Source organism: Papaver somniferum, chromosome 5 (assembly GCF_003573695.1).
Source record: "Papaver somniferum cultivar HN1 chromosome 5, ASM357369v1, whole genome shotgun sequence".
NCBI lineage: Eukaryota > Viridiplantae > Streptophyta > Magnoliopsida > Ranunculales > Papaveraceae > Papaver > Papaver somniferum.
The window spans coordinates 46,580,145-46,652,233 of record NC_039362.1 but is presented as its reverse complement, the minus strand read 5'-3'; the positions used below and the strand labels follow the sequence as shown (position 1 = coordinate 46,652,233).

Genomic DNA, 72,089 nt, shown 5'->3' with positions numbered 1-72,089 from the left:
ATTAACTTTGTGGCTCTATACTAGCAGAGAAAGCTGTCTAGGAGCATTAATTATCCCGATATGAGCTTGCCGGTAAGTCATATTCTTTATATAGTCAGGGTAAACTTGTTGTTTGTTCCTGAAGACGTTATCGCTCTATACTAGCAGAGCAAGCTGTCTAAAAGCCGTCCATCTCGTGATGCTATATAGAAATAATTACTGAAAGTATTCAGTATTCATGAGATATGTCGTTGTCCAGTAGTGAGACTACATAACTACATGTACTCTGAGAGAAAGTACTCTCCATTGAGAATTCAATGAGAGACCCGTGTCTCGATACTCACATCTGATTGCTGAATCAGAGCTTCGTATAATTATGAGTTTACGAATTTAACCTTTGTCGAAAATCCACCATCTACAGATAGGATAAAGATATCATTTGAAAGGCAAGACATTGAAGCAGATAATGTCGCAAGGGAAGATGGACGACCGAATGACCGCTACAAAAGCCATCGCATCGTCGAGGAATCAGAACGACGATCAGGACCTACCCAATGGAAAAATAATAGACGCGAGCGGGGGGAATATCTCAGCGAGTAAAAGGGAAATGAGTACCTCGACGAACCAAAGCGAAAGGAGTATTACGTCAAAAACTAACACTCAAACAAGCAAAAACTAGGGAAAGCAAAAGCAATACAAAGATTGTTGTTCCTCTGTGTCGCCTGCAAATAGGAGCCAATCACCTCAGATGGATTACATGAGAATAATCTTCGATGTATTCCACCATGGGTGCAATCTTGTTGTTACACATAAAAAAACACGCATGTATCACACACGTGTGAGTATAATGGTTGTCAACAATGACACACCTAGATGCGCCCTTCGTCAATCAATCAAACTCAAGACTTCCCTAACGATGCAACTCATGATACTAGCATTCTCCGTTGATCCAAATAGTTATCCATCTCACAATATGATCAACGATCTGTTCTTTTGGATCGTTCCAAGTTCAAACTTGCACGAGTTTAAAACAGGTTGACTTACAAACCATTGCAAATTTTACTCAGAATAGTCGAACAACTGGGGGCGTCTGGGGAGGCACTGTACCTAGTAGATAAGATAGCATGAGAGAAGTTATATTAAGCGAGCAACATCAAAATGAATCCCAAAACTTGGAACTCCAACAACTTGGATCAATAGTTGACAATTGACTTCTGGATGCATATTTTCGATGTTGGACCCATTCGCGCCTCATAAGGTAAGCCTAAATGATTGCTCAATTTGCTTACATTATTCGCATGTTCTAGTCATACAACAGATGCACAATTCACATACAAATGCACAACTCATAAAAAAATGCATGATCATACACTTTGATACTAGCCAGAGTCATTTAGCAATAACATTCGCATAGCTAATATCAGATACAAACTTCGAGCATACTAGCCAGAGCAGTTAGACAGTAACTCTCGCATAGCTGGCACCGATCATAACTTGGCTTTGATTAGAGGAAATATTTCAAAAAATATTCCTTGCACGGTCTTAGTCAATACTTGCGCAAATTTTCGAGCAAGCTAAACCGGTTTAGCGCAGGCTCAAGAATAGAAAAGACTTTGTTCCATGGGCAATGGAACCCCATCTCAGGGTAGTGAGAACCAAACCAACTTAGCTTTGATTAGGGGAAACATTTCAAAAAATATTCCTTGCATGGTCCTAGTCAATATTTGTGCAAATTTGAGAGCGATCTAAACCTAAACCGGTTAGCGCAGGCACAAGAATAGCAAGGACCTTATTTCATGGGAAATGGAGCCCCATTATCAGGCAATGAGAGTTCATTATACGAGGTAAAGAAATATATTTTTTAATAAAGTTTTGCTGGCCGATCTGGAGCTAGAGCTAAAGAGAAAGATAATAAAGAGTATAAAATTACATATATAAGCTTTATTGGAGCTGGAACCAACAAAAGTTATTTTGCGAATAAGCTTTTGTTGAGCAAATTAGAAAAAATTACACGAGGAAGATTTGTTGGAGAAACGGTTAAAGCGGGGAAAAAAACTGACGCAAAAAGAAGTTAATTGGTGCGGGAGTGAAAGGAAATAAAATCAATTTGCGATGAAGCTTTAACGGGGTCGAATTAAAAAATCTTCATGAAGAAGCTTTGTTGGAGCTGGAGGGAAAGAGGAAAAATATAAAATTATTTGCAAGAAGAAGCCTTGCTAGAAATGTAGCGTAAGAGTGAGGAGATCTCACAAACGAGAAGATGGGAAAAAAAGGACTACATAATACGAAGATCTCAAAGGAATGAGTCTCATATTTTACTCATGCTCCCCTCATTATGTTGGAGATATAGTGAAGCATCACTCGAAGAACATCACTTATCAAGTTCATAATGCATGAGCAGTTGTGATATTTTACAACCATCTAAAAGGTATAGATCACGATTCGGCATCACCATCATTATTGGAACATCAGTTGGAGTATATTTATACATCATCATACAGATCTAAGCACAATGGTCTATACTCCACAGAAGAAATACGTCAGTTTTTCCGAACTGCGAAGTTATACAACTACTACAATACGAGAAGAAAGTATTATGTTGCGCTGACATCTACGGCCTTAAATCACAAGTGAAGACTTAAGTATTTCACTCATCGCAAGAAAAAAATCTCACCAAGTTTTGCGCCAGTGAAACCACGAATTCTTGTCTCGGAAACGACATACATTATCCAAGTGGCATGCCAACATTTATAGCAGCCACTGCAATAGCTGCCACAACGAAGAAAAAAAAGTTGTTGTGCTGCAAGTAAGAAGACCTGTTACAGCAGCAAACATATAACTTGAAAGTCGTGATATAATCATCAAACATCGTTCATATTCGACTACGGAAAACTCTCGTCCGAAAACACCAAGTGCAACCTTGTTCGCAAGCAGACTACCATATCGTTTCAACATGTAGCTTGGGGGCGTCAGAGTACAACTATGAAGCAACTGATCCAGGACACTCTTCTTAATCCACCAAGAAGTTAGGAATTGAGAGGGGTGATGTTTGGACCACATAAATATGAAATGGTCTTAATAGGATCTTCATCCCATTAGCCTTAATCAATTGGATCATTGGTTGAAGCCTAAATCCATTAAGGGTTAAAAACCTAATCTGATGGCCTTTATTAAAGGTGACTAAATTCATTATATCCTAAAAAGTGGATTAATTTGTTGATGGTAAGACCAGGCATAAATTCATACAGGAAGTTAGAATTAATCTAAATGTGTATTTAGTCCAAATATATTAATTAATCTGGTCCTCCTGAAAGGAGCGGATGAATATAGATTATTTATTGGACTAAGTACATTTTTAATGTCTAGTTACATAATTCTGATTTCAAATAAAGATGAACATGGAGAGCATTTGGTCTAGGTACATTATCAAAATGAATGCAGACAAGTAATTGACTGGATGCATACCCTTCTATAACCTATAAATAGAGGAGGAATTTCAACTGGAAATGTACATATTTCTAATCCTTCTCTCTCTATAAAAACCTGCTTAGAGCTCTTAGTCATTGAGGCATCAGAGTGTCTATGCAGGTACCCACCCTTCTTCATTGATCAACAATTCTAAGAGAGCCAAAGTCATTGGAGAGCATGAGCTGAAATCTCTTCATCATCAAAGAACGCATCTTGAGGAATATGGTGAATCATTTGAGGGTCTAAAATTCATTCATCAGGTATAAATCTTAAGTTACCTAACAGTTAAGATTATATCTTTCAATACAAATATTGAGGAGTGTTGTAGGAACATTTTTGCTACAACATAAACTTCTTATGATTCTTATGTTTAAGAAGGATAACTAGGGTTTGGAATAACATTATTTGTGGTTACACATAGATATTTCAACGATTTTCATCTTGCAATGTTTTTAGATTTATTTATTTAAATTCTAAAGTGATTTGGAAGATGATTTTTGCAGTATTTAATCTTTTTGATTTCATATATTGCAATTGCTTATGAGATATATATGTGCGTTCGTGAACTGTACTTATCTCATATATGCTCAAAAGTTAAGTTAAGTCTATTATGTATTTATGCAAATATTGATGAAAGATAGAATGAACTTTTGAAAAATTCCGTAGTGTTGATCTTTCCCTGATCCACTTTTATGTGAAAGTACCGCATGACTTCGTAAGTTTTCTCATGTTAAGCATTTCCGATTAAATTAATCAATAAGGTCTTCTTGTGGTGAATTTATTCAAGCTTACTGGATACAAATCCATGTTAACGTCCAAAGAAATCCTTCTTTTCTTGTAAAAGTAAGGTCGCGCATGTTGTTATCTTGGGAATGACATCAAATGGGGGAGAGTTTTTAATTGAACTTGTGCTTAATTGTCATATCTTTGTGGGGAGTGCGGCTGTGGAATATTGTAAGAGTTAACTTGTATCTTTATAAACTCCTTCATGAATACACTAAGTTTCGACTATGTGTAGGGCTGGCAACGGATAAATATTCGTTGGATATTGGCAATACCGATAAGATTAAGGTTAAGGGTTGGATAAAGTCTAACGTGAATACTTCCCCAAGAAGTATTGAAAAAATCAACGAGAAGAAGAGAATATTGAAGGAATCCGTCTCAGAAGCTCATCATAAACCTGTTTTGTACCTTCACACTAAAGTTGAACATACAATTTCTGAGCTCCGAAAATAGATTAGGAAAATCAAGAACTTCAGGAAGGCTAGGAAAAAGCTAAATACATGTAAGATTTTTACATCCTCTTCCGTTAAAGATGAAAATCATTTATTTACTAAAACATGTACAAATCATGGGATTATACCAAGGAATCGTGTTGATCATGATAGGCATTATACCAATGCCTACCATAACACATCTTGATTATGGTATAATGTGCCTCCTCCTGACATGAAAAAGAAGGAGCACAATTTGTTCAAGAATGATATTCTTCTTGACACATGATGGTTTGGTACTATGTACCGTATTTCCTAGTTTAAAAATTTTCTAGTAGTTTTTCATCTTTGTTTTCGTCATCTCAACTGTCTCTTGAGCTCAAGATTTTTATATATTGAGCTAATAACAACGTTGATTATATTTGTGTGGCTGAATGTGTTTGGACGCATTTCCTGTACTTTCGGACCCATATGCGTTAAGTTCCGAAACCGTTCTGTATCCTGAGTCAAAGCCTTTTTTAAGAAGATTCTAAAACGAATCCTTCTTTCTCTAGGGTTCTTGTAGATGGTGGATTTTTGACAAGGGCTAAAATCGTAAACTCATAATTATACGAAGCTCTGATCCAGCAATCAGACGTGAGTATTGAGACACATGTCTCTCATCGAGTTCTCAACGGAGAATACTTTCTCACAGAGTACATGTAGATATGTAGTCTCACGACTGGACAACGGCATATCTCATGAATACTGAACACTTTCATGATTATTTCTATATAGTATCACGAGATGGACGGCTCCTAGACAGCTTTCTCTGCTAGTATAGAGCGATGACGTCTTCAGAAACAAACAACGAGTTTACCCTGACTATATAAAGGATATGACTTACCGACAAGCTCATATCGGGATAATTAATGCTCCTAGACAGCTTTCTCTGCTAGTATAGAGCCACAAAGTTAATTATTCCTAATTAAGATTAATTCTGCCGTGACATTCACTACTGAATTCCCAGAATAATCTATTATTGCTCCTATTCCATGGTCGAATCCACGACTGGTCCCATGGAATGGCAATAACAATTGCTCCTATTCCATGGTCGAATCCACGACTGGTCCCATGGGATGGCAACAAACAATTGTTCTGATTCTATGATCGAATCCACGGGTTGATCTCATAGAATAGCAATAACTATATTATCTCATTATTCTGATTTCATGATTGAATCCACAACTGGTCTCATAAATGGCAATAGATAAATCTTAATTACTTCGTGGTCGAATCTACGATCCCATGGAATGGTAATGATCGCTTTATTATTCGTAGTCGAATCCTCAGCTAATCCTATGAATTAATAGTAAACGTCTATTTATTTTATTACTCAGTTTCATGAATTATTCTCCACAGAAATTCATAAATTAATAATAAATAATCAACAACCGGGCGTCTGAGATACCTCTAAGTAAGCCCCGATTCAAATGGTGAAGGTGTATTCAACGACGATACACTAACAATCACCGCACGAATGAGTATTTCAAAATACAACGAAACGATGAACCTATGCAAAATAGGGAAGAAAATAATAAATAATTAAAAATATTGACCATGGTGCTGGGAGCACGGACACACGACCGACCGACCGTGTCGTGGTCAATCCCGCGCCAGTTTTATATTTTTAATGCATTTTTATTGCATTTTTATTGCATTTTTAATGCATGAAAGTGTTCATGAATACTGAACACTTTCATGATTATTTCTATATAGTATCACGAGATGGACGGCTCCTAGACAGCTTGCTCTGCTAGTATAGAGCGATGACGTCTTCAGAAACAAACAACGAGTTTACCCTGACTATATAAAGGATATGACTTACCGACAAGCTCATATCGGGATAATTAATGCTCCTAGACAGCTTTCTCTGCTAGTATAGAGCCACAAAGTTAATTATTCCTAATTAAAATTAATTCTGCCGTGACATTCACTACTGAATTCCCAGAATAATCTATTATTGCTCCTATTCCATGGTCGAATCCACGACTGGTCCCATGGAATGGCAATAACAATTGCTCCTATTCCATGGTCGAATCCACGACTGGTCCCATGGAATGGCAACAAACAATTGTTCTGATTCTATGATCGAATCCACGGGTTGATCTCATAGAATAGCAATAACTATATTATCTCATTATTCCGATTTCATGATTGAATCCAAAACTGGTCTCATAAATGGCAATAGATAAATCTTAATTACTCCGTGGTCGAATCTACGATCCCATGGAATGGTAATGATCGCTTTATTATTCGTAGTCGAATCCTCAGCTGATCCTATGAATTAATAGTAAACGTCTATTTATTTTATTACTCAGTTTCATGAATTATTCTCCACAGAATTTCATAAATTAATAATAAATAATCAACAACCGGGCGTCTGAGATACCTCTAAGTAAGCCCCGATTCAAATGGTGAAGGTGTATTCAACGACGATACACTAACAATCACCGCACGAATGAGTATTTCAAAATACAACGAAACGATGAACCTATGCAAAATAGGGAAGAAAATAATAAATAATTAAAAATATTGACCATGGTGCTGGGAGCACGGACACACGACCGACCGACCGTGTCGTGGTCAATCCCGCGCCAGTTTTATATTTTTAATGCATTTTTATTATTTTCCATGATTTGATGAAAATTCTCTCGTTTTATCAAATCTCCTTCGTCTCGAGGAAACTCCTCGGCTTCATGGTGTTTTCATAAACCCATGAAAATAATATAAAAGTAAGGAAAAATAGTGTGGGGCGTGACCATTGGCCAACCGGCCATGCCTTGGTCCCAGCCGGCCCCACACCTTATGGATCCTCATTATTTTATTATTATTATTATTATTTCCCTGATTTCATGAAAATTCCTTCAAATCATGATATTTTCAAAATACATAAAAAAATAATAATATAAAATTAGGGAAACACGCGGGATCAGGCCCCAGTCGGCCGGCCATGCCTCAGCCGGTCCCACACGCCCATGTATTTTATTATTATTATTATTTCTAGGATTTTCTTCATCCCATGAAACTCCTTGATTTCATGGTATTTCTCTCAAATTAGGAAAATCCCTTCAAATCATGGAAAAATACATAAAAAATAATAATATAAAATTAGGGAAACACGTGGGACCGGGCCCCAGCCGGCCGGCCATGCCTCAGCCGGTCCCACACGCCCATGTATTTTATTATTATTATTTTTAGGATTTCCTTCATCCCATGAAACTCCTTGATTTCATGGTATTTCTCTCAAATTAGGAAAATCCCTTCAAATCATGGAAAAATACATTAAAAATACATAAAAATAGGGACGCTCGTGGGACCGGGCCCTAGCCGGCCAGCCGCACCTCCGCGGTCCCACACGCCCTTATTTTTATTATTTTAATATTTTTTTGCTTCCCTAAACTCATGAAAACTCCTTCAATTCATGGAAACTCCCTAAATTCATCAAATTTCTCAAAATTCATGAATTTTTCATAAAATCATCAAAATATTATAAAATTAAGGAAAAGGCACCACGGCACTGTGGCCACGACTGGCCGACCATTCCTTGGCCTCGGCAGTCCCACGCCTCCTCATTCCTTATTTTATGATTATTTTCCATCATCTCATGGTGTTTTCCTCAGTTTCGTCGAAACCCTAATTTTGGCATATTTTCTCGAATGGATGCTCAATTGCATGCCAGAAAATATCAAAATTCTCAGGATTGAGACGCGGACACCTTGGGGACGCGAGCACGCTATCTTGACCGACCAAGATTGGCTCTTTGGCTTACAGAATCCGGTCCCATCAATTTTCACAGTTTTGATCTAATTTGCACAATTGCACGTATTAGGTCCAAGACTCTTCCAAACACTTTGGATTTTCATGAAGTGGTCATCAGGCGGTCACGTGACTAACCAGGGTCGATTTCATGACCCATGGTCGGTCCCTCACTCCGTCATAATTAATTAGGTTGTCTCACCTAAGGCTCAGACGAGCATTTTCGAATAAATGATTAAATCAGCATTTGATCATTCTTTCACCAACAAATCGTCAACTCTTCAGGAGTTCTTTGTATTTGCTCACTGAGAATATGGACACTACATGGTTGATCCACGATCCCATGTAGTCGCTCCCTCCTTCGTCCCATGGTTGAAATTCTGACGAACCATGAATTGATCATTAATTGATCAAATTAGGGTTTCTGAATCCAAGGATCATCATTCCAAATTCCAACCTTAATAATTTTACGACGACCTCATGGTCATTAATTTTATTAATTATGCTCAGTTCAACGACCAGTATTCTAATTAATATTTTTGGTACGCTGCCAATAATCCATCAGATGAGCAACACATGCTCAGACGATCAAATATTCAACAATTCATCACATGAGCAACACTTGCTCGGATGATAAATATTTGCTCAAACCAAGGGATATTGGTTCAACAATCAATATCCAACGATCCATCGAATGAGCAATACTTGCTCACTTCATCGTAAGAACTATACCTCTGTCTCATGACATGTTCAACTCATGATTTTCAGAACATCATGTTCAACTCAGCAACTACATGGACTCATCGTCCCATCAAACCACGAAATCATCAATTGACTAACATACCACGAGACGTCAATCGTGTCACTTTGGGGGGATATCACTTAGGGTTTTGGTCTGGCGGTCTACGGCACGTGTGTTCAAACAAATGATGGAATGTGAGAAAGTCGTGCAATCAGTTGAAGGAATTCACAAGGTAGTGGGTGGAAAATCGACCAAGTCTCCACACGTTGAGCAACTGGTTTCAAACACGATCTCCACTTCCCCACTCCTTGATTCCATCAACTGTCACACTTCATGGGGTCATGGTGTCTAAAATTCCAGCAATATAAATAAGTTTATGAATCATGATTGAATCATCAACATCAACAGTATCATCAATCTCACGTCTCATTGACAACACGAGATCATCAACTCATAAATTGAGCAACTACTCTCAATTGAGCAATTTCAATCATTCAGAGCTTATCATATTCAGAATTCACATACCCACAATCTTTGATTACCATTGATTCCACACATTTCCCAGCTTCCCTACTACAGATCAACCCATCCTTTCTTGTGACCGAATTTACTCTGGAACGGTCATTGTCTTAATTTAGGCCGGAGTACTACAGATTGATCTCTCGAATCTAAAGCACCCCCTTTACAGCGGTGCATCTGTGTGAGGTTTAACATTTCGCTCGGTTCGAGGAGTCTCCTCCGTACGGTCGTCTGCTCAATTCCTTAAAACCCAGCAAATCATTTTTACCCATCTACAGATTGGCGACCACAGTGGGAGATCAATCTCTCGGTTGCAATCTCAATTCGGCAGGATGGTCGGTCTTAGGTATGGTTCAGTTACCAATCCGGGTTCAACACCCAACTCTAACATTGCAAGTTCTAGTGGTACTCCCAGCAAGTACTACTCCTATTAACGTTGCAGGCTCTAGTGGTAGCGCTAACACCACTCCTCCGGCCAGCAATATCACGTCACATGTTACTATCACTCTTCCAAGCACTGGTGCTCCAAAGATCGCCCCTGCAAGTGACGACACTGGCGCCATCAACAATTCACTCTTCGGTTGGTGTCCTGAAGAAACCAGAGGAAATCATCTTGATCTCATGAAGGTTCAGACTGATGTGGATGCAACACAGAAAGAGTTGTATGCTTATCTCAAAACTCTCACAGACAAGTTTGCGTCTGAACGAACTCAGCCTCAGCGCGAAAAAGGAGAAGCTAAAGAAACATCTTCAACTGTTGATCCTGAAATCTCTCCAATTCATGTTGTACAAGATGAAGAATTCCGCAAAGCTACATATGACTCTCCAGCAAAGGAACTTGCAGGCTTCATCGCTCGTGAGTACCTGGAACGCTTCATGGAGGATCGAGGAAAAGACAAAGCATCATTTGTTCATCGTTATCAACCTTCATACCCTGTTGCTACGCAAATAATTTCTTTCCCGAAGGGCTACACTTCCCCAACGTTCGCACTATATAACGGAACATGGAGCGCTCGAGAACACGTCTCTCGATCCCTGGAGGCACTAGGAGAGCATGAACAAAACGAAATGATCCCAATCTACAGAGCCTTTCTCTGCGACTCCAGACTCTCTCAGAACTTCATGAAGCAGCCAAACGATCAGCGACTACTACACCTGCTTTGCTGAGCAAAGTCTACAAGGTCGAGGAACCTCGGAGCAGCCGATGCCTGATCAACAAACAATACAATGTCCAACCTTCCATGAACGTTATTGCTCAAGCAAAAGGAAAGCTCCTGCTCAAACATGAGACATCCAACACCTCATCCTACAAAAGCATCAAGAAAGGATAACCAATCTTACACAAACCTCGATCCCGGCATTAACGAACGGGGAGATGATCGGACATACTCAAACTTATCATGAAGCAGTGATCGAGTTACTAGAAGTCTGGGTTCAAGATGGTGCAATCAAATCGCTGCTCATCATAGAGAGCCAACTGAAGAAAAATGAAGAAACCCAGGTACTGTCACCTTCATAGATTCATCAAATCATCCAACAAGTAACTGCAATATTTTGAAGCAAATTTTCAAAGAGAAGGTTGATCCACAATAGCTTCAACGAGGGACTGAAGGAGTACACAAGAGTCCTCTCCCAATCAGAAGCTTTACACTCTCTCTGAACAACCTATCAAAGAGGCAGTTCAATCCTGGTCGAACGTGAATTGCTCTATCTGTCGAAGGCACGAAGGAGAGACATGTTCACAGCACTGAACACATCATGTCAAGAAGTCCATTCCGAAAATACTTCTTGAGCCTCCATCCACGGACCAAGAGGTGTACGACTGGGGACTGCTTACCACAGTCAATCTCAGAAGAAACGAATTGGGAAGAACGTTGATCGATGCTGACACCGCCATCAACAACATTCCACTGAAAACCATCGGATCCACATGCATCACTCGACAAGAAGATACTCATGCTCCATCTCAATCAGAGACCTTGAAGGAGCGCTCGGAAATACTTATGGCTACATCATTCTCAAAGTGAACATAAGTTCAACCTGGACAGAAACCAAGTTTCACATAATCAGGAAGATCCAGGATATGACACGTCCTTCAGAAGAGCGTGGATCCACGCTGAAAAGATGGGTACTTACAAAGCGCCTTTGGTTACATATCTCTCCAACAAAGAAAGTTCTGATCCAGAAGATTTGACGGACATTCCATCATCAGAGCACTTGGAGGAATTTCGAACTTTGACGAGATTGAAGCAAGAACCTGCAAAAGATGCATAGACATTCATCAAGAGGTTCCACACTCAGGCAAGTCTCATTCCTCCCGTGTCTACGTCATTTATTTCCTCACATGCTATGTAGCATGGGGACTTAATTCTGCTAGCAACTCTGCAAGACGTTATGAATGGTAACTTCACCGCATTAGTATTTTACCAAGTGGTTGAATCTGACATTTCTCTGAATCGATCACTGAGACGTTCATTGCTGAGATGATGTCCAAACATGGCAAAGAACACTTTGGGAGTTTCTACATAGCCTTGCAGGAGCGTCCATGTGTGCCACAAAATTAGAAAGCTCTGACTTCTGCACAAGTGTTGAATCCCACTGCTGCAACGAAAGGAATGCTGAATCAACAGAAGAAAGTCGGGGCCCAGACGATCAAACCTAAGACATGCTCAAGGGGTATGACGCTTCAACGCTCAATCATCTAAGAAGCCTTCAAAATTGTACTCCCAATCAAAGAGTACACCTTCGATAATGGCGCCTCTGGCTTCAACACAAATATCTCGACACTGATTCAACACACACACTACATTCGATAAGTCTTCATTATCTCATTATAAGACTTCTGAAGCAGATGCAACATCATTCACACATGAATGTTACCAACTCCTTCAACATACACTGGGCAACCTGAGGTGATTCCGTGAAACTTCATCGACGGGACTTCTCTACATCACAAAACCCTACATGACTGAGGAACTTGTTCCCTTCACCGATCTAGAACGGAGATTTCTGCTGCTATCTTCCACACAACGTGGATTCACTTACAAAGCCGCTTCACGATACAGTCATGCTTTCAAGAGCACTCAGGTTGAACTCCCAGTATACCGGATTCTCAACTCACTAACTAGTTCGTGAACGTAAAAGGCTCACTGGATGAAGGAACAAAAATTATATCTATAATCATAGTTCTAGCCTTTTCGGTCTTTAGAGCAACTTCAACCATGGTATCAACATCAACAATAATCTCTAGAGGAACACCATCCATGATCTTAGCATCGACAAGGATATGGAGCATAATAATTCATGGTCTCAGCACCAACAACGGTCTCAGGAGCAACATCCTCATGACAAGGCTCCATCAACTAACCATTCTCTGAAGTATTGCTCGAGGGGGAGAGGAAACGGACTTCTCGAAGCACTAATGATTCATATCAAGGCGTGTAGACATGAAATATGCTCACATGAAAGTCTTTCTGAAGATTGCACGATGGGCGGGCACAACACCAAAGTCTTCTACAAGATGTTCTCATCACCTCTACAAATGAGATACAACATACTTCAGCAAATGGGTTTACAAAAACGTACCAACGAGTGAGGAATGAGACGATACTTCCTCAACAAAATGTTCGTCTATGTCTCTTATACAACCTACCAAAAGCGCATCAATCGGACGTACGAGCTGAAAGATATGGCCTTTACCGTCAGGTCTACGAAATCTGAAAAATTTGTACGGGATTAAAATTACAAATGTGCACGCTTCGTTGGATGACCTCTACAACTCCAAATTGAGTGATTCTTGTCTCATGGGATAACTCAGTCTCTTAGCTTCAAAAGTTGGGGTCAAGCATCAAATTCCGACGTCGTATGAGGTTCCTACATCTTCCAGAGCGTACAATATGCAAGCAGCAATTCTTAGACGGTATTCATGACTTCCACAGTCGATCGGTGTCCACCAGGTCTTTCCACTAAGTACTTCATCAAGGTACCTCCAACTTCGACCATCTAGGTCTTTACATCAATTTTTCTACCTGGGTCCTCTATCCAAGTCTTGCCAGAAGAAGAGAAAACGAAGAGGAGAGATCTAACCAAAATACTGGGGACTGACGATCCACTGATCATGACGACCAGTTTCACAGTCCAAGACTCGTGGCACCAGACTCTCATGTGCTAATCATTCATCATAAAAGTAATGCTACCATCGGGACATGAAACCGTGGTCATTACATCATCCCTCTCAAGAGCAACCTCAGCTATGGTCCCATGACCAGGGTTTCAGAAGCGATGTTTCTACGACTGACAGAAGCAAGATGGCGCTGCAAGCACCATGATCATGTATCAATCAAGGGTCCTGATCTCAAACGAATCAACGACATTAAAATCCTTCACCAACCGTTCAAGACACAAGCGAATGGTCTAAGAACACAACATGAGTGTTTTACAGCAAGCTCGGCTGAGATGATTTTACACTGTCCTGTACAAACCGAGATGGGAGAATTGGTGAAGAATCGAGGGATGGGTCATATACCATTCTCTTCGTATGAAGGTCCTCTACAACATATCCAAAATTCAAAACAATTGGAGAAACGAGCAAAGAGTTGTGGCCAAAACATTGGACCACATGCCAGCTGAAAATTTTCTGAAGGTCTCCTGGAAGTTTACTGTTTCGTCGATTTCACATCCTAAACATGCTCGGAACTCAAAAGGCTTCTTTGGAAAGTTTGGAAATTTCCTGGGCATGAGGATACATGGGTCGACCGCGAAAATCCGACATCGGACGAAGATTCTACAACAATTTCAACGAAGACCTAACTTCTGAATTTTCTGATGACGAAATTCTTCATTCATCCAATCAGGAGCTACACCATCAACACAAAGCCGAACTTCATCTTCAGCCGATAGTCTCACTTGCTGAAGTCGGCGGTGCTTCTGCTAATGAGGGACGACTCTCGGATGATCGAGAGACATACAATATGTCAGCTTCCAGTGTCTCTGAAAGGTTGATTTTCCTCAGTATGAGCATCCGCAGAAGTCTTCATCTTTGACTTGATATTTTGGAGCGCTCCACGGAAGATCCCGAAGAGTGGTGTAACCAGTCACCACTATCTGAGGCGCAAGGCATGGAGTCATGGATATACCAATAACAAACACGCAACAAAAATGGTAATCCTCAACTCTTACTTATTTACGGTTTCAAGAACCTAGTGATAATAACGTAAAAACCTCGAAAAACTTGCTCGCTTCTTCAAACTTGCCAAGACGAGCAAAATTCATTATTTAAAGTCAACACCTGACTTTGCGTGAAACTATGAATAATTCACATAACCTTTCATGTGAACATTCGCTGATTTTCTACATGTGTGCATACACTATAAAATCGCAAAACTCATACATACATTATTTCATCACGTATACAATTGCTTACTTTCAGCAATTGCTCAAAAATCATGACTTGATTTTCATAAAGCCGTGAACAACCCACGTAAATTTTTACTATGTGAACACTCACTGATCTTCAAAAATTGTACAGACGTCCATTCTACAATTGTGAAAACTCACATATAGACATTATTTCACCATGTATAATTGTCTACTTTCAACAGTTGTTCAAAATCAAAACATTGATTTTACAAATATATATTCAACGTGAAACTCACGTAAATTTGAAAAATATATCTATATATTTTTGCTCCCTCGCACGAGCATCTGTCTTTGAAGCGAGAGTATATTTTCAAAGATTTCCGAAAGCTCGAAGATAAAAATTTCATGAAGGCTCATAAACAAAATTTTATTACTAACAGACGCACGTCTATCAAAAAAAAAAACTTTTCTCTCGTACGAGCATCCACCTTTGAAACGAGAGTTTATTCCACTTTGTGAAATCTCACATATTTAAAATATAAAATTCCGGTTTTCGTGAAAGCTCATAGATGAATTTTATATCATTAGACTCAGGTCTATTTTGTTTGTTTCTTAAACTAACGAACGAACGAGCGTCTATTCATAAAACAAGGATTTGTTTTCATGGGCCCATCCCGCGAATCCTAAAACGACCAAGGTCATGTCGTCCAAATCAGCGGTTCAACGCCAATCTATGCTCATCAAACGATGCTCTATCATGCCACTGGGATCTTCATTCAAGTCATGGTATGCTCATACTATCGAAATCCGGTAACGTCTTAACTTACGACTGAGTTCAATTACTTATATTGTTTATGACCGGAAATTCACCATTTAATGATGACTAAGGAACACAGCTTTCCTCAGTAAGCAGGGGACTTAATGTAGATGGTGGATTTTCGACAAGGGCTAAAATCGTAAACTCATAATTATACGAAGCTCTGATCCATCAATCAGACGTGAGTACTGAGACACGGGTCTCTCATCGAATTCTCAACGGAGAGTACTTTCTCTAAGAGTACATGTAGATATGTAGTCTCACGACTGGACAACGTCATATCTCATGAATACTGAACAATTTCAGTGATTATTTCTATATAGTATCACGAGATGGACGGCTCCTAGACAGCTTGCTCTGCTAGGATAGAGCGATAACGTCTTCAGGAACTAACAACGAGTTTACCCTGACTATATAAAGGATATGACTTACCGACAATCTCATATCGGGATAATTAATGCTCCTAGACAGCTTGCTCTGCTAGTATAGAGCCACAAAGTTAATTATTCCTAATTAAGATTAATTCTGCCGTGACATTCACTACTGAATTCCCAGAATAATCTATTATTGCTCCTATTCAATGGTCGAATCCACGACTGGTCCCATGGAATGGAAATAACAATTGCTCCTATTCCATGGTCGAATCCACGACTGGTCCCATGGAATGGCAATAACAATTGCTCTTATTCCATGGTCGAATCCACGACTGGTCCCATGGAATGGCAACAAACAATTTTTCTGATTTTATGATCGAATCCACGACTTGATCTCATAGAATAGCAATAACTATATTATCTCATTATTCCGATTTCATGATTGAATCCACAATTGGTCTCATAAATGGTAATAGATAAATCTTAATTACTCCGTGGTCGAATCTACGATCCCATGGAATGGTAATGATCGCTTTATTATTTGTAGTCGAATCCTCATCTGATCCTATGAATTAATAGTAAACGTCTATTTATTTTATTACTCAGTTTCATGAATTATTCTCCACAAAATTTCATAAATTAATGATAAATAATCAACAACCGGGCGTCTGAGCTACTTCTAAGTAAGCCCCGATTCAAATGGTGAAGGTGTATTCAACGACCATACACTAACAGTCACCGCAGGAACGAGTATTTCAAAATACAACGAAACGATGAACCTATGCAAAATAGGAAAAAAATGATAAATAATTAAAAATATTGACCAGGGTGTTGGGAGCACGGACACACGACCGACCGACCGTGTCGTGGTCAATCTCACGCCAGTTTTATATTTTTAATGCGTTTTTATTATTTTCCATGATTTGATGAAAATTCTCTCGTTTTATCAAATCTCCTTCGTCTCGAGGAAACTCCTCGGCTTCATGGTGTTTTCATAAACCCATGAAAATAATATAAAATTAAGGAAAATAGTGTGGGGCGTGACAATTGGCCAACCGGCCATGCCTTGGTCCCAGCCGGCCCCACACCTTATGGTTCCTCATTATTTTTTTATTATTATTATTTCTCTGATTTCATGAAAATTCCTTCAAATCATGGTATTTTCAAAATACATAAAAAATAATAATATAAAATTAGGGAAACACGTGGGACAGGGCCCCAGCCGGCCCGCCATGCCTCAGCCAGTCCCACACGCCCATGTATTTTATTATTATTATTTTTAGGATTTCCTTCATCCCATGAAACTCCTTGATTTCATGGTATTTCTCTCAAATTAGGAAAATCCCTTCAAATCATGGAAAAATACATAAAAAATAATAATATAAAATTAGGGAAACACGTGGGACCGGGCCCCAGACGGCCGACCATGCCTCAGCCGGTCCCACACGCCCATGTATTTTATTATTATTTTTAGGATTTCCTTCATCCCATGAAACTCCTTGATTTCATGGTATTTCTCTCAAATTAGGAAAATCCCTTCAAATCATGGAAAAATACATAAAAATTAGGGAAACTCGTGGGACCGGACCCTAGCCGGCCAGCCGCGCCTCCATGGTCCCACACGCCCTTGTTTTTATTATTTTAATATTTTTTTACTTCCCTGAACTCATGAAAACTCCTTCAATTCATGGAAACTCCCTAAATTCATCAAATTTCTCAAAATTCATGAATTTTTCATAAAGTCATCAAAATATTATAAAATTAAGGAAAAGGCAGCACGGGACCGTGTCCACGACCGGACGACCATGCCTTGGCCTTGGCGGTCCCACGCCTCCTCATTCCTTATTTTATAATTATTTTCCATCATCTCATGGTGTTTTCCTCAGTTTCGTCGAAACCCTAATTTTGGCATATTTTCTCGACTGGATGCTCAATTGCACGTCAGAAAATATCAAAATTCTCAGGACTGAGATGCGGACGCCTTGGGGACACGAGCACGCTATCTTGACCGACCAATATTGGCTCTTTGGCTTACAGAAGCCGGTCCCATCAATTTTCACAGTTTTGACCTAATTTGCACAATTGCACGTATTAGGTCCAAGACTCTTCCAAACACTTTGGATTTTCATGAAGTGTTCATCAGGCGGTCACGTGACTAACCAGGGTCGGTTTCATGACCCATGGTCGGTCCCTCACTCCGTCATAATTAATTAGGTTTTCTCACCTAAGGCTCAGACGAGCATTTTCGAATAAATGATTAAATCAGCATTTGATCATTCTTTCACCAACAAATCGTCAACTCTTCAGGAGTTCTTTGTATTTGCTCACGTGAGAATATGGACACTACATGGTTGATCCACGATCCCATGTAGTCGCTCCCTCCTTCGTCCCATGGTTGAAATTCTGACGAACCATGAATTGATCATTAATTGATTAAATTAGGGTTTCTGAATCCAAGGATCATCATTCCAAATTCCAACCTTAATAATTTTACGACGACCTCATGGTCATTAATTTTATTAATTATGCTCGGTTCAACGACCAGTATTCTAATTAATATTTTTGGTACGCTGCCAATAATCCATCAGATGAGCAACACATGCTCAGACGATCAAATATTCAACAATTCATCACATGAGCAACACTTGCTCAGATGATAAATATTTGCTCAAACCAAGGGATATTGGTTCAACAATCAATATTCAACGATCCATCGAATGAGCAATACTTTCTCACTTCATCGTAAGAATTATACCTCTGTCTCATGACATGTTCAACTCATGAGTTTCAGAACATCATGTTCAACTCAGCAACTACATGGACTCATCGTCCCATCAAACCACGAAATCATCAATTGACTAACATACCACGAGACGTCAATCGTGTCACTTTGGGGGGATATGACTTAGGGTTTTGGTCTGGTGGTCTACGACACGTGTGTTCAAATACACGATGGAATGTGAGAAAGTCGTGCAATTGGTTGAAGGAATTCACGAGGTAGTGGGTGGAAAATTGACCAAGTCTCCACACGTTGAGCAACTGGTTTCAAACACGATCTCCACTTCCCCACTCCTTGATTCCATCAACTGTCACACTTCATGGGGTCATGGTTTCTAAAATTCCAGCAATATAAATAAGTCTCTGAATCATGATTGAATCATCAGTATCAACAGTATCATCAATCTTACGTCTCATTGACAACACGAGATCATCAACTCATCAATTGAGCAACTACTCTCAATTGAGCAATTTCAATCATTCAGAGCTTATCATATTCAGAATTCACACACCCACAATCTTTGATTACCATTGATTCTACACATTTCCCAGCTTCCCTCCTACAGATCAACCCATCCTCTCTTGTGACCGAATTTACTCTGGAACGGTCATTGTTTTGATTTAGGCCGGAGTACTACAGATTGATCTATCGAATCTAAAGCACCCCCTTTGCAGCGGTGCATCTGTGTGAGGTTTAACATTTTGCTCGGTTTGAGGAGTCTCCTCCGTACGGTCGTCTCCTCAATTCCTTAAAAACCAGCAAATCATTTTTCCCCATCTACAGTTCTAAACCTAGAAACAAGGATATTTATATAAGGTTCTATGACCTTGTATTATGTTCAAGGGTTCCTGGATAACTCACGAACGTTCACGAACCACAGATGCTTCTAATTTTTCAAACAACATAAAGGAAGATAATAAAGAAAATGATGGTTGTTCAAGTATTGTTGAGTTCTATAATAATCCTGTCAACATATCACGCTACTTTGCTCAAGAACACTCAAGATTAAGACCGGTTCAGATGTCCCGAGATTTGGTTGGAAACATTATGAGTGAAATCAAAGTTGTGTTCGAACAATTATATGCTACCAAATGGGATCTCAAATTTCTCAATTCAGAACTGGGAAAAGCCTATGAAGACCTCGGATCTCTCAAAACGCAAGTTGCAGACTACATATGACATTGTTTCTATTTTTCTTTTGTTATCTAGGAAACTTGTTTTGAGGATTTTTGAGAAGGATAACTAGGGTTTGGTATAGCAAAGATTGTGATTACACATTTCTATTTCCAACGTTTCTCATCTTGCATGTTTTTACATTCATTTGTTTAAATTCTAGAGTTGTTGGAAGATGAACTTGCAGTATGTAATCATTATTGGTTTAATTATTGTAAAAATCTTATGAAATATTTGTGCTTTTACATTCTCGTGAATTAGCTATTATTCATATATGCTCAGAAGTTAAATCTATTATGTTTTTATAAACGGAAAATAGAACAAACTCTTTGAGATTTTTCTCGTAGTATTGATCTATTTGTGATCACACTCTTGTGTTGTGATGCTTGACACACTCCGTAAGATTCTCATATGTTGAGTAAAATCGAGTAATTGTCTTGGTGTTAGTAACTGGCCTTGAGATTAAATTATGTTGATACTATGGATACAAATCCTTGTGATTTGTTCTTGTCCGCTAAAATCCTATTTTTTTCACAAAAGTAAGGTCACTCATGTTATTCTCTTGGGAATGAAATTTTATGGGGGAGAGTTCTTAAATGAACTTGTGCTTAATTACTATATCTTTGTGGGGAGTGTAGATGTGGAATTATAAATGGGATGCTTGTATCTTTTTAATCTCCTAGGATGAGCGCTAAATATTTATTACTATGTGAAATCATCTGAATAAGTTGATATGAAGAGTTTCATTTTAACTATGTTATTATGTAGTATCTCCATCTTCCTTAAACTTGAGATATCTTTTCGTTGTATCATTACGATCCCGCGATTTTGGTACCTTTGTTTATATTATTGACAAAAAGGGGGAGAATTATTTAGTAGTTCCATACTACATATGTATGGTTTACGGATCATTATGTAAGGAGGAGTGAATCATTTAAGCAATAGGTTTACCTATTATACGCAAGATGTAAGTATTGATTAAGGGGGAGAAACATATCATATTACTTCAGAGTTGAGATACAAATGAACTTTGGAAAGAAGATAATAATATTATTTTTCTGCATAACAACAAATTGAGAATATTTATTTTCAAAGTTGTTATCGCCATGGAATCGGTTCTTCAACAACAACGATGCTGAGTTGAACACGTTCAGAATCATTACAACTTGGAACAACAAAGAGTTCAAGGAGAGTTGAAGATACCAAGGAAATCAAGAGATGATGGATCGAGGAGTTTTTCAAACTTTATTTTTGTTATCCATATGTATTAAATAGTTTTGTCACTAAAATTGACAAAGGGGGAGATTGTTAGAGCATTGCTCGGTCAAACTCACAAGTGTTGATATATCAAGCTTGTTGTAAAAACTATATCTTGATTTCTAGTTTACAGTTAGTTAAGTATTGGTCTAGGATAGTGGTAGTTGAAAAACGAGCCAGTCATCATTTGCGTTCTACCGTTTGAAAGTGAAGATCAACCGAATCTTTTGGAGAACTTCATCAACAAAAGGTAAGTGAAGACTGAACCACCTATTTCTCAAGTTATATTCACCTTTCTATGCTTGATACGATTGTCACATAACTAATTAGACTAGCATGCGTAGACAAGAATTTCGAGTCGAGAACTAATTATTAAGTTTACGAATTTCTCGAAATATAATGACTAAGTTTAATGAACATTTGTTCATACTTGATCAAATTTAGGTGGAGAAAAATTTATTTTTCGGAACCAAATCATGATTCAAGTTTATCATTCGAAAATAGCTTGGAACAGTGATATGTGTCATTTATGTTATTCAGGAATGTTTCGAATTGATTTAGAGAAATATAGAACTACTATATTCGAAATACAAGACAGTGTTATCAGTCTTACAAACTGAGAAAACTGTTATATGTCTGAACCCGTATTACATGTACTTGTACACGTATAGGAGTAACTATATATCAACTTTCAGATTTGTGTGATTTGCATATTCGTATGTACATCATGGGAAAATATGCTTGTTTCATGATCCAGATAGGTATGCATATTCGTATGCAAACCATTTTGGAACTGTGGTAAGGGAACCAGGATAAAATAATCAAACAGGTATGCAAACAGTTATATGTTCTAGAACCAGTTAGTACCCAAACTAATACGTAAACTAAAAAATTATTGTGAACTCCGGAACCGGGAAAAGTCTTAAATCTGCAAACCGGTACGTGAACTGAAAAAAATCTATCAACTCCGGAACTTTAAGTTTCCCCTAACTTTGCAAACCTGTACGTGAACTGCAAAAGTTTTGTCAACTTCGGAACTCGGTTATTGCTTACAAGTTTGCAAACCGGTCCGCATATTGTGACTCAGCTGGCTCACGAACAATCCAAGTAATTGTACCTTGTACATTTACCAACTATGTTGATTATGATTCAATTGCAAGTAAATTATTTCTATGAAGTGATCTACATTTTATCAATTCTATAATTAACACTAGACTCATTTGATCACATGATTGTGACTCAAGATTCATGATAAAGAGTGGTAAGCTTTTAAAGTTCAAATCGGCTAGTTAACCAGAATGTATATCTTGTATATGTGAATAAGATTCAAAGCGATCATCTGACGGTGGATATTGTTTGCTTGGTTCCAAAGTTATATTAGCTTAAACCTAAAGCAACCTAGGAATTGAAGTCTATATAAGGGAAAATCTTGGCAACTGGGATCTTTGAATCCTGACACTACTTTTGTGTGTGTCCTAGTTGTATCTAGAGTCGTCCTTTCCAGAAACCCTTTTAGGGTTTAGCGACTACAAAGACTTCATTGGTATTCGTGAATCCAGGTCTAGTTATTTTTTATCTTGATAACTTGAGTATCATGATATTGATTGTTTGTAGAGTTGGCTCCAATGATCAAGATAGATAATAATCATCAAAGTTCTCTTCGTCTCAGACTTTGTTGATTCCGCAAGTCTTATACTTGTGAAGTGAATAATAATCAAGGCTGGACTTCGGGTTGCATATGTCCGTATTTTGAGGATAGCCAGACTTTTGTCAAATTACTATCGATTTCCATCACCTGGATCTATCATTTGATCTAATCATTCATTTATCGTAAATTAGGAAATCAATCATAGGTTTAATCTGTGGGAGGAAGATTTGGTTAAAAGTCTTAAATTGAGTTGAAGCAACTCTTAGTTGGTGTGAGACCGTTTAAGGGAATCAATTGCACAGAGTCGTGGTGGGATTCAAGAGGCGTAAGGAGCGCGACTGCACCTGAATCAGTGGGGGACTGAGTTCGGGCTCAACTATATTCCATAATGAAGTTAATTGGTGGTAGGCTAGTGTATGTAGCGGCTTAATACAGTTTGGTGTTCAATCTGGACTAGGTCCCTGAGTTTTTATGCATTTTCGATTTCCTCGTTAACAAAATTTCTGGTGTCTAAGTTTTTTTTCCGCATTATATAATTTGTCTTTAAAATTCAAATATCACAAGTTATGCTTTGATCAATGATAGACGCATTTATGTGTCTAATTTGTCCTCAATGTTTCTTATTGTTGGTACTCGTTTTCGTCCTTATTATGGTGTTTTGTGTATTTTTAGGTATTTTTGGAAAATAAATATTGTTGGAAAAATCGGCTCGAAAAATCACTCGGAACACCCCCGGAGGACACTTGCTATACGGAGCCCAGATTTGGTTAAGGGGAACCTCAATTACTAAGGGGCACCCCAAAAAGGCAGCTGCTATTCGTACCCCACTGCTGGTTAGGGGGGCAACATCTTCTTCATTTGAAACTTAAAAATTGGCGGGAAAAATGTGGCAGCTCTCTGAGAATGTTTCGATCGAAATTTGAAGATGTTCTAGGTGGACTAAAGGGCTGAAACTTCATGGGTAGTTGTGATATGTCATAAAAGAGCTGGTATGGGTGTTTGTTTCGATCAAATTTGGCTGGAAAATCCGTGACAAGGAATCAGGGCAGCCCGTGCATGAGAAGAATAGTTCACGGGTTTTGGAAGATTTATGCGTGTTCTTCTCGTGTATGATGAATCTAGCAACACTCTGGACCGTGAAGAAGATAAATGAGGAGATTTTGCAGCTGTAGAAACACGTGAGAAGCTAAAACAGAGAAGAAAATATTCCCAGAATATTTTTCTTCACTGCCGAGTTTAATGAAAATTTGTGAGAGTTATGGCGTGATATTTTGCTGCTGTTGAGTATATATAGGGTGAGGGGATCATAGAGAAGGGAGATGGAGAGTTAGTGGAAGAAACAGAGCGTATAATAGAAAGGTGCAGAGAGTTTTTCTGTTTTATAATATTTTCACCTCTTGTAAGCACTTTTGAGCAATTATTCTGAGTGTGTTTTCACCATGTGGAGCTAAACCCCATCACTGGGACGACGGAGGAAGCAACTTTTCATGATTGTGGTAAATGAATTAATTCTTTTATTGACTATTTGCATTGATTTAATTGCTTTATGATTTCTATTAATTATTTGTTATTTTGTTAGATGCCGCATGCTTAGTTCTAAATGCTTTAGATGCGTCATGCTTTTAACTTACAAATAATATTTTACGAAATCTATTTTTGGAAAAGAACTAGAGTCACAAATTCTTTTGTTTGAGCTATATTGTCTAGAGTTAATGAATGAACCATAACAATATGAAAAGTAGTGGAATCCCGCGTCTCAGCGTCTCTTCATCTTGTGACAAATTGTGTGTATATATTTTTCCTTATTTTCTTTATTAAGTCTTAAAACAAATTCTCAACAAATCTGAGTGAACGAATCATCTTACTACAACATCATTGAAAAAATACCATCAAATTTTGGCGCCGCCGACACGGGCTTGTCTTTAGGATAGAGTTTTTAGATTTATTTATTTTTTTAGTTTTTTTTGTTCTTCTTTACGTTTTTGGGTTATTGTCTTTTCCTTTCAGATTTTGGGAATTTGGAGCGAAAGAAATTTTTTCCAAAGCTTTTGGAGAATATTTAAAGACTTGAAGTAAAAGGCAAAGCGAAAGGATCTAAAGAAGAAGAATTTTTTTTTATTTTATAGAAAAAGAGAGAAAAAAAAAGAGAGAGTGTTATTTTATTAGATTGTATTAGGAATTCTTTTTATTTTTGTATTTTTCTTTTTCTTTTTGCACTTTATTTTTTGGACCTTTCTTTTGGACTTTGGACATTTGGACATTAATTTTTTTTAAACCCTACGGAAGGGTAGATTAAATATTAAACTGTTTGCAGAGAAGGACGGCCCCTCGGGTTCGTACACAACATAGGAGTTGTGGCCCGAGTCGACGACAACGGTTCATCCCCCGTCTGGAACGGGAGGTAAGTTTGTCGAAACACTCGCGAATCCCCTGTCAGCGAGTTACTGTATTCCTTCATTTGCATATATGCTGAGGAACTGAAAACGACTGTTTTAAATTCCTAGTAAAGGGCAAGGACTGGCTATACAAGATAAGGGTTCGAATTTCATCACCGTTCTCTTCTTGCCCGCCTTAGGAAAACGAAACCAAACGCGAACCTGAGCTTTAAAATTTGGAATAGAACGAGACCTATAGGGTAACGAGCTTAGTAGGAAAGTCGTTCGAAAAATATTGGTTACTCTTTTAGCATACTTCGAAGTTCATGATGGTTTCTGTGAGTTGAATGCGTGACTGCGCCGCCTTGTGATAGCGGTGAGGACTTGGGTATCAAAGCTCCACTGAGCTTCTCTCGCCTCAATTCAACTTACTTTGACTCGGATTGATTCCAGAGGGGTTTGCTTAAATTGTAACGAATTCCCTTTCGAAGGATTAGAAGCTGGTCTAGAAACAATCTAAGTGGAGCCATCATGCTTTTTGTTTGCTAGAATTCAGTAGGTTTGATGTGGTGGAGTCGGCCTTGTTTGTGTTTGCATAGAACTTCCCTTCCCTTTTAGGGCTTTTCGTTTTAGTTTTGTTTTTCTAGCGTATGCCCGAGGTCATTAGAGAACGATCTTAGAAAAGAAACACTCTAGGTCGTCTGATTAGTGATAAACCTAGTAGTTCTTCTTGTGAAGGCGGGGAGCTCGAAGACTCTTATTTAGAGATCCACGTTTTTGGAAACTTTAGTTTTAAGAATCTACTTCTTTGTGAACAAAGTACTCCTAGTCCTTTGGTAGTTCCATAAATGGAAACTTTAAAAGCTTTATTGAACCCAACTAGGACCTCTCGTCCGTCTTGTATCAAGTTAGCTGAAACCGAGGCAAATTATGAACTCAAACCTGGGACTTTACAGATGCTCCCAACCTTTTTAGGAAGAGAGAATTAGAACCCCTATTTTCATGTTAGGTAATTGAGGAAGTATGTAGTACTCTGAAAATTAAAAACCTTAGTGATGATGCACTGAAACTTAGGTTATTCCGCTTTTCCTTAAAAGATAAAGCCAAATCTTGGCTGTATAGTTTGGATTCTGAGTCAATTGAAACCTATGAACAACTTACATCTGCCTTTATACATAAGTTTTTCCCAAGGCACAAAACATCGTCTATTAGGACACAAATTTGTACTTTTGCTCAACAAGAGGGAGAATCTTTATATAGGTATTTAGAAAGGTTCAATGACTTAATATCTCAATGTCCTCATCATGGTTTAGAGAATGTTAGGTTAGTTCAGATCCTCTACGAGGGTTTAGATTATTCAACAACCATGGTTGATGATGAGGCGATGACATTTTTGAATGAAATCGCCAATAAGACCCAACAATGGGAAAATAATAGGGAACCCCAGAAAACAATTCTTCTAAGTAGAGGAAATGTCAATAGGGTAGAAGGATCCTATGAGTCGGATGCTAAAATAGCAGCCATAACCAAAAGGTTAGAAGCGTTGAAATTAGGTCATTCTAGTGGTATTAGTGGTAGAATAGAGCCTTTTTGGGAAGACCATACTGTTGAAGAGCAAGCCAATGCTCTTTATAACAACACTATATTCGATAACCGTCAGAAGTTTGACCCTTATTCAGAAACCTATAACCCTGGCTGGAGAAACCATCCCAACCTTTCTTGGTCTAAGGGCCAGAATCAAGGTCATTCTAGTAACTCTCAAGCTCCCCCAGGTTTTGGCTATCCTAAGAATCCTTCAGCCCCGTCACAGTTTCAGAACCCTTCGGATAAGAATATTATGGGTTTAGAAGAGTCTCTTGCTTTGTTAACTCGTAACACTATGCAGTTTCAGCAATCTGTTGCTCAAGGTTTAGAAGAAAATAAGAGAATAGGTCAGGCTAACTCTCAGGCTATTTCCGAGTTGAAAACCCAGGTTAGTCATACAAATGAGTCTTTAAGAGAAAGAGGTAAGTTTCCTAGTCAAACTCAACCAAACCCTAGAGGAATTAATGAAATAGGTGAAAGACTATCCGATCATGTAAATGTTATTAAAACCCTTAGGATCGGTAGAGAGATAGACAACAAGGTTTTCATGCCTAATAGTGAACATGTTGTAGTTCACCCTTCTGAGCCAGAGAATGAGAAGACTGATAGAGTCTCCAAAGAGACCAATGAGGGTCCTGCTGATCCCGGCTTTGTTCCCAGAGCCCCGTTTCCCCAGCTGCTAGTTCCGACTAAGAGGTAGTCCAACGTTAATGATATATTAGAGGTTTTAAAGCAGGTTACTATCAACCTACCATTGTTGGATGCGATTAAGCAGATTCCGGCTTATGCCAAGTTCCTTAAGGACTTGTGTACACGAAAGCGTAAGCTTAGTGTCCAAAAGAAAGCCTTCCTAGCTAGTCACGTGAGTTCCATTATTCAGAATACCACTACTTCTAAGTATAAAGACCCAGGGTCCCCTACCATTTCTTGCACAATAGGTAAACACCTTGTTGAGAAAGCTTTGCTTGACTTAGGAGCCAGTGTGAATTTACTTCCATACCATGTGTACCTTAAGCTAGGACTTGGTGAGATGAAACCTACCCAGATGACACTCCAGTTAGCTGATAGGTCCGTTAAAATTCCTCGTGGTGTGATCGATGATGTTCTTATTGAGGTCGACAAGTTTATTTATCCAGTGGATTTTGTTATCCCAGATACCCAACCTGTCCCTGACCCAGAGAACCAGATACCGGTGATTTTAGGTCGCCCATTTTTAGCAACATCCAATGCGATCATTAACTGTCGAACTGGTATTATGAATTTGTCTTTTGGTAATATGACTATTGAGCTGAACATCTTTCACATTAGTAAGCTACCCCAGGAACTGGACGACTCGAGCGTAGATTAGGTGAACATGATAGGCACCTTAGTAGAGGAGTCATTACCAAACACTTTGATAGAAGATCCATTAGAGAAATGCCTAGCTCACTTTGGGATTGATTTTGATGATAATGATGTGATTAATGAGGTGAATGCTTTGTTAGATTCAACCCCTTTGTTAGACACTAGTAATGGATGGAAACCTAAGTTCGAACCTTTACCCGTTCCCGAGTCTACCCTAGTTCCTTCGTTGGAAAAGCCTCCCAAGTTGGACCTTAAACCATTACCAGATACCCTGAAGTATGTGTTTTTAGGCCCCTCTGAAACTTTACCTGTGGTTATAGCATCTACTTGGATAGTGATCAGGAAAGTAGGCTAGTGACTGTCCTTCAGAATAACAAGGAAGCTTTAGGGTGGACCATAGAAGACATTAAGTGTATAAGTCCTATTGATTGTATGCATCATATCTATTTAGAGAGTGACACCAAACCTTCTAGGGAGATGCAACGTCGACTGAACCCTAATATGAAAGAAGTTGTTCGAACCGAGGTTCTGAAGCTGTTAGATGCAGGCATTATCTACCCCATTTCAGACAGTAAGTGGGTCAGCCCCGTTCAGGTTGTTCCCAAGAAATCCGGTATTACTGTAGTCCAGAATGATAACAATGAGTTAATCCCAACCCGAATGACCACGAGTTGGCGTGTCTGTATTGACTATAGAAAATTAAACAAGGTCACTAGGAAGGACCACTTTCCCCTTCCCTTCATCGACCGAATGCTAGAGAGATTAGATGGACGTATCCATTATTGCTTTTTAGATAGATACTGCAGTTATAATCAGGTTCCTATTGCCCCAGAAGACCAAGAGAAAACCACTTTTACCTGTCCCTTTGGTACCTTTGTGTATAGACGCATGCCTTTCGGCCTATGTAATGCCACTTGCGACCTTTCAGCGTTGTATGATGAGCATATTTTCTGACATGGTAGAACGGTTCTTACAGGTCTTTATGGATGATTTTTCAGTGTTTGGTTCGTCGTTCGATGAGTGCTTGCATCATTTGTCATTAGTTTTGACTAGGTGTAAGGAAAAGAATTTAGTGCTTAATTGGGAGAAATGTCACTTCATGGTTCGTTCAGGAATTGTTCTAGGGCATATCATATCTTTAAATGATATAGAGGTAGATAGAGCCAAAGTTGACCTTATTAAAACTTTACCGGTCCCAAAAACCATAAAAGGTATTAGGTCATTCTTAGGGCATGCTGGTTTTTATCGTCGATTCATTAAGGATCTTAGCTTGATTTCTAGACCTCTTTGCAATTTGATTGCAAAAGATGTTAAGTTTGTCTTTGATGATGCTTGTTTAGAGGCTTTCGAGAAGCTTAAAACTTTACTCACTACCGCCCCCATAGTCCAGGCACCCAACTGGAACCTACCCTTTGAAATCATGTGTGATGCTTCAGATTATGCTATTGGTGTTGTGCTAGGTCAGCGAGAAAACAAGTTACTTCATGTAATTTACTATGCTAGCAAAACTCTGAATGATGCCCAGTTGAACTATACCATTACGGAGAAGGAACTGTTAGCCATTGTGTTTGCCTTAGACAAGTTTAGACCCTATCTCTTAGGTTCTAAGATCGTAATATATACTGATCATGCTGCTTTGAAATATCTTTTGTCTAAGAAGGATACGAAACCTAGATTGATTAGGTGGATCCTGTTGTTACAAGAGTTTTCTCCGGACATTAGAGACAAAAAGGGTGCAGAAAATGTAGTAGCAGACCACTTGTCTAGACTTGTTGTGGATACCCTTAATGATTCCCTTCCTATAAGGGACAGCTTTCCTGATGAACAATTGTTCTTTGTTACCCAATTACCTTGGTATGCGAATATAGTGAACTATCTTGTTACTGGTCGAATGCCCCAACAATGGGGTAAACAAGAGCGTTCTAGATTTTTAGCTGAGGTTAAGCACTTCTTTTGGGATGATCCTTATTTGTTTAAGTATTGTCCAGACCAGATTATTAGGAGATGTATACCTGAGAGTGACCAGTCCAGTATTATTTCCTTTTGTCATGATCATGCGTGTGGGGGTCACTTTAGTGCTAAAAAGACTGCTGCTAAGATATTGCAGTGTGGATTCTATTGGCCTTCGTTGTTTAAAGACTCCCACAGTTACTGTGTTACTTGTGAACGTTGCCAGAAATTAGGAACCATTTCCTGTAGGAACATGATTCCCTTGAACCCTATTTTAGTTGTCGAGGTCTTTGATGTGTGGGGTATTGACTTTATGGGTCAGTTTCCTAATTCTTTTGGTAACCTATACATCCTCTTCGATGTAGACTATGTCTCTAAGTGGATTGAGGCGGTTGCGTGTAAACCAATGACCATAGGGTTGTGATTGATTTCTTGAAAAATAATATTCTTACACGTTTTGGTACACCGCGGGCTATAATTAGTGATGGTGGGTCGCACTTTTGTAATGGACCTTTTAGGCTTTTGATGAAGAAATATGGTATTACACATAAGGTAGCTACCCCGTATCATCCACAGACTAGTGGTCAGGTTGAGGTTTCCAATAGGGAGATAAAACGTATATTAGAGAAAACAGTTAATCCTAATCGGAAAGACTGGTCGTCTAGGCTTACTGATGCCTTATGAGCTTACCGTACTGCGTTTAAGACCCCCATTGGACTGTCGCCTTATCGGCTTGTGTATGGAAAGGCATGTCATTTACCTGTCGAGTTAGAACATAGATCTTATTGGTCTATTAAGCAGCTAAACTTTTCTCTTGACAAGGCAGGATCCCATAGGAAACTCCAGCTCAATGAGTTGGACGAGATTCGTATTGATGCTTACGATAGTGCGAAGGAGTATAAGAACAAAATGAAACTTGTGCATGATAGAAATATTTTAAGAAAGTCATTTTCTCCAGGTCAAAAAGTTCTTCTGTATGATACCCGCTTGCATCTTTTCCCTGGGAAGTTACCTTCTCGGTGGAAGAGTCCTTTTATTGTTCGCACTGTCTTTCCTCATGGAGCTGTTGAGATCGAGACACCGGATGGTAGTAGTTCTTCGAAGGTTAACGGTCAGAGATTGAAACCCTTTTTAGATCCCTTTCCAACAGGTGATGTTGGGGAGGTCCCTCTGGAGGACCATGTTTACCCTTGATTGACCATCGAGGCGATTGTATGTTGTATATTAGTTTTTGATTTCTCTCTTCACCCAGGTACTATCTTTCCGACTTCTCTCTTTACTGATTCCTCATGATACTTTACTTTTTGGTATTGCTCTTTCATTAGAAACATTGAAGACAGTGTTAAATTTAAGTTTGGGGGTGGGGAAGAACTTTTTAGTTGCACTTTTGAAACTTCTAGCGTCACATGGTACCCGGTTAGCTAAGTTTACATACTGTTTCTCACCAAACTTTTTAGTTGCACTTTGGAATGCTAGGGATAACAACCTTTTGAGACATTAGAGAAAAAGACATTGAGATCCTTGAAATTCATGAGAGAACTTGTTCCTTTTAGAGGGTAACCGTGATGAACCTAACCATACATGATGGAAAGGCAAGCAGGTCAGGAAATGTCAGAAAGACAAAGCAACCTCACAATGTAGTCTTAGTTACTGGATTGCGACTCTCTCTCAGTAGAAACTTATCATCATCAACAAGCTGAGTGACATCAAAATCTATGAAGAAAGTTGAAGACGTTTTAGGTTTAGAAGCAACAATAGAAAAGAATAATTCAAAAATCAAAGTTGAAGTTATAAGAGCAAATGATATAAGTTGTTAGAATCCATGATACCAAGACATCACAAGTTGCGATGATCCAAGTTTTGAAAGTCCTTCTCTCATGGCCATGTAAATTGTTGTCTTGTAATTTTTGTTTCCAAATCATGAAAATTTGTTCATACTTGATCAAATTTAGGTGGAGAAAAATTTATTGTTCGGAACAAAATCATGATTCAAGTTTATCATTCGAAAATAGCTTGGAACAGTGATATGTGTCATTGATGTTATTCAGGAATGTTTCGAATTGATTTAGAGAAATATAGAACTACTATATTCGAAATACAAGACAGTGTTATCAGTCTTACAAACTGAGAAAACTGTTATATGTCTGAAGCCGTATTACATGTACTTGTGCACGTAGCGGAGTAACTATATATCAACTTTCAGATTTGTGTGATTTGCATATTCGTATGTACATCATGGGAAAATCTGCTTGTTTCATGATCCAGATAGGTATGCATATTCGTATGCAAACCATTTTGGAACTGTGGTAAGGGAACCAGGTTAAAATAATCAAACTGGTATGCAAACAGTTATATGTTCTAGAACCAGTTAGTACCCAAACTAATACGTAAACTAAAAAATTATTGTGAACTCCAGAACCGGGAAAAGTCTTAAATCTGCAAACCGGTACGTGAACTGAAAAAAATCTATCAACTCCGGAACTTTAAGTTTCCCCTAACTTTGCAAACCTGTACGTGAACTGCAAAAGTTTTTTCAACTTCGGAACTCAGTTATTGCTTACAAGTTTGCAAACCGGTCCGCATATTGTGACTCAGCTGGCTCACGAACGATGCAAGTAATTGTACCTTGTACATTTACCAACTATGTTGATTATGATTCAATTGCAAGTAAATTATTTCTATGAAGTGATCTACATTTGATCAATTCTATAATTAACACTAGACTCATTTGATCACATGATTGTGACTCAAGATTCATGATAAAGAGTGGTAAGATTTTAAAGTTCAAATCGGCTAGTTAACCAGAATGTATATCTTGTATATGTGAATAAGATTCAAAACGATCATCTGACGGTGGATATTGTTTGCTTGGTTACAAAGTTATATTAGCTTAAACCTAAAGCAACCTAGGCTTTGAAGTCTACATAAGGGAAAATCTTGGCAACTGGGATCTTTGAATCCTGACACTACTTTTTTGTGTGTCCTAATTGTATCTAGAGTGGTCCTTTCCAGAAACCCTTTTAGGGTTTAGCGACTACAAAGACTTCATTGGTATTCGTGAATCCAGGTCTAGTTATCTTTTATCTTGATAACTTGAGTATCATGATCTTGATTGTTTGTAGAGCTGGCTCCAATGATCAAGATAGATAATAATCATCAAAGTTCTCTTCGTCTCAGACTTTGTTGATTCCGCAAGTTTTATACTTGTGAAGTGAATAATAATCAAGGCTGGACTTCGGGTTGCATATGTCCGTATTTTGAGGATAGCCAGACTTTTGTCAAATTACTATCGATTTCCATCACCTGGATCTATCGTTTGATCTAATCATTCATTTATCGTAAATTAGGAAATCAATCATAGGCTTAATCTGTGGGAGGAAGATTTGGTTAAAAGTCTTCAATTGAGTTGAAGCAACTCTTAGTTGGTGTGAGACCGTTTAAGGGAATCAATTGCACAGAGTCATGCTGGGATTCAAGAGGTGTAAGGAGCGCGACTGCACCTGAATCAGTGGGGGACTGAGTTCGGGCTCAACTATATTCCATAATGAAGTTAATTAGTGGTAGGCTAGTGTCTGTAGCGGCTTAATACAGTTTGGTGTTCAATCTGGACTAGGTCCCTGAGTTTTTATGCATTTTCGATTTCCTCGTTAACAAAATTTCTGGTGTCTGAGTTTTTTTTCCGCATTATATTATTTGTCTTTATAATTCAAATATCACAAGTTATGCTTTGATCAATGATAGACACATTTATGTGTCTAATTTGTCCTCAATGTTTCGTATTGTTGGTACTCATTTTCGTCCTTATTATGGTGTTTTGTGTATTCTTGGAAAATAAATATTATTGGAAAAATCGGCTCGAAAAATCACTCGGAACACCCCCGGAGGACACTTGCTATACGGATCCCAGATTTGGTTAAGGGGCACCTCAATTACTAAGGGGCACCCCAAAAAGGCAGCTGTTATTCGCACCCCACAGATGGTTAGGGGGCAACATCTTCTTCATTTGAAACTTAAAAATTGGCGGGAAAAATGTGGCAGCTCTCTGAGAATGTTTCGATCGAAATTTGAAGATGTTCTAGGTGGACTAAAGGGCTGAAACTTCATGGGTAGTTGTGATATGTCATAAAAGAGCTGGTATGGGTGTTTGTTTCGATCAAATTTGGCTGGAAAATCCGTGACAAGGAATCAGGGCAGCCCGTGCATGAGAAGAATAGTTCACGGGTTTTGGAAGATTTATGCGTGTTCTTCTCGTGTATGATGACTCTAGCAACACTCTGGACCGTGAAGAAGATAAGTGAGGAGATTTTGCAGCTGTAGAAACACGTGAGAAGCTAAAACAGAGAAGAAAATATTCCCAGAATATTTTTCTTCACTGCCGAGTTTAATGAAAATTTGTGAGAGTTATGGCGTGATATTTTGCTGCTGTTGAGTATATATAGGGTGAGGGGATCATAGAGAAGGGAGATGGAGAGTTAGTGGAAGAAACAGAGCGTATAATAGAAAGGTGCAGAGAGTTTTTCTGTTTTATAATATTTTCACCTCTTGTAAGCACTTTTGAGCAATTATTCTGAGTGTGTTTTCACCATGTGGAGCTAAACCCCATCACTGGGACGACGGAGGAAGCAACTTTTCATGATTGTGGTAAATGAATTAATTCTTTTATTGACTATTTGCATTGATTTAATTGCTTTATGATTTCTATTAATTATTTGTTATTTTGTTAGATGCCGCATGCTTAGTTCTAAATGCTTTAGATGCGTCATGCTTTTAACTTACAAATAATATTTTACGAAATCTATTTTTGGCAAAGAACTAGAGTCACAAATTCTTTTGTTTGAGCTATATTGTCTAGAGTTAATGAATGAACCATAACAATATGAAAAGTAGTGGAATCCCGCGTCTCAGCGTCTCTTCATCTTGTGACAAATTGTGTGTATATATTTTTCCTTATTTTCTTTATTAAGTCTTAAAACAAATTCTCAATAAATCTGAGTGAACGAATCATCTTACTACAACATCATTGAAAAAATACCATCAAATTTTGGCGCTGCCGACGCGGGCTTGTCTTTAGGATAGATTTTTTAGATTTATTTATTTATCTTCAAAAAATCAAGTACGATCAGTCTTTGGATATCTATCTTGAGGAATCACAAAGTCTGAAACGAAGAGAACTTTGCGATTACTATCTATCTTGCCTGAAAGAGATTACGAGAACCTCGATAACAGAAAAGCAAGATCAGGATTCACGAACTATCAAGGTAAAGATAGTCGGGCCTGGATTCACGAATCCCCAAAAAAAGTATTTAGTTGTAGATCTAATAATGTTTCACAGAGGAAACCTTGGTCAATAGAGGACGACTCTAGAATCAATTAAGACACAAAGTGTCAGGGATTGATTTCCCAGTTGACAAATATGCTATATTTATAATTTTTCAAAGATCATGGTTAGTTAAGAATTTAAGCTAAGATAACTTTATAATCAAGTAAACACTTTAGGTCTTTAAAATACAATATAAGACTATACACATAGGTTCGGTTAGAGATCCGTGTATAATGGTTGTTCGGTTTGGCAATTTAGCCAAAGAACTGAAAGCTATTTGACGTTCATTTAAACACCTAACAAATTAATCATGATACAAACACATAAGTGTTTAAGTAATCAATGAAGTCTTAGAAGTGTTTAAGAGAATTCTAGCAATGCTAAACATATTAGAATAATAAGTCTTTAAGTATCTGCTAAATATTATCGGGACAGTTGGTACAACGGTTTGCCAACCGTACGGCTTGTTCACGAGTCAGGGTGCTACAGTTCGTGAACCGGGTTCTCTAATCTAACTAAACTACCGAGCTCAGTCGGCCACTGTTCGTGAACCGGGTTCTCCAACTGTTAGTCTATTTATCTAACGCATAAAATTCAGTTCACCACGGTTTGCGAACTGGGTTCGTGAACTGTTCCCAACTGAATTTGCGGTTTACGAACTAGTTTGCCAACCTTCCTGTATTTATGTATCTCAAATATCTATGTTCACCAACCTACCCTGAGTTAAAATATCAATAAGTTCATATTTCTTTCTTATGATGTTTGAAACATTCCCAAGTGATATAATCATTTGCATGGGCGATTTTTAATTAATCCACAAATTAATTCATAACTAATATTGTTAATGACCTTTGAACATCTAATTGCTAACTCATATTTTGAGATTTTTCACCAGGCAAGCTTGACTCAAAACTTCTTATTTTTATTTCTACTATAAGTCATACGACATAGACTCAATAGATAGATGGTATAGTGAGTAAAATAGAATGGTTTAGTATTCACATACCTAATATAAAAGTTCTCCAAATGTCTTCGTCGATCTTCAGTCTTCAAGGGTGATCTCTGATACTCAACTACAATTCTAACCTATCCGAGACTTGACTTAGTAGACTAGAAATCAAGGTAGAGTTTTGATTACCTAACATTTGACAACAAGTTTAAGATGGGAAAACTTATGGGTTGAACCGAGCAATGCTCTAACATAAATTGCCATTCGGAATGAAGAGATCCCTTCCAGAATGAAGTATTTGTATGCGCAGAAAAAGGAGACTCGGTACTTGAAAAAGAGGGAAAGAGACTACCAAACTGAAGAGGAAGAAATAATCTACTAAACATATGATGAAGGATCCAGAGAAGTAAGAATTAAAATTTTCTATGAGTTGTTTATCTATGTTTCTAGTTTGTTTTTTTTTTGCTTGAACTTCTCATTCATGCCGATTATCTATGTTTCTAGTTTTATTTTGTTGAAGTTAGAGATTTGGAATTTGACGGAAGTTTTTGTGATGCCTAGGATGCATTGTCGATAATATTAATGAAGGTTTATTCTTTTGTGTTTATTCTAAAATGGTATTAAATGGTATCAAACGAAAAAAAGACTCTTGAAAGTGAAGCTAACCTTACGGATTAAAAGACTCCAAAAAGGTAGGAGCTTTGATATAATCTAAAACTATTAAACTCAACAAAGATTTAAAGAAAACATAAAAAGAAGACCACGAGAGAATGTTTGTTCCTATTCCAAAGTGAAACAAAGTCTAAGATACCAGGACCGCGAAACAAATTCAAGGACATAATGGGCATCTAAAACATCAAAAAAATAAAGATTATTTATCGTACTTAGCATGAATAGATTATGGGTCTCAATCAAACTACATCAACGTGCAATTAAGGAAAATAAAGAAACAGAAACATAGATCTTTAAACATGGTAAGTAAATGACTATATTCTTAAGATATCTATGAAAGCAAGGTATCCCAAATCAAATTAAAATAAAAAGGGGGAAATCATAGATTAATTAAAAATCACCTGGAAAATAAAGAGAAGAAAATCAATAAAATAAAAAGAACAAATTGACAATATGTTCCATCCCAAACTGATTAGAATTCTAGACTTTAAGATCGTAAAATCCATCTTGAAATGATCTCAATCTTCATCCCCATACTCTCGTTCCCATCATGTTAAGGATGAGATACACAGGTAAATTACTCGTTAGCCATGAATGAAAAAAATTGCCTAAGAGAGAGGAGGCATAAGAGATAGAAAGCTTATCGACTCCAAACAAATACACTCATCAAATATTAAAATTGGAATTTAAGAAAATCAAATATTAAAACCACTTACAGATCTGATATTAGGACCGGGCCCCGAAATGGAATCACAATTTGGTTAACTTGTTCCCTTAGACGCCCCCATCACCCAAGCAAAACATCACAAATTTAATGATGATAACCGAGTAATAAGTTCTCCAAAAATGTTTGACGAACTGTGCATTTAAACAACACTAAAACTACCTTTCACATACTCTAGTGCTCTTTTCTCTCTCCTCTTTAGCTTCTCAAAACTTAAAAAAGAAACTCTCCACCATTAACCTTTGATGCTCAGATCTAGTCTGTTTTGAGTTAGATCCGTTCATTTTCTTTCATTTTTATTGCTTTCTTAGATATAGTTTAGGTTAGGTTTTTTTAAGGTTGTCTTCAACCTCCATTGTTTTTAGGAGATTTTTACGATGTTCTTGTGGGGTTTTTGCCCCTTTTATTTGTGTCTTCTCTTTTATGGAGATTCTCTATGCACTCTAATGGCATTTCTTTGTGGTTTTGATGGAGATTTCGGGTGGAAGTTTTTCAAGTATGATGATCAAGATTCAAGACTTTGGGCATATTACTCTCTTTTTATAAGACTATCTCTTTTCTAGAAGAACAAATTCTACCAAAATTGCTTGATTATAATCCAATGATGTCCTTACTTTTGAAACCCAATAAATACATCCTTATACAACAATAAATATGTCCCTACTTTTTAATAACCTTATCAATTTAAAATTAGATTACTTTAATACCCTCACCCATATAATATTTTTTTATTTCAAAATGGAACAAATTTCTTCCTCTACCACTTCATCACCACCACTAGCACCACCACCACCACCATTCAACCACCATTCCACCACCACCGCTCAACAACCACCACCTACTAACCGCCACCGCCACTAATATTCCACCACCACTCCTTCACCACCACCATTACACCAACACCAGCCCTCCACCACCACCAGTCCGCCGCGCCATCACCACTAGTCCGTCGCCGCCGCCACCACCGCCACCGTCGTCGCCACCAATGGTTCAGATATTTTTGTATCAACAACAATAGTTGATCCAAATAAAAATGGAACCAACAGTATGAGTTAATCCAATTTAGGGGATCAACAACGGTAGTTGATCCAAAAAAAAGGATCAACAGTAGAAGTTGATCCAACTTAGGGGATCAACAATGGTAGTCGATCCCCTAAATTGGATCAAGAATGTAAGTTGATCCACGTAAATGGAGTGAACTTGAAGTGAGTTGATCGAATTTTATATAATGGTAAGAAGGTTGTTGTTCACTCGGACTTGATGAGATTGATTTTAAGAATTAATAAATTAAAATAAAAGAAGAATATATACAAAATATTGTCACAGGATGAAGAATTTACTGGGACTCAGATTTCCACTGCTTTTCATGTTCATGGGGTTCATAAATAATCCTAGACATTTATAGCTCAAAACAAAATAAACAATAACTCTATTCTTTGCCAAAGTAGATTTCATAAAACATTAGTTGTAAGTTGTGAGAATGGCGCATCAAAAGTAATTAAACCAAGCATGCAAATTCAAACAAAATAACAAATAATTAATAGAAATCATAAAACCATTAAATTCTATGCAAATAGTTATAAAAGAATTATTTTAATTACCACATGAACGAAAAACAGCCTCCTCCGTTGTCCAAATGATGGGTCTAGCTCTGCATGATGAAAACACACTCAAAGGAATTTTTCATTGCTCAAAAAGTGTTTACATAAGTGAAAAATGGAGAAAATAATGAGAGAAACGAAATTGCAACGGTGCAAAGGCGTTACAAACTCGCTGTTACAAATCAGTGTTAAGAAAACTATAGTTCAAAACTGTTGCAGAACAACCCTCTAACCCCTAACTCATCATCCCCTTCTCTGACCTTCAAGCATTCTTTTTATACCCAGTAGAGACTCAAATCTCGACAGCAAATTCCCCAAAATCTCATCATAACTCCTTTACTTTTCTGCGATATAATGGGAATAATATTCCTTTACAGCTCCGTCACGCTGTTTTTTTTTTATCCAGCACACTCCAACACGTTGATTTTACGTAGAATATTGAGAGAAACTCGTCTAATCCACACGCCACTCTTCCAAATATAACCAAAAATCCCGAGTCTTTCTCACCGAAGATATCTTTCCCTGTTTTCGACCAAGTACTTCCCTTATTGTCTTTGTTCGTGTGATATTAATCAGCAGACACACTCCCAGATGGATTAGAACTCGTGTAGGGAGGATATATACACGTAATCTCCACAAACAAACCCAACAGACTCCCGAGTTTATCTTACTTCCCTGTTTTGCGGAAAATCCACGTACCAATCCTGTTTGTTGATTCTAACGGATTTACCAACCCTGTCTAATCGTAACAGGGTGGTATCAACTCATTGGGGCGATTAAATCTCCTCACCAATCTCCCAAAAGCAAATCAGAAATTCCCGTTGTTAACAAAATTTGAACCTGCACTTTTCCCGCCAATTTCTGTGGAAGAGAAAGGGGTGCCCCCCTATCCGGTCCTGGTGTGCAAATAGCAGGTGTCCAAATGAGGTGCCCCTTATCCAAAGCAGTGGTCTGTTTAGCAAATGTCCTCCGGGATGCCTTTAACAACTTTTCGAGACGAATTTCCCAAAAATACCTACAAACACATAAAATAGCATAATAAGTACAAAAATCGAGTACTAACAATACAGAAAATTAAGGACAACGTAGACACAAAAATGTGTCTATCATGAGTCGAACACGCATCATCTGACATGGAGTCAGTTATGCTACCATTGCACCACAAGTTCAACATTGAAAGAAATTTACATGATTTAAACTACAAGCATGATTATACTAATCCAAGAAAATATTGTCAACAATAAGAGTTGATTGGATCAACAACAGTAGTTGATCCCATAAAAAACTGGGTCAACAACAGGATTTCATCCCCTAAACGGGATCAACAATCGTAGTTGATCCATAAAAAATTGGGTCAACAACAACAATTGATCCCATAAAAACATATAAACAATAACAAATGATCATCACCTGTGTCTTCATAAACAACAACAGCTTCAAGACCATTTTCAGATCTCGTCTTCACCACCATTTTCAGATCGATTGCATACCGAATCAACTCCTTCTTCTCTTTATTCACAGAAACAATGCAAAACCCATCACAGTTGTGTACCCAGTTCAACTCGATCTCGAACACAGATTCAAACCCCATTAAAACAACACCAACAGTTCTCATCACCAACTGTGACCCAAAATCGAACAAATCCTTCATCTTCTTTGCTAATCTAACTCGACCCCAATCTTAATTTCATCTCAGGAACCCTAATTTCACCTTCCGGCCTTCAATCTCTCAGTTTAGGTTTAACAGTAGCAGAACATATTAACAAAGTTGAAATTTAAAAAAAAAACATAACCGTAATAGATCTGTTGATAGCGGTGGCGGAGGTAACGGAGGTGGTGGTTCTGGTTGTTGTGGAGGCAATCGAGATGGTGATGGTGGAGGAGAGATGGAGAAGATGGTGGTGAGAACGATGAACGAAGAGATCAGGCTAAATAAGGAATTATAACAATTAGGTTTTTAGAAAAAAATTCAAATTTACCATCAGGGATATTTGTAAAGAGGCTTAGAGATATTTGTGAAGGCCCATCAAAAAGGGGACAATAATTTGATTTCCACTAATCCAAAAACCATTCATTCAATCTTTGTTTGGTATTGTTGTTCGTATTGTTACTTTCTCTTTACGAATTAAACCTTTTGGTCGTGTTTGGCCCCTTGGAAATGCCAATCTTGGGTTGGGTTATCAAAAAGATACGGTTAAAACATGTTTGTCTCATTCTAATTCTAATCTTGGATAAGAATTACTAAATCTTCCTTAATTTTTGGAAGCTAAAAAAGCAAGGTTATGATAATCTCCCAAGTAGCTAAGATACCAGTATCCTTACCTAGGTTAGACGATTATAGAGGTAGTTATTTTACTTTATCAAATATTATTTAAAATTTTAATTTATATTTATGTTTTAATTTTTATTACTCTAACCAAAATTTTCATAGTATACAACTATTTTATAAAAATACAGGGTTGAAGTTACGAGAGACAAACATAATACATGATAAACCTGTGACGGATATAATGAAAAGACAAACAACATCTTTATTAATATATCTAAGGATAATCCTAATCAAGTTAGAGAAAAAACTTCCCTACCTAAATTTTATGTAGTCAAAGTTTCCAACATCACGGATGTAACTTAAACTTCTATCTTTATGTCCTTGAAATGCATGTATTTTTATTACGAATGAAATTCTATAAGATTTTAAACAAACTACCTTCGACATAATTTCTCAGCCGCGCCCGCGTCCGCTCTTCAAAAAAGGTCCTAATTTCTCCAGGGGTATATTTGGAATTCGGCGGTTTTAGTAATATCGTTTCTCACACGGTTCTCACATGAAAATCTGTGTTTCTTGCTTCTTCACCTTTTGTTTCCCCAAAACATGGCGGAGCAACTCCATCCACCACCATCAGAAGGGCACGAACCACCACCACCACCCCAACCCGCACCAGAAACGACTGAAATTCAACCCAACCAAGAATCTCATGCCCTAGCAATTATCCCCGTAGAACACAGTCTTCTTTCTACGGATCCTGAAATCGAAGAATGGGAAACAAAACTACGAGGTTGGCTTCATACAGTACCCAAACGAAGAAACGTATCTGCGGAAGAGATGGAATCTTGGATCAGCTCAAGTGGAATTCCATTACCTCAACAACTCCAATCTTTACATCGTCTTGAACTTTATCAAAGAGTTCTCAAAGTTCATAAACTTATTCGTCGCCCTAATCAGGTTCTAACTTGTTTTTTTTATCCTCAAGGTTTATGTTTTTATTAGGGTGTTAATGAAGTTCATTGAGGTTTCATAAGAATATGGATTTAACCAAAAATAAACAAACAACCAACTTACTATTAGCACCAAAGATTGCGCAAATTGATATATTTTGGTAGTTCTAGGGTTTTATATCGGCATTGGCGCCTATCCACGTGCTTTTACGCGTTTTACATGCTAATTGTTAATTCTGAAGCATGCATAGTTATATCATTGTAATGTGATTCGGGTTTTCAATGATTTAATGGATAGACACCACAGATTTGGTACTGTAGGAACGCACCTAACACTTTGTTATTGCTCGTGCCCTTTGTTCTACTCGATGATTATTATTTGGAATTTCAGGTGAAGGAAGGTGGTTCGCTAGATCAGTCACAAGCTCGATTTCAAAGAACTGATCAGTGGATACCAGTTTATTCATGGTTAGAATCATTGGAGAGAAATGAGGTAGTTAAATCTAAAGAAATTACCGAGTGGTTAGATGATAATCCCGAGATTAAAGATAACTTGTATGGAAGACATTCTCGTTATCATTTGATGCATTATATTCAGAAGTGTCACATGAAGATATTGATGAGACAAGGCAAAATTCCAAAGGTAAAGAGAATTTTCACTTATTCTTTCCATTACCTTTTGTGTTCATGTTAGTTTGGTCATGGTCATTTATCCAAGTATGTTTCTTTACCACATTATATGCAGTCTCAGATTGCCATTGCACTAATATTAGTTATGGGCTTGCTTTACTAAAAATAACCCCTCCATTTGGGACACAAAGTAGGACTTCAAGAATATGAGTAAGATCCTTAACACAGCTGTATGTGGGCCAATGTCCCTCACACTCCATGGTTAGGATGGACCTCGGTTGCTTTGCAGTCTTCTTTGGTGTCCTAATTTTCCCAAACTTTAGTGGGTTCTTGTATCTCTTTATTTTCCGGGACACCCACAGTGTCCTGTTTTATATGGTTGAGTGACGCCAATGTCTAATGTCTTACTTTAATTTCCAGTCGAGACGTTTCAAAATTCTTTAATATCAAACCTATCTTGTCCATCGTTTCAACACAGCTGTATGTGGGCCAATGTCCCTCACACTCCATGGTTAGGATGGACTGCGGTTGCTTAGCAGTCTTCTTTTGGTGTCCTAATTTCCCCAAACTGTAGCGGATTCCTGGATTTCATTATTTCCTGGGAAACCTGCAGTCTCCTGTTTTATATGGTTGAATGACACCAGAATTTCCAGTCGAGACGGTTCAAAACTCTTTAATGCCAAACCTATCTTTCCCATTGTTGTTTGGTGCACTAAGCAAGCGGTTAGTGGGTAGTACAGTGTCATCCCCATGAATTTTATGTGATGCTATATACATGTTGAAGTTGCATCTTGGCAAACAGATCTCTGTTAAAATTTTGTTTAAATTCCTTTCCTGTATATTTATATCTTAGGAGTTGCTTATTTGAACAGGTAGTCAAAAAAGTCTCCTCCCTAGTAACCCCAGTTAAGTTCCTCAGCGACACAGTGATACAGGCCCCTATTGCTGCATCCCCAGCAACTCCAGCAACTCCCTTGAATACCATTCCCAACGGTGTGACGCCACCTTCTATGACAACGCCACAGCCAAAGGTTCTTAACAGCACGGTGACACCGTTAGCAACTCCTCTGTCTCTTCCAGGTATGGGTTGTCTAATCTCATGCTTAATTTTTCCATTCCAACAACATTTTCTGCATAAATATTTTTATGCTGTCTGCTCGATACTGACAAATTCATGGTGTCCTGATGTATTTGTTCTCCAAGAGTTGCCATTACGTGGTTATTAGAAGTACAGTGAATATAGTTTTCTGCAACTTCTCAATATAGAATGCAATAAGCTTTCCTATTCCTGATCAAGTATTTGGTTTTTTAAAGTAGTTTCTTTCCCTTGCAGACAATATCTCAAGCAATCTATTTAAAAGTAATGAGGTTGCCTTAGCTAAATATGGTGAAGCTTTAAGCAAATATGAACTGTGAGTAATTACTAGTAGATCTCTATCTATCTCCAGAGCAGATATCCTCTATATCATTGTGGTTATTTTTGTTTCGATTGCAATTAATCAGTCGTCTAACTTTCTTACAGGTTAACTGATTTGGAGAACCACCTCACCAGTCTCGTGTCAAGACATAAACAGGCAATAAACGGCTAGGATATTGATGCATGGATAATGTAAATAGTGTTAGTGGGCTGAGTTTGTAAAACTTAATGCACACTTATACCAGGAACACTGTTCTGAATGATTCCTTTGCACCATTCTGAAATAGGCTCTTCCTTCCTTGCTCATGTTAGTTAATTGTTGGCTTGTTGCATTTGTCATTTATAGTTTTCTTGTTGATTATGCACGGCTAGGTAGTGAAGTTGCTAAATTGCCTTGACGACTTGATTTCGGAGCAGTGTTTTACTAAGCACCCTACCCGCGAGGCAGACTGCTATAGCAACAGACAAATTAGAGGTTCCCCTGTTAGGGTACCGACACTAAACTCGTCATAAGCCCATGTGTAGAACTCAACTCGAAAATCGGTTGACTAGAAGAGGGAATCCATTGACTTATAAACTACTCCCAATTAAGTCCCATCTAACCAATGTGGGACTAGGATCCCAACATCCCCACATAAATATGGCAGTTCCACAGTGGATATATGGTCTTTAGATCTGGGATTCTTGTGGTTTAGTCCTAAAGTCTCAACTGTTTTACCGAGAATAAGCAATTCCACAATCCAAGATTAGGTTATCAGAGGTTGAAGTTGAACTTCATGTATGCATTCTTGTTGTATTAATGAAACCAAGAGGGATTTACAAAACACGTCTCTTAACATGACCCAAACTTCAAGCATACGATAAAGTTATACACACCAGATTAGCAACCGCCCCTTCTCTCTTAATACCAATATTTGCCCGATTTTTTTTATTTTAATTTTTTTTCCGGCTATTTTCCCCTTCTTTTTTTTGTGCCAACGTGGATGAAACAACGCCAACGAACTGCTGCTTCAAACTAAAACTAGATCTTTTTTACACAGAGAGCAAGAGAAACACTCATATTCTGCAACCACTCTGTCTCTCTCTACTTTCTCTGATTGAATGGCATCAACATGTCTTTCTTTCTTCTGTTCATCAAATTCTACTTTGAATTCTTGTTCATTGTTCAATTCATCATCATCTATTCGATTCAATTCAGTAAAGAAGAATTCAAGAGTTTCATTAAGCAGTAGAGTTGGTCCAGTTGTATTCAAAGATCTCGATGCAGATGATATTCGGCACCCCCTCGATAAACAAGTAGCTGAATTCTGGATATATTTATTTGCCGATGTCGTTAATTTTCTTATACTTTCTGAAAATGATTTTTATCCTTTTTGTTTCCAGAATACTTTGATATTGAAGGCAATTCCTGGTTTAAATGAAATCGTCAAGGCCCTTGTAGGTAATTAACACTACGAAAGCTCGTTAAATTGATCATGTGTATGTTTATTTTCGAGTTTCTGTTTCTTAAATACTGTTGCTATTCACAAAAGGTGTTAGGAGTATAATCAGTAGATTCAGTACACAGTTAAATATGTCTAGAGCCTCTAGCCTTATAATCAGGCAGGTAGCAGGGCAAAGTGGGTGGTTCCCGTAAACTTGTTACCTTGGGATAATATGGTTGAAGCTGGCGGGATTACGAGGTACAAGTAGGATTTTTCGTTGGTATAATGACATGTTATTATGACAGGAACTGTGGCCGAGCAAGTCATGATTCTTGAGAATATAGGAACATCAGTTCTTGTTGCTGAAAACCAGGTACCTGGATCCCCTTTTGCATTCCTGATAGTAGGATTCATCGAATAATGAGTCATATGCATGCAAAATAGTTGAATTGGTTAAGAAACTCAAAATCATTTTGTAGTTAACGGTTTCTACATTTTTATTTTTATTTCATTTTTCAGCTTTCGGATCTTCATAAATTAATGGTTGAGGCTGCCGAGGTACTGAACATTGAGGCCCCTGATCTCTATGTTCGCCAAAATCCTGTACCAAACGCATATACTTTAGCTGTCAGTGGCAGAAAGCCGTTCGTTGTAGTCCATACCAGTCTTGTAGAGCTTCTCACACGAAGGGAGCTGCAGGTGTGCTTCATTCTCTCCTTTGAACACACGCTCTTTACTCTTTTCCCTTCCTTGTTGTAATAGTTCGCGTTCCCTGTAATTCTGCTGGGTAGTAAATATTAAACCTTTCCGTAATAACATGATACTGAGATATGATTTGTGAAAAGTGTTGCTTAAAAGTTGTTTCAAGGGTTCCCATGGACATATGTTATCTTGTATTTTTTTTTCCCTAAGCTCAACTATTGACGTGATACATTAATTAGTATCCGAGGAAGAAAGGAGCACAAAGGAAGATGAGTAGAACTTCTGTGCTTGCCTAGCAAACCTAACTGGGTTTCGAAGTTGCTTCAGAATCTTTATATGAGAGAAAATCATCATGCTATGCAGGCACTAATTCGTTGCTACTTTACGTAGGCAGTTTTAGCTCATGAGCTGGGTCATTTGAAGTGCGACCATGGTGTTTGGCTAACACTGGCGAATATTCTTACCCTTGGAGCGTACAGTGTACCTGGTAAGTGGATTCATCCATTTCAAAGATCCGAAGTAAAAAACTCGGTTTAAATCCGGATATACAAATGATCTTTCCAGGTTTTGGCGGAATTATTGCCCAGAGATTGGAAGAACAGCTCTTCCGCTGGCTCCGAGCTGCAGAGCTTACTTGTGATCGTGCAGCCCTTGTTGTTGCTCAAGACCCCAAGGTATACGAATACAAATTCATCTCTTTTATAAATTAGTTAACTAACCTGAAATAGCATTTTCCATTGCTTGGATTTTGATAATCTTTTGTAATATCATCTCATGGTTCTATCAAGAGGTGGTCGTCTCTGTTTTGATGAAATTGGCAGGAGGATGTCCGTCTTTGTCTGATCAACTCAATGTGGATGCATTTTTAGAGCAAGCTCGTTCTTATGACAAGGCTTCTTCAAGCCCATTCGGGTGGTATATAAGGTATATAAAGTATCTGCAATGCATAGATTTGGTAAGGTCAAACAATGTCTGACAATGGGAAACGAAATCTATTACTTGTTCCAGGAATGCTCAAACATCACAGTTATCACACCCTTTGCCTGTTCTACGTGCTCGTGAGATTGATGAATGGTCGAAAAGTCAAGAGTATAAATCCTTATTAAGCCATGCAAGACGGATAAGTTCTGCACAAAAAGTGTAAACAAACATATATAGCAATATACGGAAGTTGGACTGCAGCTTGATACGGTAAAGGTAAGCTTTTTATGGTTGCACCCGCGAAAACAAATTTGCTTAAAAATATAACTGCATAGTGTTGCTGGTGGTTGCATGAGGCGAGACCTGAATTTTTTTCATGTGTTGTGTTAATGGGGCCGAATTCTCAGCTATCTAGTGAACATCCAATATATTGATCTTTCTATTCTTGGTTTCTATGACAGTGGAAAACGGAGAAACGCAGGAGATTCTCCTCTAGGCTCAAATTACTGTAGATACAATACAAATACTTCAACACAACTGTCAAGTTTCAAGTATAAATGATTGGTAAAGCAGGGATACTGTTGTACAGATCCAGTCCAAACTCTTCTACACATATTTGACGATGCATACTTTTCATCTTGTGAAATTATATGCGTAGTATTTTCTCTTTCTTATTTTGGTACAACACAGTTTATCAGAAAATTAAGAAACCTATTATAGAGGCTCCAAACATTGGGTTTTGAGGGCTCACAAGATGATAAAATTGAGTTATGAAACAATAACCCATATCCAACTATTTTTGTAATGATTAAAATACCCTCCATGAATTATAAAATTAAATTTATTATCTTCTCCTTCTCTTTTCATTCATAAATCATGATGAGGATGATGGTCATAATTTTATCATGATGAAAATGATGATCGTATACAAAAAGAAAAACTAAATCGATTATCTTCTTCTTCTTCTTTTTCCATTCATAAATCATGACGAAGATGATTATCATAATTTCATCACGATGAAGATGATGATCATTAAAAAAAAAAACTATATTTCTTCTTCTTCTCTTCTTCTTATCCATCGCGACGAAGATGACGATCATAAAAAGAACAAACTAAGAAAACCCATCACTTATTTTTTGTTTGAAAACCCCAAATTCGAATTGTAAGCTAACCTACCATAAGTCAATCTACGGTTGGGATTATTTGATCGACTAGACCATAGGTAGAAATTACTATATGGAAGTGTGAATTTTTCAAATCGTAGAATTTTTGAATCCAAAGTATATGGTTTGGAAGTTAAGAACTCCAAACCGTAAATGACTTACGGTGGGGAAATAACACCGTATGCAAAATCAGTTTAACATACGGTTTGGAAGTATGAATTTTCCAAACCGTATGCCAATTCAGTTAAGCTTACGGTTTGGAATTATGAGTTTTTCAAACCGTAAACAACGCTTACGGTTTTGAATTATGAACCTTACGGTGGAGAATTCAAATTTCAATTTTTTCACTTAAGATAACCAACGTTTTGAAAAACAAACCATATGCGAAGTCGGTTAAACCTACGGTTTGGAAGTATAAATTTTCCAAACCGTGTTCAAATTCAGTTAAATCTACGGCTTCGAAGTAAGAATTTTCCAAACCCTAAACAATGCCTACGGTTTGGAAAATAAGAACTCCAAACCGTAGACAGTTCTGAAACTGGTTTTTCAAAAACCTAATTCGATCAATTCTACCTATTCATGCATTAAAACCAATGAAATAAGATGGGTTTTTTTTTTTTACCTTATTGAAGTCATTGCGTTTGGATTAAGTGGTGTTAATCGATGATCAATTATTTTGAGAATTGATGATTAATCTAAGAAATAGGCAGTGGAGGTGATGGGGAAGAAGAAAACGGAGGAGCTAAAGGAGAGGAATGAAAACAAATTAGTTTTACGTTTAAATATTTAATAGGTTAAGGATATTTTAGGATTTTTCTTATGAATTAGGTCCCCTTATCTTCATTATAGGATATTTGAATCCATAGGAGCCCTCAAAACTCTTTCCTTGGAGCTCCTATAATAGGTTTCAAAACTAATTCGGGTGCGAGTACATAAAATGATTAAAAATCATTTCCTCTTGTGTGCATGCAACCAAATATACACATGTTTTTCAATGAATGCTGAAAACAGATTTTCAAAAAGGTGACACTCAATTTTCAATCTTCTATCACTTGAAAATCTGTTAACCACCAATGCATCATAGTTAAAATACTCGGCTTTCTCCTCTGTGAAAAAGTAATGGAGGCTGCAATAACCTAATTTTGCGTTGTTGCTGCTCAATCAGTTTAATCCAAGATTAATCCTCTAAAGAATTAATGTAAAACAAACTAGATGAATGCAATTCAGAGACCGTAGGAAATGAGAAAAGAGAAGAATTTCTAAAGAACAAGAAGAATAAGCTGTAGAGAATATAATTAATAACTTTTGGATAATAATCTTAATGTGTATTGGCACAAGACATGAGCTTGTTTATATAGGCATGAATCAGAATTCTAAAAGAAAAAAATAAAATAAAAGAAGTTTAAAAACAAGAAATAATAGACTTGTGAAACAAGTCATGAAGAATTTTAAAATAAAGCAGAAGCCCCCCCCCCCCCCCCCCCCCCCCCCCCGTAAAACAACTTGACCTCAATTGACAAAATGAATCAATTTAAATCATTCTCTCCATGGAAAGTAAAAATCTCCTGCACATTGAATATGTTAGATATATTCCAATTGGAAGGAAGATCCACATCCACAACATAAGCATATCACTTATTTTATTCAAAACCTTGAAAGGTCCATACTTCTTCATTTTAGTTTTGTTGTACGTACCAACTGGAAAGCGTTCATTTCTAAGATGTATCATTACCAGTTCTCCTTCTTCAAAAGTTTTAATTCGCTTGTGTTGATCAACAATTGTTTTGTACTTACCATTTGAATCTTCTAACTTCGTTTTTACTTCTTGAAGAAGTTGAGAAGCTTTGTCAACTAGTTGATCATCCTTTGCATGACACTTTGGAGATTTGAGTAAAACTACCAAATCCAGTATATGATTTGGCACCTTGGAATAAACAATAGAAAATGGTAACTTACCAGTAGAACGGTTCACAAATGTGTTGAACGCAAATTCCATATGAGGAAGAAAAGTTTCTCACTGTTTTTCTTTAGAGTCAGCAATCTTAGCACGTATCAAATTTTCCAAAGATTTGTTGACAACTTCAGTTTGTCCATCAGTTTGAGGGTGTGCTATAGTACTAAATTGCAGTTTAGTTCCCAACCTCATCCAGAGAGATTTCCAGAAATAACTGAGAAACTTAGTATTACGATATGATGTGATGGATTTAGGTACTCTATGCAATCGAACAACTTCCTTGAAAAATAAATAAGCCACATTTGAAACATTTGTAGTTTTCTTGCAGGCTACAAAGTGCGCCATTTTAGAATATCTATCAACAACAACCATCACAGAATCATTTCCCTTAGAAGTAGGTGGTAATCCAAGAATGAAATCCATACTCACATCAACCCAAGGAGCTTTAGGAACTAGTAAAGGAGTATAGAGTCCAGTGTTTTGAATAGTACCTTTGGAGCGTTGACAAACCATGCATTTTTGAACAAACTTCTGCGCATCTCTCTTTAAAGAAGGGCAATAATATTGTTCTTCAACTAAAGCAATAGTTTTATTCACGACCAAAATGACCACCAAGACCACTACCATACAGTTCATGAATCAAATGAAGACGTAAAGAACCTCGTGGAATACAAAGACGAATACCCTTGAATGGAAATCCATCATGTATAAGAAAGTCATTGACTCACGTATTCAAATGTCCACATTGATCCCAAATTGTCTTACAATCCTCATCATCTTTTCAAAAATATACAAATTCTTGATGTAATCAAAGGCCACACTCTCATTGTGAAGAGTGACAATAAAGTGAGCACGTCTACTCAAAGCATCAACAACTTGATTCAATTTACCACTCTTGTGTTTAATTAATAGAGAAAGTATATTTGTTTATTGCAGACAACCACCTATCATGCATACGAATTATCTTAGCCGATGTCTGTAAAAACTTCAAAGCTTGATTGTCAGTGTTAACAACAAACTCACAGTGAACTAGATAAGTATGCCAATGTTTTAAAGGTTGAACACAAGCATACAATTCAAGTTCTTAAGTTGATGATGAGTGCCAAATATTGTATATATCTATCCCTTTTTGTTGGCATTTAACTCATCTTTTGTGCATTAATTCTACATTTTATCCCATATTCTGTATTTTCATTGTTTTCAAGAATAAATATTTTTCTTACTTAATTTTGCATTTTTAGGTAATAAATAAAGTTTGGATGAATAGCAGAGCGGAAAAGAGCAGAAAAGTAGTGAAAAGCCGGAAGAAATTACGCAAGGAAGCCGCAAAGAATGGTGCGCACAAGACCAAAAAGTTAGGAATGGGCTCAAGAAGGAAGAATTGTTCTTAAAGAAGATATGGGCTTGGCATACCCAAGGCCCAAAACCCTTACCCAAACCCATTTTCTATATCCATACCCGCCTCCATTATCAGCCGTTAGATTGGATCCATCTCATCATCCAATGGTCGCTTCTTCATCGTTCATCAAAATCTGAAGTCCCTGTAACACACCATAGTGCCTAAATTCCAAGCCTTCAGATTAGATTGTAGTTGAATCCAACGATCGCTTCTTTGCCTGCGCATCAAACCTCGATACTTCCGCTTAACACTACAACACCTAACCCCATCTAGAGCCGTTAACTTCGTTGTATTTTACATCCTACGGTCGCTACAAGCTGCTTCTTCCTTAGCCGTCCGATCCACCTACCATCTCCACATCCCATGGCCTAGCTTCGAAGATCATCCAACTTGATATCCCCGATCAACACTCTAACACCAAACCCTATACTACCCAACCAAACAGACCTTCTCCCAAAACCATCGACTTCACCTCCCCCATCCCTCTCTGCAACTTCACCACCTTCTTCACCTGCCGCACCACCACCACCACCAGCTCAATACGAGCTCTCAAATCACTCAACAACCCTATCCCACATCATTACTTTCCCTTTCACCAACTCTATGTCCTCCTAATCACTCAATTTCACGCCTCTCCCATGTCAGGAACCCTAGAGGTGAAATTGACAAATTAGGTGAAATAGAGTTGCAATTGGAGGCGTGGGAAGCATCAGAAGACCGTAAGGAAGCATGGGTCGAAGTCAGTAGCAGTTTTCAGAGATTAGGTATGAATTGATTTCATTTTTTTATCAAACCCTAATTTCATAAATTGGGGATTTTGGGGGGAAAGTGATTGAATGTATAATTAGAGGCATGGGTCGACGTATCAGGGCTGTTATCAGTAGGTTAGGTGAGTCAATTTCACTTTTTGGTGAAACCATAACTTCACTGATTTTTTGGGATTTCCATTGTATGTATAAATAGGGACTGTGGTGTGATGTAAAAGTTATGCTTGGATTAGCCGGCATCCAGGACTTTCATGTCCTGTTAATGTTAATGTTTTTCTCTTTAATGTGTTCTGTTCAATTTCACTGCATATGTTAAAATTGTTATTTTCCTGTTAACATGCTTGTTTTAATTTCATGTTTTAATTTCCAATTAATTCCTGTTACATTTGTCCTGTTAATATGTGTTAATCCTCATTGTTTTGTCACTGTTAGTGCCATGTTTAGTTTAGTGTTAAGTTTGTGCACTGTGAAGTGAAGGAATGCTAGGCTAGAAGCCTTTGAAGCATTGAACTGATTGAGTAATGGAAGAAATCAGTGCTCATAGCAAGCTGATTATCTTGCCATTCCATTTGTATGCTTAGGATGCAATGTGTTGATTGAGCATTGGGAGAAATTAGTGCTCATAGCAAGCTAATTCTCTTCCCATTCTTTTTGTTTGCCTGTATTCTTGCCTTAGCCTTGCTCTGTTAGTTTCACTATCATCCTTGCCCTTGGCCTTAGGCCTTGGTTCATCTTGCATTGTTCTTTGCTTTTGCCATGTGTTGCTTTTGTTTGCTATTTTCTCCTGCTGTGCATTTTCTTCACTGCCTTGTGCTGCTGCTACTTGTTATTCTTGCTGCCACTCCACTTCCCTTGCAGCTGTCTGCTACACTGCTGCTGCAGCTGCTGTTGCTGTTGCTTTTGCCCTGCAGCTGTCTCTCTTGCACTTGCCTTGCTGCATTGCACTGCTGCATTGCATTGTTTTCTTCCCCTGCTGCTACTACTTGCACTGCTTGTGCAGCTGCTGTGCAACACTTGTGCTGCTGCTGCTTCCTCTCAAAAGCCCATCAGTCCAGTTCAAGGCCTAGTTCTCAGTTCTAAGCCCACTGTCCATTGTTTGTACAAATGAAGCCCATTTCATTAAGGCTCAAAGCCCAATTCATTAAGGCCCACCCACAGTTTAGGTTAAGGCTAAAAGCCCAATTCAGTCAACTGTGGGCTTAATCAAAAGCTTAAGTTTAAGGCCAAAGCCCATTTACACTTCAAAGACTAACTGAGCCCAAGCTCAGTTCATTTTATTGTTATCAAACCCATTAGTACTCAAAGCCCAATTTAAGCCAAAAGGCTTCATAGCCCAACAGCAATTTAGGAACCCAATTAGCTAGAAACTTCAAAAACACACCCGATCTCTGTGGATCGACCCGTACTTGCACGAGCTACAACTGACGACCGTGCACTTGCGGTATTACTGTAGGCCCCCGTTTTTATTGCGCTTAATTTTATACATATCTCCGGGCCCACCAAGTTTTTGGCCGGGGATAATTTTTAGGACCTTTTCAAAGCCTATCAAGTTTTTGGCGCCGTTGCCGGGGATTGGTGTTGTGTTTTTCTTGTGTTTTTCTTTAGCTATTTTGTATTTCATTTCATAGCATTTGCATCTGCATCTGCTTCACTTCATTTGCTGTTGGACCTGCTGTTCTGAACCTGTTTTTCCTCTGCTGGGACGCCACCAAGGAAAAGAACCAAAACCCAACTGGGTTTTTGCAACAATATCAGAGCAGCTGGGTGTGCTAAAAAGGTAAGCCTAAACCCATTCCATTGAGAGAACCCAACCTGTGGGCTTCCAAATTTCTTTAATTGTGGGCTTGTAATATTAAAGCCAATTTTGGGCTTCTCTTATTTTCTGTTGGGTTTGTAATAATTTATTTGTGGGCTTGTTTGTTTAATTTGTGGGCTTGTTTAAATTCTTTCATTGGACTTGTATTTTGGACTCTGGGTTTTTAAACCCAGCTGAGCTTGTAACCGACCACGCTAGTTGAACTCGTTAGTGGGCCGAGTACCCAAATTCTAGGCCGAGATTTTGGACTCAGTTCCACCAAAAGTTTTCAACCAAGCGGAGCCAAAGCAAACACAAAAGGCTTGCACAGTGGGCTTGCTCCCATTCAAAAACCAAATTTTATTTTCTTTTTCAAAAAAAAAAAAAAAAACCAAAATTTTCTTTTGCTCCCATTTTTAAACCAAATTTTCTTTTTCTTTTATATCCCATCAAAACCAAATTTTTCCCAAAAATCCAAACCCATTAAAACCAAATAATGGGCTTTGTGTCTTTTCAAAATGGGCCAACCTCGTGCTCTCCATGAATACATGTATCCATCAATACAAATTCCATTATCATGTATTGTATTACCTCAAACCAATAACCCTTTTAAAATAAATGCAAGCATGATACAAATACTTCCTATATTTCGAGGGTTCGATTCTGAGAACCCCTATACTCATGTAAGAGAGTTTGAACAAATTTGTCGGACTATGCAACCTGATCATATGTCCGAAGACTCTCTGAAATTGCGTTTGTTTACATTTTCTTTAAAGGAAAGGGCCAAAACATGGTTTTACGGTTTGAGACCACAATCAATCACCACTTGGGAACAACTCACTAATCAATTTTTCCAAAAAAAATTTCCACATCATAGGACCATCGCTATTCGTCAAAGTATCAATTGTTTTGTCCAATTGGATGAGGAAACTGTTTTTCACTATTTTGAACGTTTTAATGATTTGTTGAGTGAATGTCCGCACCATGGAATTGAGAAGTGGAGACTTGTCGTCATCCTCTATGAGGGACTAGACTTTAAATCTCGAACCATGGTTGAGTCTATGTGTAATGGTGAGTTTATTGATAAATCTGTGGATGATGCATGGAATTTTTTAGCCGAGATTGCAGAGAAAACCCATCAATGGGAATCCGTTAGGGAAACAGGAACAACACCACATGATATGAGTCACCCCATGAATTAGAGTTTTATTCTTGTAATAGCTCCGACCTTAGGATTGAAAATTATCCTAGATTGCAAAATCCTATCATGATGATGATGATGATTATGATGTTATGTTAGAAGAACATGTCTATACTGAAAATGTTATGGAACCTTTGGGTTCAAATACATTAGGCTTCTCTGCCCCGACCTTAATGCATGATATTTCTTCTAGTATTCCATGTGATGTTTCCCCTGATGTGCCGATACACGAGAATAAATCTGTTGATGATGTTGATAATTCTGATTGTATCTTGCCAATTTGATTGATGATTGTGAGCATGATGTGACATGTGTAGATGAGTTAGAAGATTTTGATTTGATTGATAATGATATGCCTATTCTTCTACCTAAGTCACAATCTGATGGCCTTCCACCCAACCTAGATTTGGTTTGTACAATTTAAACCAATTTTCTGAAAATTCCTAATCTAGGATTGGAACTGTGTGCTCCCAAGTCCTCTTGGACTATTTTGCTTCAAAATATAACACTTTTAAAGAGCCACAGTTGGAAATGCATGTTTGCCCATCCCGAAAACAGTCCATTTGAGTTAGACCTTTTGAATCCTGAACCCCTAAAATTGTTAGATTTTGTGCTTAAAAGTAACCTGTTGAAAATTTTGGTTTAGGGGTGATTCATTCGGTTTTTCACTCTCACTCCCTTTTAAGTCCAATTTTAGTGTTTTGAAACTTTCTTGTCTCTACACTTTTTCTTTTGGGTTGATCCTCAACTCTTTAGATTGTTAGTGTATGGTGAATTTTTTGTATATAATCCAGTAGATAAAATTTCTTAAAAACCCTTTTGTTCCTTTTGTATATATTTTGCTAATCCAATATGATCTCGGCTGAAATATGTTGGATTTTTGCCTTGAATAACGGAGTTTTAATTCTGCTTTCGCCGAAATCGGGTATTCTCTCTCCTTTTACTCTACTCAGCATGTCCCTTTCCATATGTTGCATTTTAATTCTTTCCATATTTTGAAACATTGAGGACAATGTTTAGTTTAGGTTTGGGGGTATAGAGTAGATACCATGATAATTTGCCATAATTGAAAACGAACTCCTTCTTCTTTTGAAAAAATTGAAAAATTCCAAAAAAATTGAAAAATCAAAATTCAAAAAAATTAAAAAATGAAAAAATCATAAAAATGGAGCTCATTTACCTTGAAATGTTGACTCTTGTGCAAATATGTATTTTTAGGAGTCTTAGTCTAGATATTTAGGCACCCTGATTCTAGCACAATTCACATAGTGATAAGAAATTTGCACGCGCACGATCTACCAATACATGTATGGCCTCGATCTTCAAGGTGTTTGATAGGAAGTTACGATTGCCAATCACTTTAGAATACTGAACGAAACTTGACTAGCTTGTTCTTTGGTTGGTTGGGATAGAAGGTGGAGGTTACATTAAGAAAGACAACCATCGAATTTAACTGGGTGCATCAAAAAGGGCTACCTCTTGCAAAGTGTCATGTAATTTTTGTTTCCTTTTGTATATGTATCAAAAGTGTTTCCTTTCAAAAAAAAAAAAAAAAAAAAATATTCAGAAAAAAAAAAAAAAAAATATCAGAAAAATACAAAAAAAATCAAGTATTTATCAATTCCATCATCTCTTGTTCCAAAAATAAAAAGAGAATAGTCAATGTAAATAAGAGTCATGTAAATAGTCATTTTGTTGTTTCATTGTAATAAGCAAGGAGGGTGTATGCCATTGATGTACAACGCGAGTAATTGTGAAATACCTCCAACTCATTCACAATTCTCGTAAAGTCCGGACAGCTAGCTAGATTTCGACCTCAGTTCTTAGCCTGAGAAACTATCTCTTGGTGATTAGTAGTCATAACTTCAGATCTTTCTTTACACATGTGTAGATACACTTTACACTCTTATCACATGTCTTTTTTTGTTATCAGTGCTAGGATTGTGCCTTCGATAGCTAGATTGACATCTCCATTTTGCTGTGAGCTTAAACTGTTTTGCACATGTCACATTTGATGGAATCTGAGCTTATATTTTGACCTAGAACTTTGTAGGTACGTTCTAAGAAACCTTCACGAGACTTCAACTCGTCCACTAGGGACACTTAGTGGTTTAAAAGGCTTAGTGCATACGCTAAATGCATTCGAGAGACCAGCGACAGTGGTATAGTTAGGATTTCCTTAGTTTTGTTTTACTTGAGGACAAGTAAAATTCAGGTTTGGGGGTATTTGATGAGTGCCAAATATTGTATATATTTATCCCTTTTTGTTGGCATTTAACTCATCTTTTGTGCATTAATTCTACATTTTATCCCATATTCTGTATTTTCATTGTTTTCAAGAATAAATATTTTTCTTATTAATTAATTTGCATTTTTAGGTAATAAATAAAGTTGGATGACTGCAGCGAAAAAGCAGAAAAGTAGTGAAAAGCCGGAAGAAATTACGCAAAAAAATGGAAAAAAAAACCCAAGCAAAGAATGGTGCGCAACAAACCAAAAAGTAGGAATGGGCTCAAGAAGGAAGAATTGTTCTTAAAGAAGATATGGGCTTGGCATACCCAAGCCCAAAACCCTTAACCCAAACCCATTTCTATATCCAACCCGCTCCATTCTCAGCCGTTAGATTGGATCCATCTCATCATCCAATGGTCGCTTCTTCATCGTTCATCAAAATCTGAAGTCCCTGTAACACACCATAGTGCCTAAATTCCAAGCCTTCAGATTAGATTGTAGTTGAATCCAACGATCGCTTCTTTGCCTGCGCATCAAACCTCGATACTTCCGCTTAACACTACAACACCTAACCCCATCTAGAGCCGTTAACTTCGTTGTATTTTACATCCTACGGTCGCTACAAGCTGCTTCTTCCTTAGCCGTCCGATCCACCTACCATCTCCACATCCCATGGCCTATCTTCGAAGATCATCCAACTTGATATCCCCGATCAACACTCTAACACCAAACCCTATACTACCCAACCAAACAGACCTTCTCCCAAAACCATCGACTTCACCTCCCCCATCCCTCTCTGCAACTTCACCACCTTCTTCACCTGCCGCACCACCACCACCACCAGCTCAATACGAGCTCTCAAATCACTCAACAACCCTATCCCACATCATTACTTTCCCTTTCACCAACTCTATGTCCTCCTAATCACTCAATTTCACGCCTCTCCCATGTCAGGAACCCTAGAGGTGAAATTGACAAATTAGGTGAAATAGAGTTGCAATTGGAGGCGTGGGAAGCATCAGAAGACCGTAAGGAAGCATGGGTCGAAGTCAGTAGCAGTTTTCAGAGATTAGGTATGAATTGATTTCATTTTTTTATCAAACCCTAATTTCATAAATTGGGGATTTTGGGGGGAAAGTGATTGAATGTATAATTAGAGGCATGGGTCGACGTATCAGGGCTGTTATCAGTAGGTTAGGTGAGTCAATTTCACTTTTTGGTGAAACCATAACTTCACTGATTTTTTGGGATTTCCATTGTATGTATAAATAGGGACTGTGGTGTGATGTAAAAGTTATGCTTGGATTAGCCGGCATCCAGGACTTTCATGTCCTGTTAATGTTAATGTTTTTCTCTTTAATGTGTTCTGTTCAATTTCACTGCATATGTTAAAATTGTTATTTTCATGTTAACATGCTTGTGTTTAATTTCATGTTTTAATTTCCAATTAATTCCTGTTACATTTGTCCTGTTAATATGTGTTAATCCTCATTGTTTTGTCACTGTTAGTGCCATGTTTAGTTTAGTGTTAAGTTTGTGCACTGTGAAGTGAAGGAATGCTAGGCTAGAAGCCTTTGAAGCATTGAACTGATTGAGTAATGGAAGAAATCAGTGCTCATAGCAAGCTGATTATCTTGCCATTCTATTTGTATGCTTAGGATGCAATGTGTTGATTGAGCATTGGGAGAAATTAGTGCTCATAGCAAGCTAATTCTCTTCCCATTCTTTTTGTTTGCCTGTATTCTTGCCTTAGCCTTGCTCTGTTAGTTTCACTATCATCCTTGCCCTTGGCCTTAGGCCTTGGTTCATCTTGCATTGTTCTTTGCTTTTGCCCTGTGTTGCTTTTGTTTGCTATTTTCTCCTGCTGTGCATTTTCTTCACTGCCTTGTGCTGCTACTTGTTATTCTTGCTGCCACTCCACTTCCCTTGCAGCTGTCTGCTACACTGCTGCTGCAGCTGCTGTTGCTGTTGCTTTTGCCCTGCAGCTGTCTCTCTTGCACTTGCCTTGCTGCATTGCACTGCTGCATTGCATTGTTTTCTTCCCCTGCTGCTACTACTTGCACTGCTTGTGCAGCTGCTGTGCAACACTTGTGCTGCTGCTGCTTCCTCTCAAAAGCCCATCAGTCCAGTTCAAGGCCTAGTTCTCAGTTCTAAGCCCACTGTCCATTGTTTGTACAAATTGAAGCCCATTTCATTAAGGCTCAAAGCCCAATTCATTAAGGCCCACCCACAGTTTAGGTTAAGGCTAAAAGCCCAATTCAGTCAACTGTGGGCTTAATCAAAAGCTTAAGTTTAAGGCCAAAGCCCATTTACACTTCAAAGACTAACTGAGCCCAAGCTCAGTTCATTTTATTGTTATCAAACCCATTAGTACTCAAAGCCCAATTTAAGCCAAAAGGCTTCATAGCCCAACAGCAATTTAGGAACCCAATTAGCTAGAAACTTCAAAAACACACCCGATCTCTGTGGATCGACCCGTACTTGCACGAGCTACAACTGACGACCGTGCACTTGCGGTATTACTGTAGGCCCCCGTTTTTATTGCGCTTAATTTTATACATATCTCCGGGCCCACCAAGTTTTTGGCCGGGGATAATTTTTAGGACCTTTTCAAAGCCTATCAAGTTTTTTGGCGCCGTTGCCGGGGATTGGTGCTGTGTTTTTCTTGTTGTTTTATTAGCTATTTTTGCATTTCACTGCATAGCATTTGCATCTGCATCTGCTTCACTTCATTTGCTGTTGGACCTGCTGTTCTGAACCTGTTTTTCCTCTGCTGGGACGCCACCAAGGAAAAGAACCAAAACCCAACTGGGTTTTTGCAACAATATCAGAGCAGCTGGGCTGTGCTAAAAAGGTAAGCCTAAACCCATTCCATTGAGAGAACCCAACCTGTGGGCTTCCAAATTTCTTTAATTGTGGGCTTGTAATATTAAAGCCAATTTTTGGGCTTCTCTTATTTTCTGTTGGGTTTGTAATAATTTATTTGTGGGCTTGTTTGTTTAATTTGTGGGCTTGTTTAAATTCTTTCATTGGACTTGTATTTTGGACTCTGGGTTTTTAAACCCAGCTGAGCTTGTAACCGACCACGCTAGTTGAACTCGTTAGTGGGCCGAGTACCCAAATTCTAGGCCGAGATTTTGGACTCAGTTCCACCAAAAGTTTTCAACCAAGCGGAGCCAAAGCAAACACAAAAGGCTTGCACAGTGGGCTTGCTCCCATTCAAAAACCAAATTTTATTTTCTTTTTCAAAAAAAAAAAAAAAAACCAAAATTTTCTTTTGCTCCCATTTTTAAACCAAATTTTCTTTTTCTTTTATATCCCATCAAAACCAAATTTTTCCCAAAAATCCAAACCCATTAAAACCAAATAATGGGCTTTGTGTCTTTTCAAAATGGGTCAACCTCGTGCTCTCCATGAATACATGTATCCATCAATACAAATTCCATTATCATGTATTGTATTACCTCAAACCAATAACCCTTTTAAAATAAATGCAAGCATGATACAAATACTTCCTATATTTCGAGGGTTCGATTCTGAGAACCCCTATACTCATGTAAGAGAGTTTGAACAAATTTGTCGGACTATGCAACCTGATCATATGTCCGAAGACTCTCTGAAATTGCGTTTGTTTACATTTTCTTTAAAGGAAAGGGCCAAAACATGGTTTTACGGTTTGAGACCACAATCAATCACCACTTGGGAACAACTCACTAATCAATTTTTCCAAAAAAAATTTCCACATCATAGGACCATCGCTATTCGTCAAAGTATCAATTGTTTTGTCCAATTGGATGAGGAAACTGTTTTTCACTATTTTGAACGTTTTAATGATTTGTTGAGTGAATGTCCGCACCATGGAATTGAGAAGTGGAGACTTGTCGTCATCCTCTATGAGGGACTAGACTTTAAATCTCGAACCATGGTTGAGTCTATGTGTAATGGTGAGTTTATTGATAAATCTGTGGATGATGCATGGAATTTTTTAGCCGAGATTGCAGAGAAAACCCATCAATGGGAATCCGTTAGGGAAACAGGAACAACACCACATGATATGAGTCATCCCCATGAATTAGAGTTTTATTCTTGTAATAGCTCCGACCTTAGGATTGAAAATTATCCTAGATTGCAAAATCCCTATCATGATGATGATGATGATTATGATGTTATGTTAGAAGAACATATATAACCGATTTTAGAACTTAACCCACTCAAGTATGCAAATGGGTATGCATACCTAAGTTCCCGGACTTGGTCTTATTCGCCAGTATGCACACGAGTACGCATACTGTCGTTCATGACCGAACTCAGTTGAATCAGTACGCATACGGGTATGCATACTATAGTTCCCAGACTTCAACTGTTGAATCAGTACGCATATGGGTATGCATATTAAATTCCCGGACTTGGAATACACATGCAACAGTTAGCATACAAGTATACATACTGTGCTATATCCAATCAAAGGTTAATTGTTCTAAACTCCCATTTCAATCATTGAAACATTCTTTAAAGACGAGAATAGCTGTCTCACACAAACTATTAACTTCAAAGCAATTTTCAAGTGATTGAGTGATCAATACAAAACATTTCGAGTCTAAATCAAATGACCGTCTCACACAAATCACGTATGATGTTACCAGGCGATTTTCACATGATCATCTTTTGACTTTCGTCAAGAATAAAAGATGAACTTGGGTAAAGCGAAAGCTTACCAACACATATTTCGAGAAATATGTAAGCGAGATAAACTCAGCTCGAAATATCAAATGTGTATAATGCAAAGTCTATATAGCTATACGTCTCTTGTCTCAATAGGAGATAGAATAGAAATATACTTCTGAGTGATAGATGAGTTCAAGTCTCCACATACCTTTTGTTGATGAGCTTACACAAGATCCCCTTAATAGTTACTCGTCTTCAATCGATGAATGCCGTGAAGTATAAAGCTCAACTACACATTTTATCCTAATCCGAGACATAGCTATAAGTAGAATAGAAATTAAGACTTATAGTTTTGACAACTAAACTTGACAAACAAGCTTGAGATAACAACGCTTGAGAGTTCGACCGAGCAGTACTCTAAAAATCTCCCCATTTGTCAATTTTAGTGACAAAACTATCAATACATATGGATTACAAAATAAATAAACTTTGTAGCTTCTCATCCAAATGCTTGATTTCCTAGATTCTTCAATATTACTCGAAATCTTCGTCACTTCCAAGTACTCCAGTGATTCTGAACGTGTTCAACTCAGCATCATAGTTGTTGAAGATCCGTATCCATAACAATATATAAAAACAAGATGTTTTCATATTGTTATACAATGTCATAATATTATTACACAGCATCAAAGTTCAATTGTATCACAACTTTGACAATAATATTACGGTGATATGTATCACCCCCCCCCCCTAGTCAATACTTCATCTCACAATAAAAACCGCTCTCCGTTATATAATGATCTGTAAACCATATGTATTTTTAGTGTGAACTACATAATAATTCTCCCCCTTTTGTCAATATAAATTGGAAAGGTACGAATACTAGCGGGATCATAAAGAAATTCTCATAGAGACACTTCATGACTAAAAGAGAACATATCAGCTTTGTTTCGATGATTTCACATAATTGAAACTTAGTGTATTCATCAAGGAGTTTATAAAGATACAAGAAAACTCCTACAATATTCCAAAGCCTCACTCCCCACAAAGATGAACTTCGTGGAGTTTAAAGCTCAACTACACATTCTATCATAATCCGAGACATAGTTATAACTAGACTAGAAATGTAGACTTATAGTTTTGGCAACTAAACTTGACAAACAAGCTTGAGATACCAACACTTGCGAGTTCGACCGAGCAGTGCTCTAACAATCTCCCCCTTTTTCAATTTTAGTGACACTATCAATACATATGGATTACAAAATAAATAAACTTTTTAGCTTCTCATCCAAATGCTTGATTTCATTGGTTCTTTAACATTACTCGAAATCTTCGTCACTTCCAAGTACTCCAGTGATTCTGAACGTGTTCAACTCAGCATCATAGTTGTTGAAGAACCATAGCCATAACAATAAATAAAAACAAGATGTTTTCATATTGTTATACAGTGTTATAGTATTATTACACCACATCAAAGTTCAATTGTATTACAACTTCGACAATAATAATATGGTGATTTGTATCACTCCCCCTTAGTCAATACTTCATCTCACAATGAAAACCACTCCCCCTTACATAATGATTTGTAAACCATATGTATTTGTAGTGTGAACTACACAATAATTCTCCCCCTTTTTGTCAATATAAATTGGCAAAGGTACGAAAACTAGTGGGATCATAATAAAATTCTCATAGAGATATTTCATGACTAAAAGAGAACATATCAACTTTGTTTCGATGATTTCACATAGTTGAAACTCATTGTATTCATCAAGGAGTTTATAAAGATACAAGAAAACTCCTACAACATTCCATACCCGCACTCCCCCACAAAGATTTAGAAATTAAGCACAAGTTCAATTAATAACTCTTCCCCATAAAATGTCATTCCCGAAAGAACAACAAGAGCGACCTTACTTTTACAAGAAAAGAAGGATTTCTTTAGAAACTAACAAATCCTATGAAACATGAATTTGTATCCAGAAAACTCAATTAAATTAACCACAAAGGAACCTCAATGATCAATTTAATCGGAAATACTCAACATAAGGAAACTTACGGAGCGGAACAGTACTTTTACATAGAAGTGGATCAGGGAAAGATCAATATTGTGGAGTATTCAAAGATTCATTCTATTTTTCATCAATATTTGCATAATGATATCATAGACTTAATCGTTGCAATTCAAAATTTCATTCTATTTTCCATCAATATTTTCTTAATGACACAATAGACTTAACTTTTGACATAGATGGGACAATCAAAGTTCACGGATGTAAACACATATCCCATAACATTATTTGCAATATATAAAACCAATAAAGATTAATACTGCAAAATCAGCTTCCAAACAAACTTTAGAATTTAAATAAATAAATCTAAAAAATTGCAAGATGAAAATCATTGGCAATAACCATGTGTAATCACAATATATGATATTCCAAGCCCTAGTTATCCTTCTTAAAACACAAGAATAAATTCTCATAAGAATTTTCCTAGACATTATTTAAGCAAGAAGTAGAAAATCATTTCACTTACTTTGAAGACTCTTCTCATATTTGGTATATTCATCAAGCTCGTCTTTGATTAGATCAATCCTGGATTCGAGATTATCCGTCTTGTCCTCAAGTCTTTTGGTAGAAGATTCGAGTTCACTCTTCAAAGCACGTACTTGTTCCAAGACAAGATTCATACTTAATGACAGTTTTTCAAAATGAGACACGGTAGGATTCACATCATACGAGGAATCACGTTTGTCTTGACACATCTCATTATCGGAAGAACCAAAACGAACTTTCTTAGAGGGAAAAAGAACAGTTCATACATCATCTTCTTTACTGGAAAGACTTGAAGATGACATGATAGGATACAGAAAATGAAATGCCTGCTTAAAGGAATGAAATCTTTCAACTTAAAAAGAAGAAGATATGGAACAAATTCCTAAAAAGACCTTTGACCAAAGCCCTAACAGAATTTTGGGTATCCACAAGAAAATGACTTTATTAGGAAAACCGTTTAAGCACATAAACGGTTCTTGACTCTGAAAATACAATACCAAGAAAAAGAAGGTACAAATACAAGACAATAAAAATTACAAAAATCTTTTCACAGCCCTCTTGAAGATTATAGGCTTTGTTCAAGGAAAAACAAGAACAATCTCAGAACCTATTACAGATTGTAATTTCTCCCATCCAATAAAGGATCGGGTGGATTCTTATGAGAAGAGGAAGATTTTATTATTCCTTATTTCTGATATCTTTTTATAGGGAGAGACGATCAAGGGTAGACGTCTTCCTTTCCTGCAATGTTCCGAAAGCCCTATTTATTGATTTTTGAAAACTATGAATGGTTCTGATTATCTCTTTAAAAAGTGATACATATTTCTTATGAGATTTTATTCTCTCCTTCTGATAACAAGAATTACTGAAAGAAGAATTTTTAAGAACCTTTGTGCACACCATCTCTGGGTGAGCATGGTCTTTATACAAGAGACACAATTGATTTGTTGTGCTATTGTATTTTATGTCTTTCTCATTACAAGAGAGATTTGAGAATGACATGATTTCAGGAGTAATATTCTGATTTAGTTTGAGAGAGTTTATCGAAGTTAATCGATTCTTTTTTTGAAATCACGATTGCAAGATGTCGTTTTCTCTTGTCTCAATTTTTTCAGTTGACTCTCCAGATTTTCAATCCTTTTAATCCAAGCTTCTTTCTCCAGTTGAAACATACTCTTCATTGAGTACAAATCTTTGGTTAAAAGATCAATTTTGTTTTTTGGGGGAAGATAAATCGTTTATCATGGAACAGTCATAGTTGTTTGAGGGACAAGTGTGATTATCTGCAAAGTATGTGAGAGAACATTCACAGGTTTCTTCCTCAAGACAGTAGTCAAGAGTTCTCATCCATGCTTTGGTTAACTCACTAACTTCCTTATTAGAATGACCAAAGCACATGGAACAAGTTCCATAGTGATAGTTTTTGTGACCTTTTCTATCATTTTCATTGGGTGGAGAAATATTATTTTGAGACTTTCTTTTTCTCCGTCTTAGAGTTTTCTTTAATTGTTGTACAAACAGTGAGAGAGTTGAATTAAAGCAACTCTCATCCTTTGTATCAATCAATTCAGGACAACGAGACTTTACTTTAGATGTAGTAACAGGATTGCAAGATATGCGAAGTTTTTCTCTTTTACTCAGTTCAAGATCAAAAAACTTTTAGCTTTCTAACAAGAGTATTTCTGGAAAGAGTATCAAGGTTATTTCCTTCAACGATGGCATGTTTCTTAGAATCGTATTTGGGTGGCAACGATCTGAGAATTTTCATCACAATGTCCTTTTCAGGAATAGTCTTACCCAATCCAAAAGATGCATTAAAAATTTCAGACACTTTGTGATTAAACTCATCAAATGAATCTTCATCAGCCATGCGAAGGTTTTACCAATCAGAATTTAGGTTTTGAAGCCTAGCTTCTTTCTCAGATGAATTTCCTTCGAATACAGTTTCTAAAATATCCCAGGCTTCTTAAGGCTTAGTGCATGTAGTCACATGGTGCTGAATATCCCAAACTTATATTCCCCAAGAACAGCCTAGAATTATCAATCACCTCACAATAATCTAAATCGTATGATGGCGAAACTAGATATTGTGAAATCACAAATGCTGAGATGAAGATGTTTGTGACTACTTTTATATCTTGCCTATCGGAGAAACAACAAGATCAGATCATGCAACTACATAGAAAATAGTTGGGTCTGGCTTCACAATCCCAATGAAGTCTTCAAGTCGTTAATCTACATGGTCTCGATAGAAACCTAAGGTTAAAGGAGAATCGACTCTAGCTTATACAACTAGTATCACACAGGAGGTGTGGGGATTAGTTTTCCCAGTTGCTAGAGTTCTCCTTTATATAGTTTTCAAATCAGGGTTTGCAATCAATGCTACCTTGGTAACAAAGCATTCAATATTCACCGTTAGATGAAAACCTGATTAGATTCAAGCTAATATCTTTCAACCGTTAGATCGAATCTTAACTTGTTATACACACATGAAATGTAACTTCACTTAGATTTGAGTAACCATACCTAAACGTGTATAAGTCGTTGGTTCAACGGTAGTTAACCATAGGTTATCCATATGAGCACTTTCATATCAACTTTATTATTCTTTACCACAACTAGTTCAAATGACTCAAATGAACTAGTTCGAGAGTTGTTCAATTACTTAGATCTCATAGAGGTATAGAAGACACAATCGAAACAAAAACAGTTTTGATTCACTCGAATCGATTCATGAACATTATAGCCATGGTTTGCAAAGATTGCATTCCTTAAAATATAAATGTCTTAGTTCACGAATTAAACTATTTTTAGAAAATAACCTACTTAAGTACGCATACTGGTACGTGGACTTAAGTACCCGGAATAAGTTTGTTATCAGTTCACAAACTCCAGCAAAAATTCACGGGATGTGAACTTCCGACAATATGCGTACTGGTACACAGACTTTAGTTTCGGTTATCCTGAGCAACAAAGTATGCATACTTTGGTTCAAGGATATTGGACTTACACACATATGAGTTGTCTCACAATGTTTATATCCAACCATGGTTATGTATTCTAAACTCTCATTTCAATCATTGAAACATTCTTAGAGAACGTTATATAGTTGTTGTTCACAAACTATTTTTCATCAAAGCGATTTTCAAGTGATTGAAACTAATATGACTTTTGTCACTACTAAAGATGAACTTTGCCAAAGCGAAAGCTTACCAACACACATTTCGATAAATAGATAAGCGAGATAAACTCGACTCGAAATAGTACATGTGTATAATCATAGTCTATATAGCAATACGACTTTTGTCTCAAGAACGGAGATAAAGTAGACTTTTGAGTGATAGATAAGTTCAAGTCTCCAAATACCTTTTTGTCGATGAAGTTCCACCAGTTCCTTGAGTAGTTCTTCGTCTTTGCATGATGAACACCATTGAGTCTATAACTCAACTACACTTTCTATCCTAGTCTGAGACTTAGCTATTAGTAGACCAGAAATCAAGACTTATAGTTTTGGCAACTAAACTTGACAAACAAGCTTGAGATAGCTACGCTTGCGAGTTCGACCGAGCAGTGCTCTAACAAGATTGACTTAGCTTGTTATACACAAATGAAATGTTCCTTCATTTAGATATGGGTAACCGTACCTAAACGTGTACACTTGGTTGGCTCAACAATAGTTAACTGATGTTGGCCATATGAACACTTTCATATCAACCTTGTTCATCTTTATCACAACTAGATCAAATGACTCAAATGAAACTAGTCATAGAGTTGTTCATTTGTTTATATTCTCATAGAAGTATACAAGACACAATCGAAGCAAAATCGGTTTTGATTCACTCGAATCGATTCATGAAAATTATAGCCACGGTTTGCAAAGATTGCATTCCTTATTAAATAAATATATTTGTTCATGAGTATGTAAACATACATAACCTAATTTAAAACTTAACCCACTCCGGTATGCAAACGGGTACGTATACCTAAGTTCTCGGACTTGGTCTTGTTCGCCAGTATGCAAACAGGTACGCGCATTGTTGTTCATGACCGAACTCAGTTGAATCAGTACGTATACGAGTATGCATACTATAGTTCCCAGACTTCAACTGTTGAATCAGTACGCATATGGGTATGCGTACTAAATTCCCGGACTTGGAATACACATGTAACAGTTAGCATACAAGTACCCATACTGCGTTATATCCAATCAAATGTTAATTGTTCTAAACTCCCATTTCAATCATTGAAACATTCGTGGAAGACGAGAATAGCTGTCTCACACAAACTATTAGCTTCAAAGCAATTTTCAAGTGATCGAATGATTAATACGAAACATTCCGAGTCTACATCAAATGACTGTCTCACACAAATCATGTCAGGTGTTACCAGGCGATTTTCACATGATCATCTTTTGACTTTCGTCAAGAATAAAAGATGAACTTGGTTAAAGCGAAAGCTTACTAACACATATTTCAAGAAATATGTAACCGAGTTAAACTCAGCTCGAAATATCAAATGTGTATAATGTAAAGTCTATATAGCTATACGACTTTTGTCTCAATAGGAGATGGAATATAAATAGACTTCTGAGTGATAGATGAGTTCAAGTCTCCACATACCTTTTGTTGATGAAGTTCCACAAGTCCCCCTTAGTAGTTCTTCGTCTTCAATCGATGAACGCCGTGAAGTCCAAAGCTCCACTACACATTCTATCCTAATCCGAGACATAGCTATAAGTAGACTAGAAATCTGGACTTACAATTTTGACAACTAAACTTGACAAACAAGCTTGAGATAACAACGCTTGAGAGTTCGACCAAGCAGTGCTCTAACAAGTATGATTTAGAAGAGATGCACCTTGAATGAAATCAATCTGATGTTGTAAATATCGCAAGGGAGGTAAAGTTTTATGCAGTTCATCAGGAAATAAGATGGAATCTCTATCATTGGTTCGGAGTCTTCATGTGAATAAAGAGTATGTGTCTATAACTATTTCACAATGGCAGCTACTAAAGCACTTGTTTTGCCTACTATGCTCCTTACAAATGGCTGTAGACTTAGAAGGAAATACAATTTTCTTCTTTCCATCCTTGTAGAAAGTAAATGTGTTCTCAAAGAAATTTTGAACATGCATATCATACTTCCATGGCCAACCAAGATGTAAATGTGAAGCAGTTATGTTAATCACGTCACACAAAAGTAAATGTGTAGCAGTCATGTTAATGTGTAGAAGTAAATTCAACAAGACATTGGTGGGTAATTTTTTGACTTGAAGAATTATTAACCCAGCCAACTGAATAAGGATGAGGATGTGGGGTAACTGATAATCCTAACTTCTGAACCACTTCAGTTGAAATATAATTATACATGCTTCCACTATCCATAATCAAATCACATGTCTTTCCATTAATTAAACACCTTGTTCTGAAAATACTGTTTCTTTGTGCATAAGAAGGTTGAGACAGCAACAAAGGTCGAATCAATGTAGTTAATATCGGATACCGGTTTGTCTCGGCTTAATACCGATACACTGGTACAACTTTATATCAGGGAGATTTCGGTTTCAAAAATCGGTTGCAATATCGGTCAAATTTCATATCTATAATTTTATAGCAAACAATTTTAATACATTATACTATATAAATTACTGAAGAAAAATTAAAATACCATACATTCTTTGAGAATTCGATAATTTGGTTAGCACCAACAAGGATTTGAGAATGTAATATACTTGTGGACAATGGGTAAATATTTGACACGTACATATGTAAATTCATGTGTTCTATTTGACACATATCCAAAACGCAAGTATACAAACTCATGTGTTGTTAAAGTCAAAGGAGTAGTCGTGGTTTCCACTATTCACTCGATCTCTCCGCCTCCCTCTTTCTAATCTTCTGCTTTGGATCAGACCTTGGTTAGGTTTGGAAAAATCTACCTCTTCTGACTCTGTTTTTCTAGTATAGTTTGGAAGTCCGTTATGCAACGAGTTCTTCAACAATAAAAATTGATAGGAGTTCTTCATCGAAATTTTTTTTTTATATTTTCCCCGGTCTATTAGCTCCTAAACAGGAGTAATCTTTTTTCTTCACAAACCCCTTTTTCGTTTCTTAGCTTGTTTATCATTCACGGTTGATTAGATTTTTTTCTAGCTTTTTTGTGTTCTATAAGATGAATCAATAAAAATGGATCATTTAATCGTTCTATGTGAAATCAACAAAAATGTATCTCTTTGACTTTTTTATGTGAAATCAATAAAAATGTATATAGGAGTCAACCTGATGAAACAACAAATATCCGGCCGAGATAACCGGTTCTAGCCGATAAAACCGGTACCATCCGAGATTCTCTTAAAAATATCGTCTCGGCAAATTATGAGAATCGTTTAGCTCTAGGGACG

At 37.4% G+C, this 72,089-nt stretch overlaps 2 protein-coding genes across 3 annotated transcripts; both read left to right on the top strand.

Moving 5' to 3' along the window:
• Positions 1 to 42,456: 42,456 nt before the first annotated feature.
• Positions 42,457 to 45,214, top strand: LOC113281515. Its single transcript, XM_026530283.1, has 5 exons — positions 42,457 to 42,868; positions 43,253 to 43,504; positions 44,364 to 44,571; positions 44,825 to 44,903; positions 45,014 to 45,214. The coding sequence occupies exons 1-5, from the start codon at positions 42,518 to 42,520 to the stop codon at positions 45,078 to 45,080; spliced, it is 957 nt and encodes a 318-aa protein (XP_026386068.1). The 5' UTR covers positions 42,457 to 42,517; the 3' UTR covers positions 45,081 to 45,214.
• Positions 45,215 to 45,876: 662 nt separating this feature from the next.
• On the top strand, positions 45,877 to 48,804 carry LOC113281514 (protease HtpX homolog). Of its 2 annotated transcripts, XM_026530281.1 has the most exons (9): positions 45,887 to 46,204; positions 46,292 to 46,349; positions 46,638 to 46,705; positions 46,852 to 47,031; positions 47,425 to 47,521; positions 47,599 to 47,708; positions 47,825 to 47,958; positions 48,043 to 48,231; positions 48,417 to 48,804. In XM_026530281.1, the coding sequence occupies exons 1-8, from the start codon at positions 46,010 to 46,012 to the stop codon at positions 48,176 to 48,178; spliced, it is 978 nt and encodes a 325-aa protein (XP_026386066.1). In that variant the 5' UTR covers positions 45,887 to 46,009; the 3' UTR covers positions 48,179 to 48,231; positions 48,417 to 48,804. The 2 variants fall into 2 exon arrangements, with proteins under 2 accessions (XP_026386067.1, XP_026386066.1); XM_026530282.1 differs by lacking the exon at positions 48,417 to 48,804 and having other exon boundaries at positions 45,877 to 46,204; positions 47,823 to 47,958; positions 48,043 to 48,102.
• The last annotated feature ends 23,285 nt before the right edge of the window (positions 48,805 to 72,089 follow it).

Coding starts and splice junctions, on each gene's coding strand:
- LOC113281515 (XM_026530283.1), top strand. CDS start 42,518: ATGGCGGAGCAACTCCATCCACCACCATCAGAAGGGCACGAACCACCA. Junction 42,869..43,252: donor TTATTCGTCGCCCTAATCAG/GTTCTAACTTGT, acceptor TTGGAATTTCAG/GTGAAGGAAGGTGGTTCGCT. Junction 44,572..44,824: donor AACTCCTCTGTCTCTTCCAG/GTATGGGTTGTC, acceptor TTTCCCTTGCAG/ACAATATCTCAAGCAATCTA.
- LOC113281514 (XM_026530281.1), top strand. CDS start 46,010: ATGGCATCAACATGTCTTTCTTTCTTCTGTTCATCAAATTCTACTTTG. Junction 46,205..46,291: donor GGCACCCCCTCGATAAACAA/GTAGCTGAATTC, acceptor TTTTGTTTCCAG/AATACTTTGATATTGAAGGC. Junction 47,959..48,042: donor CCATTCGGGTGGTATATAAG/GTATATAAAGTA, acceptor TACTTGTTCCAG/GAATGCTCAAACATCACAGT.